Raw genomic sequence first — 71,579 nt, 5'->3', positions numbered from 1 at the left:
CAAGGGAGCAAGTCACCAAGTGGTCTTGCAGCTCCTTGGCCAGCAGCAAGTATGGGAGCATTTACTATAGCTGCAGGAAAATACACCCATGAGTGAGCAAATGAATCTGAAGTCATTTGGAGGAAGGCCCTAGCATATTTGTGTAGCTCTAACAGAGACACTGAAAGCAGCAGTATCTATCCCAGTTGAGATGGCCAACCTGCTGGACCAGTGTGAGCCACTGCTTCTCCTATGTGACCTGGAACATTTTGGGAAACCTGGATCCAGTGGCAGAGAAGCAAGCCAGTTTGGCTGACAGAGTCCAAAAAGCGTCTGCAGCAGCATTTCCTTGATCCTCACAAACCAGTTCAGCACTGAACAAACTCTTAAGAAGGAGCTTGGAGCCAAATGAGAAAGGGGAAAATTGGAAAAAAAAAAAAAAAAAAAATATTTTCCAGGAATTCTTTGTTTCCTATGTAGTCTAGCACTATGGTTTCATGAAAAGAAAAAAACCCTGCTACGACCTGAAGCAAACTTTTCTCTGGATTTGATTTCTTTTTTCCCATCTACTGTTGAAGTATCTTTAACCTTAAGGCCTTGGTGGAAAGTGAAAGGATTTTTAACTTAAAGTGACAGCTACATGGCAGGTAGATTTTCAAGTTGCTGAACATGTGTAAGCCTCCAGAAGATCAAAATATTTTGTGTTTCCCTGGTTCCCACAGCATGAGCTAATTTGCATTGGATTTCCTATCCTGAAAAGTCCTCCTGCTCAGGTATGGGGGATATTATTCATCTTCCTTGTTGACTCCCACATTCACACATGAGGGGGAGCCTCAGCTTTTATTAATATGTAGTAACGCGTTTCTAATTTCTGATTCTAGAAACATAGCTGCGAATGTGAGAGGCTGTGTGTTTAATGAGCCTATGGCTGGGGATGATAAGAGACACTTCCTGCAGGTTTAAGCTCATCTATTGTTTTTCATAACAATGGGGAAAAATGAAACGTGTTTTCTAAATCAGCAATTTATGACACAGTTAGTTTGCATTCCCTAATGAGGAAGCATTAGGGAATACCCAGACTTAAGAAGAAGAAAGGATTTCAGGAAACAGGATAAAAATCAAGGCTAGCATGTCAGTAATTGCAGCTCATTGAGCTATACTACATGCAAATAAATTTCATTGCTCAGTAAGCCAGTTTTCTTCATCACATACATAGAAGCCTTGACTGACACACACCCATACGAAGGTATGCACCTTCATGAGCATGGAACCCTTGCTCCCGCATACTGCAAGATCCTCCTTCAGTGCAGAAGTTGCTGGCTCTCTCTTTTCGATACAAGCTGTCCTGTCCCTTCCCTAACAGCAATAGCTGGCACCACAAACATCCTCCTGCTCCTGCAAGAGCAAGGCAGCAGCAAACAACTGCTGTCCCAAGGAAGGGAAGAGAAGCAGCAGGAGGGATGGCCAACCCTCTTCCAAGGTTCCTCTGTTGTAACTTATGCCAGGTCACATTCAGAAAATCAATACTGATTACAAAGCCTTTGCTCCTTATCCCCCCTCTCCCCAGCTTCTTTCCCTTCAGCAGGCTCTGGCTGGATGCAATGCAGGGCTCTGTCCCCCCAAATACACTTTCAGAATGCTGCAGCGGAGACTGTGACTAGTCGGGGAGCCTGATATGTCTTCAAGGGCCTCTGCTTTGACTCTCAGATCAAAGAGCAGCTGGGGAGCTTTGACCACCCTCAGGGACTTGCCACCGCTTGACCAAAGCCAAGACACAGGCCAGCACTGAACTGCAGATGTGCAGGAGCAATTGCAATCCAAACACTTCCCTTGGTTCCCTCTTCACTGCCACCATTACTTCACTTAACTCAGACTTTGCCTATTGTACAACCAACCGATGGAGAGGATGGAGGTGATTTGGTCTCCTTTCCCAAGTAACAAGGAATAGGACAAGAGGTAACAGCCTGAAGCTGCAGGGAAGGTTTAGTTTTTATATCAGAAAAAATTTCTTCATCGAGGGGGTGGTCAGGTATTGGCACAGGCTGCCCAGGGCAGTGATGGAATCACTGTCCCTGGAAGTGTTCAGAAACTGTAGATGAGTCCCTCAGTGACATGGTTTAGTGGTGGCCTTGGCAGTGCTGGGGTAATGGTTGGGACTTTTCCAACCTGGTTGATTCGTAGAATTATAGAATAGTTAGGGTTGGAAAGGACCCTAAGATCATCTAGTTCCAAACTGTATGAACAAGTTTTCTTAGGCCCAGCTATAGCTTATAGCAACCTTCACCCTTGTTTTGTCAGCTAAGATACCATTTCCTTTTCATTTTCCTCTACCTTATGAGGCCAGATAAGAGTCAATTTAAAGCTCCAGTGCTAATCAACTGATACTGCAGCAGTTTTGTGGCTAAAAATCATATTAGTTTTGTCCGGAGGGCAGTCTGTCCCATGTCTCTGAAATTGCTGTCTTGGATTAAAAGGAAATCTTTCTAGAATTGCCATTTCTTCCCAGTTGACAAGTTTAACCCAAATGCCTACATTTTAGACTGAATCCCATCTTTTGTGACTTACTCCAGACAGGCAAGTCTTAACTTATGGGTGTATCGATAAGTTAAACTCATTGCTGCCATTTCTGAGCATATATTCAGCATGCAGGTTCTCAAAACTGGCCATGGTATACTCAGTATATGAAACTAAACTATTTTAGAGTGAAGCTTAGAAGAAACCTGATAACAAATGAGTATAAAAGTAATCTCCCCCCTCCGCTCCCCCCAATTCCTCGTAAAGAGAAATAACTATTTCATTTCTGTGGGTGTACAGGTTAGAAAAATTAAAAACATGAGTCTGAGTTAGTACCAGTTTGTGCAACTGATGCTCCAGCTGTTTAAGTCTAGGGCATTGTTAGCTATGCCTACAGACCTTTCAAATTAAATGTTGCAGAACTAGAGCATGGGACCAGAAAGTAACACCATATTTTTATGCCTTAGCACTTTTAACCTGGAGTTCCTACTGCCAGTCTCACATCTCTAGAAATACTAAATGTGAGAAATATAAAGAGGTTGTTTCAAAAATCAGATTTTTTTCTTCAATACTAGCTTTATAGATTGTCATTCACTGAAATTCATACCTTCAAAACTTTTTTCTGCAGCTAGGGGGATGATAAACATTCTTTAAGAGCAAAAAAAGGATGAGAAGAAAGTTCAAATTCTAATTGAAAGGAACAAATGAATGCAATTAAAAGAGGATCTGAGGTGATCTGGAGTTGAACTTAAACCACTTCCATTTATCCACAAAAAAGTTCCCTTGAGGGAAAAGGGAGAAATCCAGCCTCATCAGCCATTTCGAATATGACCAGGTAGAAGAATCTCAGGCAGCTGCACCGACACAAAAGGAGTCATGCTGCTGGTGCGAGATGTAGGTGAATCCTTCTCTGAAGGATATTTTTGCAGCTGCATCATGGAATATAAGCTCTCACTAAATGTTTCCAGATCAACAGGAAAGGAAGTTTCCAAAAGGAAGGTAGGCATTTATTAAAGGCAAAATGACATTTTTAAAAGTAGCTTGGGATGTCAAACTCATGAAAACTAGGAGATAATAGCATGAAAAATCACTCTCCCTCTGTACAAACATTGTGAGAAAGTTTGCTCTTTGACTACATAACCATATTCATCCTTTCCCTTGTGCATCTTCGGGGGGGGGGGGGAGATGGGGTGTGTGTGCATCTGGGTTTGAGTGTGAATCCAACCATAGACAAATGCAAAAGACTTATTCAGGAATTGCCATCATGCATGTCGGATTTCGAAGCTGTAGTGATGGGCAGCTACCCACCAGGTGGTGCCATGCAAGCACAACAAGAGTTATCACGTTGGTTTATAGCGGTACCTCCGGCAAGGACCTTACGCTCCTCCAAACTCCGTAATTTATTCTAGTAGAAATCAACCCTGGGAGATAATTCTTGCAATTGTGTTGCTACCCTATTCTTTGGAGCTCTATTCTATTTTTCAAGAAACAATGTAAAGTAAACATGAAGGAAAGAACAAGAAAGAATGTATTGCTATAATTCATACATTTTTTTGACACTATTTCCATTGACTTTTCCTCCATGTGGAAAAGTATATATTCAGCCCCAAGATAAAAGTTTCAGTTGATGTTTCCATGTTGAAAAGATTGTGCTTATCAGCAATGAGCAGGAAAACTGGTGTTACAACAATGAAAAAGTATTGGGGTTTAGTCAGCAGATACCAACACTGACAGCACAGCTTGGGATGGAAATATGTGCTGTCCTAGGGTGGAAGGTAAGCTCTGATACCCAGTAATACTCTCTCTTTCTTCCACTTGCCTTCACAACTATTTTACTAGCATGCCCTTTCCCACACACAAATCTTAACAATCTTTTTTAGACACTAAGAAATGTGGCCTTCCATCTCCTGCCTGAACTCCCTGTGAAGGACAGTTTATTCATCTATACTGAGCATATGACTTCCTTTTGTCCCTTTTCCATTTGACTCACTCCTGCCAAGGTATCTACTGTGTCTGACTTCCCTTTCAGGATGGACTTCATCCACAGCAGGAAAATCTGGCACTTTTGAAGGCAGGAGAAAAATAATGTAGTATGTGCAGAAGGTGAGAATGTATCTTCTATATATCCTGCTTTTGGGGGGCTCTTTGGGCTGTTTAGTGCTTTCAAGGCAAGTGAGAGGAAAAAATTGCTGAGTCCTGATAGATTCATCCAGATAGCTGAAGAATAATTCAAAAAGCTGTAAAAAAATAGTTATATGAAAAATCTTAAAGCCCAAGAAGCAGTGGCCCACAATACAGTCATCAGAATTCAGTACTGTCCAATAAACAACTTCAAAGTGAGCCAGACTTGTTTGAAAACATTACAAGGAGCTGGTCCTCATGCAAAGCATTGGGATAACATAAATATAGCCATTCCAGCATAGGATCTTAAAATGTCTGGCTGAGGGGTGACAGAGTTTTGAGATGTTAGAAGCAAAACACCTGTACCTGCCTCAGAGCTCCTGGGACATGCTCCCAGGCTGGGACTCAGGCAGGTGGCTTGGCTTCATGTCAGAGGACATCTTTGGATGCAGGTGCCTGAGATTTGAGGACAGAAAGGCAAGTGCCCTCATCTCAGCTAGATGGAGATCTGCCTCAGGTTGAGCAGATCATAGCAAGAGAGATGCTGCTGAATCACCTCTGGATTCCTGAGACTGAGGCAGTGGCACCTGCTGAAAACCCCTATTGTTCCTTTCCAGGGAATTGCTGCCAAGACAGGGCAGGAAGAACATGTTAATGCCATGCTTTGATGCATGACTGAAATGGCAAGTTTTTGACCCCCAAACAGAGGGTTGTAACTGAAAGTTCATTCCCATATTACTGGTCTTCTTCCAGTAATAAGGCACCTGAAATGTCTCTGAAGAAAGGGACTTTTTTTGCTCTGACTCAGACCAGGTGCCATAAGTCTTTTCATCTTAATGCTGTGGCTTCATGCTGAGTTTATGGTGAACTTTAACCTCACAAATACAAAACAAGTCAAAAAACAGTGTTTGCAATACCTTTCATTGCACGTTCCTCACTAGTAAGGGCCATGAGCATTTCTTCAGCTGTTTCATAAGCAGATTTTGAAAAATGGACTTTGTATCCATCACCAGCACGAGAAGGCAGAAAAAAAAGAAGCACTGAACTGCAAATGATTTATTGCTTTCCTTTTCCTTTCCTTGTGTTTTAGCAATGGTGTCCTTGACCTCCATAGCTAGCTCATGACTGGTCTGTGAATTACAGCCAGGGCCTTCATTTACTACCAAGTCAGTTCAACATCCAACAGTTAAAAACTTCAAGCCATATTTATCTCTGAGCACCTTCACTGGCACAGAACCAGTTTCAAGCTGTTTCAAGCAAGGACTATAACAATTTGGCAAGCTCATCATTCAGTCAATTTATTTAAGGCAGGACTTATTTCCTACCTCATCTACAGAAAAAGTAGTTTCCACTGCACATACATACATGAAGCAATAGAAAGCCCAGCCTACCGGCTTTCATTTTGTGGCATGGCCAGCTCACATTCTCAACCCATAAATGAAACTGCACTTACACTGCCAACAAAGCTCTGTTTTCTCCCTGTGGGATCTCACCAGAAACCACTGTTAATTTTTACTTTGTTGTGCCCAGCTGAAGATAAACCCATCTCCCTGTGTGGAACTGCCAAAAGTATAAGCCATTTAAAGGGAGTCAGCAAGACTATACAGACAATTTCCTTGATTCCATTACAACTTTTATACTGAGATGGTTTTGCCAACAGCTCTTACAGCACAGAAGATTCAGTCGAAAACATGTCACTGCACTTGCCTGTAAATGGTGAGGTAGTGATAAATAAATAAAAAGGAAAAAAGCTCCTCTTATGAGAAGTGGAAAATGTCTACATTTTTCAGATTAGACCTTTTACCTGTGTTTAACTTGAGCTACATCACTGCCTGGAAAGACTCTTTAATATCTAAAACAAGTGATGTGAAGCTCATTTACATGCTCATGTGAGTAATATTGTCAGCAATATTTTTAGTGCATTGAAGTATCAAGTAGAGCATTGAAGCTTCCTATTGAAATACAAATGAGCCCCATTGTTATCAGCTAGCATCTCTGTTATGGTCTAACCACTGCCTGTACAAAGACAGGTATTTCAAAACTGTCTGCCTTTATCCCCTCCTCAGAGCATTCAGTCCATACCACACTACAAAAGGTCATTATCTTTGTGTCTGCATGAAGCAAATACATGATGTTCTCAGCTTGCAATACTTTTACATGTTCCAGTCTATCCTACCTCATTGCAGCTGCAGACTCCTCTCCTCTACTGTGAAAGTCTGTTCTGAAAAGTTCAGCCACAGCCACAAGAGAACAATGTGCTTCCTGAAAGAGACTTGTGCAAAATCAACCTTTTTTGCTTCTAAGGAACAAAATGGTGATTGGCAGAGTGAGCCTCCTTCCAGAGATGATCAGAAAGAGTGCTGAGGTTTCTGGGAAGTTCAGGCATTTTCAAGATTCGGGTTTGGTCTGAGTCAGAACAAAACTAGACACACACAGACTTTTTGTTTTTCTTTTACCCACAAACCAAAGATTCCAAGAAATTATGGTGTTCCCTCAGATGAAACCCACCTCTGGTGCTGCCCCTGTTCCAGGAGGCTGATGCTTCTGAAGGTTTCATGTTTATCTGCTACAGCAAATGCTCAAGGATTTTATTGAGTTACTGAGTATGACCATTGCCTGCTGCACAAATACTTTAAAGCTTTTGCTCCCAGCATGGGCGTCTCAGGCCACGGCCGTGGCCTAAAGCTTTTTCAGACTGTTGGCCCCACACTGCAGGACCCTGAGAGCACCAGCTGGGACCCCGCAACCTTGTTGATAATGCAAAGTGTTTCCAAGAAAACACTCGAGGTAAGGTAAAACAACAGCTTTTCCAGTAACACTCACACGAGCTCTGCTGCTGAGCTCCCATTCTCCAAGGCCCTGAGTGCTGCCCTTCCTCTCTCCTCAGCGTTGGGCTGCCCCTGCTCAGTCTCTGCTGCTGCCCAGCTGGGTAACATGGGGTCATGCTCCCAGGACAGAAATTGCTGTGACTACCACTGAGGCATCTTTACATCACCCATTTTCTTGGGAACTGCATTTGTGAATAAATCCTGAGTCTTGGTCCTTGCATGAGCTACACCACAGTCTGGGCTCAGTCCTGTACCTGCTGACCATCACCTACTGCACCCTGATGGACTCGTACCCATCCCATCACTGTGGCTCTGCTGATGGCTGCAGGACTCTGTGCTAGCCATGGTCACCATCCCATCCCATCCCTGTTCCTTTGTTGGATGCTGCTCGGTGGACTTTTGGGAGAGTCACGGCCCTGCCAGCCTCACAGCCAGCTTTGGTTCCTGGCTCGCTCCTCTGTGGCAGCCTGTCCTCACCAGCCCCTAAGATATCCTTATGAGAAAGCGGAAGCAAAAGGGTGCTCTTCTGCTCACTTCTCAGCTACTCTAATTTGTGTACATACTTGGTTTTATGGGCTCCAGTAACTCCCTAAATAAATGTCAGGGCAGAAAACTGAGGAAAAAAATCAGAATACAGCTACTATGTATGTGCGTGTGAAGATGCAAGCACTTGATCAAAAGAGCCCAACTGAAAAGGAAGTACTTTGAACATTTCCCATTAGGAGTTATCCTTTCAGTAGAGAGGCACAGGTACCAGGCTATCATGCTGAACTCCGGCTACAGTGTCATATCAAACAGATGTAGAGAGGAAAAGCTATAAGACTCCAGGCTCTGCTCTAACCCTTTCATGGGACTTTATACAGGAGATATCAATTCCCTTTCATAACATGTCACAGTATCACAGTATCACAGTATGCTAGACATTGGAAGGGACCTCAAAAGATCGTCTAGTCCAATCCCCCTGCCAGAGCAGGAACACCTAGATAAGGTTACACAGGAATGTGTCCAGGCGGGTTTTGAATGTCTCCAGAGAAGGAGACTCCACAACCTCCCTGGGCAGCCTGTTCCAGTGTTCTGTCACCCTCACTGAGAAGAAGCTTCTTCTCAAGTTTAAGTGGAACCTCTTGTGTTCCAGTTTATACCCATTACCCCTTGTCCTATCATTGTTTGCCACTGAGAAGAGCCTGGCTCCATCCTCGTGACACTCCCCCTTTATATATGTATATACACTAATAAGGTCACCCCTCAGTCTCCTCTTCTCCAAACTATAGAGACCCAGCTCCCTCAGCCTTTCCTCATAAGGGAGATGCTCCACTCCCTTAATCATCTTAGTTGCCCTGCGGCAATGTCATCCTTCTCAAAAAAGTCATATAGAAACTGTTGAAAACTGCTGTACTTTTCCAGTGGCTTCCTAGGGTTTATCCTCAGCTGTCAAGTAATTGCTCTGTGAGAACAGTGGAGGGAAGATAGAAACCAGACTTTTTCGCACTAACAGTTCCACAGGAAAAGCACCCACTAAAAAAAACCACTTCTGCAATAGCCTCTCTCTGTAGAAAGAACCTTTGTTTAACTATTATTGATTTACCTAAAATACTTGAAAAGCTCTGTATATTGTCAACCTGAGTATTCATAAGCTCTGAATGCAGTGAGTATTGATTCATTAACGGGTTCACCAGCTTTGCACAAATATGCAGATGCCTCTTCACAGTGTCCAAAGTCACAGATGTCTGTCCAGGACAGTCAAAGCTTTCCACAGAAGAGTACATTTTCTCCCCACATTTTTCAGCTGGCCATAGTGCACTGACATCAGTTCAGGTCACCTTCCTCCACTCTATTGTCCCTCCAGCATCTACATCTCTCCCACCTTCCCTCACTCTCACCATGCCAGTTTCACTTCCCTTCTCAGCAGCTTGTTGAACACATGTGCACAGAGATGAACAAGAACAATCCCTCTCCCTGCAGCAAATCCATGAAGGAGAAGTAAAATAAACTGAGCAGCTATCTGACTTTTGGTTTTTATTGTTACGCATTCTCCATCCTACTCACTTCTGCTGCTGCAGGCACCTTGCCCACAGTTCACACTATGAGGTCTTTAGAAAGGGATGCTGAGTAAAATGTTTCTTTTGAAGCCTAAGTGACTTTAGAAGGCAAAATCTGACTTGGGCTCTTAAATTGCCTAAGCAGTTCAGAAAACTTCAGCCTTTTCTTGAGATGGATACATATATGTGAAGTACTTGGCATCATAAAACATGAGTGGGAATACACAACTAAGCAAAAGCTAAATACATAGTCAGCTAAATGAATTAACTAGATCAGTAGTTGTAACACTGAAACCCTGTTTTCAGAAAACAGCTGTTGCCTTAAACAGGGAAGTTTTTCACACCTTTATTTAACCATAGGAAAGCCTGAATTGCACACAGACATTTTCAATAAAAGATAGTTTGCTATAGTACTCAATCAGCACTGTTTTACATAATTATACAATTAATCTGGCAAAATAAAAACACATCACTTATAGTCCATGGGACTTCGGGGAATTTATAAATCAAATATTTGTCTGGAGGGTTTTACTCTTCTGGAGTTTGTCTCACTAATAGACAAGGTAAAGGTAGACAAAAACCTGGATTTACCCTTTTATAACTCACAGTATAAGAAAGAACAATCACAGTTTCACAAAACAAATAGGCCTGGATGGGGCCTTATTTGTTCATATCTTTTTCCTGTGTCAGAATCATGCAAAGAATGAGCTCCATCTTACATAAGCCCTCGAAACACTCTTCTTACCCACGCTAGACAAACTCAAACTCTTCAAACTACAAAGACTGAACAAATACTACCACAAATGCAACACTTCTGTCAGTCAAACAAACTGAGAAAAGTTACTTCTGCTCCTAATGACTTTGTACATTCTTAATAAATAAATTATTTTCTCACCTTACCTTTCTTACCTTATTTTTAAAAACATGTTGTATTCCTTCAGCTTTTTCTCACTTAATGATTTTCTGCTGTAGGATGCCAATAAAAACATGTTATTCTGTAACACCTACTTCCTCTTTTCTTTTAATCACTGACAAAGCTATTTTAGAATATTTGCTAAAAGGATACATATTTTTTCCCTAGTTCAAATATCTATCTTTGGAAGATGCAGCCATTACTCATGAAGCACTGTATGGCTGTTTTCCTCACCTTGCATCACCATCAGAGGCATTTTTCCAGAATGAACATATGGTTTTGGAACACTGACATTACAATGTACATCCACCTCTCTTTAAAGCAGGGAAAGCTGCAAAGAATTTCTTAAAATTCTAAGTGCAATCCAAATAGAAGATGAACACAAGTATGAAGGAAGCAATATACTTGTCTCCATGTTAACAGCCCAATCTGTCTCTGTTATTCACCCACAAGATTAATTTTCCATAGTGGAAAAAATAGGCAACCTGTTTCAATAGTGCTACTTATTTGACATTAGCCACATAAGGATGTCCTAAATTGTACTGAGACTCATGCTTTGCAGCTGGTCAGAGAGATGTCCAGTGCAAGGGGATTCCAGTATGACACAGAGCAGTAGTCTACAAACTCCTTTGACCATGAATCCCTAACAGTAAAAAATTTTTGAGCACACATACCAGGTATATGCATGTTTATTTATAAATAAGTTATGTATGTGTACTGCTGTACTAATATGTTGCATATCTTGTAAAACCTATGAAAATTGACATTAAAAAAGCATGACACAAAGATGAAATAAACACTATTTTAAAAAATTATATTTTTATTTTATTTATTAATGGTAAAATATTTTCTTCTTGCACACCAGTGGATTTTCTTGCACATGCTGCTTTGGAAACAACTGACATAAATATCACATTAAGTAATGCCAACCGCGTCTAGCAAATCTCTGTTGTCCTTGTGAAAATCTATTCCTATGCTAAGGCTTCTTCTTTTGCATTTGTTTTCCTCTTTTATTAAACCATAGAACTTGTCTGCAGTAGTGCCCCATGCTAATCACATCACATAAGAATTACTCCCGGCTGGTGCAATTGTCTGAGATTGGGAACAGGATGTCACCTTCAAGATCTAGCTGGGATGCTGAAATTATTACTCCAGCAATTCATTTGCTCCTTAGCAGATAAATCATTTAACAGGAGCTCCTCTAAGAGAACTTTATATATTAAGCAGTAGAGGATAGCAGCAACATTGATTGGGGTAGCAATATACATAACAGCTTTCACAGCATTAGTAAAGATGAAAAGAATTACATATGTCCAGCTTGGCTTCACTTGCGTTAATAGGAAATACAACAACCTGAAAGTATCTGAGGTAAGAAGGTTCAGAAGTGAGAAGGAAGTTGGGGCTTTCCAAGGAGTAGAAGTCAGAAAGTGTGATGATTAAAACCAGTAGATATTCAGAGTTCTTTATACAGAATAGAAAACTCCATGTTAGTTTTAAGTATATTACTCCCGACAACAGTTAGGAATACTGGGTAAAAAATAGTGGTGGTAATAATAAGAAGAATTTGCCCTACTTAACACAATTCTAATTTAGTAAAAGAGGCGCTTTGCTTGGAGATATGCCCCCCTCTTTTTCACTGGGCTAGAGTTTGTGCTACAGTGCCAATGCTCCTTCCACAAGACCCTCTTTGAAGTTTAGTCTCTCACTTTAAGTTACATTCAATTTTTCCTCTATTAGGCTGTTCTCCTGTTAGTGATCTTCAAGGTGAAACTTCAGTTTTGAATATTAATATTTGTTTTCTTGCTTGGTCATTATCTATATAAGCTAAATTTTATACTATTGCTATCTATGGTTTTTTTCTGTATTGCCTGTATTTCATTGTTCTTCACTTGTTATCTGAACTCAGATACAACCTAGTTACTGTGGGGCACACTGCTTGGACTCATGTGTCTTTTAGAGTATAAATGAAGGTCAACAAAGAGATTAACACACTCTTTGTACAGAAGCCTACCTAAAAGACACTGCGCCAGACAAGCATTTTTCTTTGCTTTGGTGCAACATCAAAATTTGCAGCCAGTTTCCTGCACAGAGAAGTGGTGAGAGGGAGATGGAAAAAGAACTGGGTAAGTTTTGCCTTTCTGCTGTTTCTCACTTTAAACTAGCACGCAATTTAATTAAAGTGATTCTGAGTCAGTCAATGCAGAACCTAAAGTGACATACACAAGCATTGACCTCAATTGCTTCATATACACTTTATTGCACTTTTTTTGTGAAGAGTTACAAATGACCTCTTGCAGTGTAGGCTGCAGCAGACTAAAATATGGCATTTGCCCCAGCTCCTGCATAGCTCAGTAAGTGGGGCTGTGCATGAGGACAGCAGAGGTGTAAACAGATAGATTTCTCCTGCCTCTGCTTGTGGTATTTAATCTTCACTAAAAGAGCCAAACAGGTAGGTGCAGCTGATAATATCTTAAACTGAGGCAGTGACTTCTGCCTGATTCTGGCTGGGGAATTAGTTATCATCTGCCCACAGCCAACTGGCAGCTGGGGGAAGGAGGAGGCATTGGGCAAACCTCCCCATTAACATAGATAAAATCATTTGGGTCAGCTAAGCTGGAGCTGGGTGACTGGCATTTGCCTTCTTGCATGGGAAAGCTCTTATAGGAACTCCTTCACTGTCAGATCAGCAAACATGGTTGTCTTTCACCAGCACCACTGAATTCAGCAGGGGATACCTATAACTTGTCTAAAATAAAATACCTGAAAAAGAGGTTAAGCCAACGCGAAAGTAATTGAAAAACACTGTGTATGCAAATTAAAATTTCCCCATGTACTTCTTACAAGTAGCATCACAGGGACTTAGACCTCAGCATCACACAGGCTGTAGAATATCATCCCCTTAAGGGGAATCTCATCCCCTTGAGAATATCATCATGCCTCGAGATCAGTTATTGCCATCTGAGCAACAGACCTTTGAGAAAAGCATTGACAACAAATTTTGTGTACAGGACAATTTAGGTGCTAAACCCAATTTCAGTTATCTTTTAAACTCATCAGTTTGAACAGTAGTAAACACTATGACATTTCTGGACTGAAAGAGTTTGCTAGAAACCAAACACCTCGGGTTCATAACAGGCTTATACATTTGTGTTAAGAATATTCTGTTTCAACTATGTTGTAAAAATGTGCCCTGATGATTTTGGTCATGGGCTTGTTTCCTTTCGGGCTGATAAAGGAACTTAGGCTTCCTACCTCATCTAAAGAAGCCTATGAATGATGAAGGTCCTGTAATCCTCCCACCATAAGGCTCCTAAAAGAAAAATAAACTACTTCATCCCTGGGAGAGAGAGCTTCAGCATTTGCCTTCTGCAGAGAGCTGAGATGAAGACTCCAAATCCATACCCAACTTCAGTTTTGAGTAGTTTAAGCTCCTCTGGCTTTTTAGAACCTCACTTAAGACATCTGATTCTCTGCACTGTATGCAGGTGTGCCCCTATGGAGCAACAGCTTCACACTTCAAACTTAAGCATCACCATACTTAATTCCTTTAGCTGGAAAGTATTTATGCAGAAACTCTGACGGAGCGAAATTCAATTTCAGTCTCTTGGATAAGCATCTCAACAATCAAATTGCTTTCTTTTGCATACTGCAGAGAGTTACTTTCAGCTGTCATGCACTTCGACTTTGCAGGCCTCAAGAGTTTATTCTTAAAAGGATGCTGCTTTGCTCTTAAACTGATGTGCATATATCTCTAAACTCAGTGTTTTCGCAAGAACATATAAGAATCTCAGTGAAAGACAAGCAGACCACAAAAAAGGAATGCTGAACTGAGGTTCAAGGCAACTGCAAACATTACCTTAAAACTTTATACTTTCCTGAAAGCTTGTGATCAGCAGAACTTCTTAAAAAGAGTCATGGTCCCTGATAAACTGGTTGAGATTAAAAGAACAACATCCATCTTTGTAAAGAAAATTGCAGTAGCCCAGCTCTGTACAGAAGGATGATAGAGTTGCAGATAATCACTTATGTAGAATTTAAATTCTTCAAGTCCTCTTACTATACCATAACCCACAATATACAATAAGCCATGTACATGTAAAATATTTAAACATATAATCAGAAGGAAAGAAACATGAAAAAAGTCCAGCCTTTAGCTCAAAAAGCAAAGACTTACTCAAAGAGGTAACAGTGCTCTGGAATGCTAGCAAGCCAGAGAAATATCACTGAAATCTAGAGGAGATACCAATTTATTACACTACCTATGTTTACCAGTGAAAGGTAAAGTGGGCAATTGAAACTACAGACAAAAAGTTCTTTGGCTTTGCAGCATGGCCCAGACAGATTTATTTTCTACAATGCCTTTTAAACAAAACAATCTGGCTGTTATCATGACTTCCCCTTTTTATAGGTCAAAGGATCTTGTTATCGTGACATTTTCCCTTTTCTAAATAATACCCTATGACTCATAATTAAGTACCCTTGCACTAACCTAAAAAGATTTTTGCTCCTTTGGTGCAAAGCTGGATTCATGTTGTTATTTCATACCAAATTAGGAGACAACAATTAGACTGTAGTACATGTAGATGAAAATACACTGTTAAGTTAGAATTAATTTCTTCTTTTATAATTAAACTTATTTGATGCAGATCCTTTTATTATCTCCCCACTTGCAGAAAACTGTCACTTTATCCTTCAAATGGGACTGTCATTACATTAGAGATTATTACTGTCCAAAGTTATGAAATATAAGGCAATCTTCCTTCTCCTCCTGGCACCTCTTCCCATCATGCCTATAATATTACTGCAAACAGAATAGGAAAATGTAGGTTAACTAGAAAACTAATGGGAAAAGTTTTATTCCATTCACTTATTGCAGAACACCCAGTTAGGAAAAACAGCTCATCTGCAGTGATGCTGTGGGGCTTGCAGAGAGAATATTGGAAATTCCCAAGATTTATGTAAATATCTAGACGCTGGCAGAATAAGTAACTTCTACAGAGAGCTGATGTATCGGATTTTCATGTGCTGCAGTTCAAGACAAAACTACACTATACCTGAAGCTGATGTCACTAGAATAGAGTTGTTAGCCTTATTTCTCCTTACTTTCACATTTTCTGCCACTTGCTGACAACTCACCATTTCTTACTCAGCTTAGTCTTCACAGCACTCATATCTTTCTTCATAGTTCTGCCTCATGATAAAGATGGTTAGAAATTAATGATTGAAAGGCTTCAATATAATACTGACAGCTGCAAGAATTGTTGCTTAGACGTGCAATGGATGATTTCTAATGTTCTATCATACAAATATTGCAGAAATGCCTTCGTTTGTCACAGGGATCAGCATTTTTTTTAAATGTTAGATATCCATTTTATTTTTCATTTTGATTATAGTTTGCATACATACATGTATGTGGGTGCATATATAGATAGATGTATGCAGGTAAGTATACAAGTATATACATTTTGTGGGCCAGAAACAAACTTTGATCAAACTTGTCAGTGATTTGGGCCACCTGATGATTATTTCAGCTGTCTTAGTATAAATCTGGTCAACACAAATTACTCTAAGACATTTTTTTAAGATGTAAAGGTTAAAAGGTTTAAGATGTAAAGGTTGACAGCGCATTCTGAGACATGTTGACAGTATCTGTCAGTATGAAACCAGCAGTGTTATGAGGAAATCAAATGTGATCTGGCCTGTTCATTCTCTCTTTGTTTATCTTTTCAGGTTTCACAATCAGACCCTGGGAAATGAGGACGGATTGTCAGGAGCAAAAAGCAATAATAATGAAAACTCAGCACAGCATCTGTCACTGATTCCCCTGACCTCCCCGATGTGTGTGTGTTGGGAAGCAAGGCTGGGTTACAGGCAGAGCTGTTGAAACAGGGAATTGATGCCATAGTCACTTATACTTATGCAAGATCTACCAAAATTCCTCTGGTCTTTCTGGATTAGGTGAAACATAAGTGGGGAGGGCAGGCTGAACTTACAGAGGGGATCCTGTCTGCTTAAAAGCTCTTCAGAAATTCATAGTTCTACAAATGTAACAATTCAGTTTCACCTCTTTTAAAAATTCTTTGGTGTGTCAACAGTCACACTAGTACAGAATTTCATGGAATTCTTCCTTTTGTCAAAAGGGACATACTATTGGGGAAAGTTACTGGTATTAACTCATTATTCTTCTCTGCTTCAGAAATAGATGAAGAGATAGGCCAATAGCTCTTGCATTTCACTCCATAAATTGCTAAGAAAAAATTTGTATTGTCCTCTTCTTCCACTTTAAACAGAATACAACAATTAGGCCTGTGCAGAACCAGCCACAGGAAGTGATGGTTAATTCCAGTTAATTGGAATTGCGCTGCATCAGAACATCAATATTAATTCTAATGCTATGCATTCTTTCCAAGGTAGACAATCTCTTACACACCCACACTTCACTGACACACGGCACTCAGTTAGATTAAAAAAAAAATAATTATTAGAGCTAATGAAAGGAAATTGAATGATTTGTAGAGCCATTTCTTACTATGGGAAAGAAAACAATATATTCCAGATTCATTTCTTTGTTCTTACCCACTTTTGGGATTAATTCTGCTTTGTGAAGAGTGGCTATTTAGAGTCTAAAAACAACACTGAAATGGCTCTTCAACAATCACAGAATCTTCATCTGAGAGATTCTTCTGTGCTGCTTCCTCCATCTCCAAGTACTATTCATAAACTGTTCAACTGCACAATGAATCATTTTGTTTTCTCTCAGAGTAAGAGAGAATAAAAAGATATCCCCTGTTCAGTGACAACAATCAGAAATCATATTGAAAGTAAAGACAGGGTGCCATATACTCTAACTGCTTCTAAAAATACATGTGCTAGGAGTATTGCTGGATACCATATAGTAGAAAAGATTTAGATGAGATGAATCATTCTCTAACATGTTCAAGAGGTTCCACTTAAACTTGAGAAGAAGCTTCTTCTCAGTGAGGGTGACGGAACACTGGAACAGGCTGCCCAGGGAGGTTGTGGAGTCTCCTTCTCTGGAGACATTCAAAACCCGCCTGGACACATTCCTGTGTAACCTTATCTAGGTGTTCCTGCTCCGGCAGGGGGATTGGACTAGATGATCTTTTGAGGTCCCTTCCAATCTCTAACATACTGTGATACTGTGATACATCTAAGTTTTAAACTAAAAAGAGTTTTTCTTCTTCTTTGGTGTGTTTTGGAGAGGAAGATAGAAGGAAAGAAAAGAAATGGAATTATACTGGGTTGTTGTTTTATGTTATATAAACATCCACGTAACATCTTGCGTCCATTACCACAAATGACCATTAAGGCCAAGAAAACAGGGCATTTCAGGAAAAGCAGGAGAAGCACACAGATAAGACCATGTGTAGTTAGGAGAGTTATATCCTCTTCCAAGAAAGGAAGAGTGTGATCTGCATTCTGGCATGAATACAAAACCTGGTATCTGCTGTTTATAGTCTATTTTAATTGTGTTTATGAATAGATCTATTATATATATGTAAATAACAAGTGCTCCCTCTAGTGAACTTTTGTGGGATTCAGTGTTGTACCTACAACAGATCAGGAAGTTTATAGGCAGAAGTGGACCTATAAGGATGCTGGGGAGGGACTCTTCATTAGGGACTGTAGTGATAGGACAAGGGGTAACGGGTTAAAACTTAAACAGGGGAAGTTTAGATTGGATATAAGGAAGAAATTCTTTACTGTGAGGGTAGTGAGGCACTGGAATGGGTTGCCCAGGGAGGTTGTGAATGCTCCATCCTTGGCGGTGTTCAAGGCCAGGTTGGAGAGAGCCTTGGGTGACATGGTTTAGTGTGAGGTGTCCCTGCCCACAGCAGGGGGGCTGGAACTAGATGATCTTAAGGTCCTTTGCAACCCTAATTATTCTATGATTCTAAGTGATACCTTCTATTAGTCTATCTGTTGAAGTCAGAAAAAAAGTACAATATTTCAGACATGCTAGATGGCTTTTAAGGTTGGTAGTGCAATATATTTGTCAGTCGGGGAGAGACAATGTCTTACAGTAAAAACCAGATTTACATATGCTGTAGCACCTAGATACAGTCCCTCACAGATGTTTACTTCATCCTTCCTCTCCCTAGTAGGTGTGATACCTTTGCTTTAGTGACTTACACTTCAGACTCTGAAACCTGAAGGGAGACATTTCATTTAGGTATCTCACTACAGTGAAAAAATAATAATAAAAATAACTCATCTGCCCAACACAGAATGCATTGGAGCAGAGACACTGCTTACCCTTGCCACTGCAGTACTGATGCTCGATTACATCTTTTAAAAGTAACGTACATTATCACTACTTCTTCTTGCCCATATGTTTGACAATATTATTAAATGTAATGCTTGAAACAGTTCTTTCATCAGAAAATCAGCCTATGAAAACTGTCGCAGGTGTGGCTGCTGTCATAGCATGGGTAACCTCAATTCTGGTATTTTGCAGCTTTTGAGAGCATTTATTTACCCTTTTATTTCAAAATACAGAATATTAATTTCTGCCACAGTCTGAGGCTATCATAATGCACAGGATTATAAATCTTTGCCATACACAGTGTCTCACTGCACTGCTACTGAAACTTCCTGGAATGTAACTAGATCTGCTTTGTGCGCACCCAATTGCAAGTCTGTAGGAGAAAGTATGATATACTATGCAGGGACTCTTAGACTACACAGCACAAACTATTTCATGCTGTTTACAGTAGCAGTAGTTTCTGCTTTTACACTATCACTTAACTAAACCATAGAAGAAACAAGAGCAGAACCAGCAGTTACCAGCATCTGCGATGTGAAATAGCACCTCTGCACAAGGGCTGTGGTCTTGCTGCAGCTGCTGGGTTGGTTGATGGTGAACTCCTGCACCATTTTCACTGATGTTTTATAGTCATTATTTCCACACAGTGGCTAGCACCAGCCTGCCGTTAAAGGTTACTGCAGTCTTGGTTTCTCAAGTGATGGGACCTGGTTGGAAAGGACCTTAAAGCTCATCCAGTTCCGATCCCACTGCCATTGGGCAGGGACACCCTCCACTAGCCAGGTTACTCAAAGTCCCGTGCAGCCTGAAGTTGAATGCTTTCAGGGATGGGGCAGCCACAGGTTCTCTGGGCAACCTGTTCAGTGCCTCACCACCTTCATACTGAATAACTTCCTCCTATCTAATCTAAATCTAAACGTTCCCCACTGGGAAGCAGCCCCGTTCGCACTTGCCGGGTGCACGCACACGGACCGCGCCAAACATCGCGTGTATCTGACGGACAGCCCGGCCTGCCCCTAGCAGCGGTACTCCTTTCGGAGAGCCCTCACCGCGGTCCCGCCCCGCCGCCAGGCGCCGCTGGAGCGCCGCTGCCATAGAGATCGCTGCCATAGAGAGAGTGCCTGCTCCTTGCCGGCTGGGCAGTCTTCCGCTGTGCGAAAGCGGAAGAGGCCTGGCGGTGCGCGGAGGGGCGCGGGCGAGGGTACGCAGCGGCGGCGGAGCCAGCCTGGTGGATGCCGGTGAGGTTGGGCGCAGGTGGGATCCGTGCGGGGGGCTGGGCTCTGGTGGTCCGGAGACGCGTACAGGAGGAGAAGGAGAAAGAGGAGAGGGAGAAGGGTGTTGGTAATGCTGCCCGGCCTTGTCCCTTTCGGGGCGGGGGGCCTTCCTCGCCGGCTTGTCTCCGGGCTCTCGCCCCGCCGCCTGGGCTCCTCCCATCAGTGGCGGGTGGCGGTTGCCGGCTTTCCCGCAGCTGGTGGTGGTCGCTGGCTCCGGTGCGGCTCACGGAGCTCCCCCGCCTCCTACTTCTGCGGCTCCTGGGAGGGAGGGTGGTGGGACTTCAGGCCTTTAAATAAACGGAGTGTTTTTCTCTCGTTGCAGACACCTTTCAAGTCTTCCTGCTGGAGGAGATGGGCTCTGCCTTGGCGCCGGCCTGCTGGGGTTTGCTGGTTGTTACGTAAACTTCAAAGCGGTGTGACATTGCTCTGCCAGTCCCTTCCTTCCTGAGAAAGGGTAGCTGCTTTCTGAGCTATCACATACCAACTTCATGTATCCCTAAGATTGTCATCAGCTTCTTGGTTTTTTTGTTTCTTCTGTTTTTTTCCGGAGGCCTTACTTGGGTCTTATTGCTTATAGGCTTTAGTAGTCATAAAGTAATTTAAGATGTTTGTCCTACTCAGTTTTAACTCTGTAATTGACTCTTGTACTAAGAGACATTGTTTTAACTTGGGATTGGTTAAATGGCCAAAGAATTCAATTATTTATGGATAAGGGCTGTTTTATTTGACTAGTGTTGGCCTGTGACTTAAACTCGCATCTTTTATTTCTTTTATCCTGTGCTTTTTCTGTGTTATGGCTGCTGCAACAATAGTTCATGATACATCAGAAGCTGTAGAGCTCTGTGCTCCCTGTGGGTTATACCTTAAACCCATTACAAAAATGACCATCAGTGTGGCACTTCCTCAGCTGAAACAACCAGGAAAATCCATTTCGAACTGGGAAGTGATGGAAAGATTGAAAGGAATGGTGCAAACTCATCAGTTTTCCACTCTGCGGATTTCTAAAAGCACAATGGATTTCATCCGGTTTGAAGGAGAGGTTGAAAATAAAAGTTTGGTTAAATCTTTCCTGGCATGCCTCGATGGCAAAACAATAAAGCTGAGTGGCTTCTCTGACATTTTGAAAGTCCGTGCTGCAGAATACAAGATTGATTTTCCAACCAGGCATGACTGGGACTCGTTTTTCCGTGATGCAAAAGATATGAATGAAACTTTGCCTGGGGAAAGGCCAGATACTATTCACTTAGAGGGCTTACCTTGTAAGTGGTTTGCAGCAAAAGACTCTGGCTCTGAGAAGCCAAGTGAAGAAATCCTTATAAAAGTGTTCAGGAACTTTGGAGAAATACGTAATGTGGACATACCCATGCTGGACCCGTACAGAGAAGAAATGACTGGCAGGAATTTTCACACCTTCAGTTTTGGAGGCCATTTAAATTTTGAAGCTTATGTTCAGTATCAAGAGTATGCAGGTTTCATTAAGGCCATGAATGCCCTGCGAGGGATGAAGCTGATGTATAAAGGTGATGATGGCAAAGCAGTGGCTTGCAATATAAAGGTGAGAAACTGCAGGCTGTTTTTTGGTGAGAGACCAAGTGCAATTGTTATGTCCCTAGTGCTTAAAACCTACATCTGTATACTGTAGTGATGACAACAGGTAACACTAAAAGCACAAGCGTAGTTTTATGGAGCAGCTATAATATTATATTTAAAGGGAAATGATGCAAGAAAGAGGTGGTGTTAAACTGTGAATAAAGTGGGGAGGTGGTGTTGTTTTTCTTTTTTAATGAGACAGTTCTAGAAAGAGCTGCTTGATGGAAGGACCAAGTATGCAAAAATGACCTGCTGAATAGTTTTTAGAAAGCAATATATGTTTATATATTTTGTTATTTAATTTAAAATTCTAATTCTGAGCAAGTTCAGACATACTTCACCAGAAGGCTGACTTTAAAGCACATTGTTTTCTCCTGTGTTCACTACAGATAGAAAGATCTGGGGAGAATTTCACAACCTCTGTGTTTGGTTCCTGCACTCATAATGAGGTCTACCAGACAAGTGTCAGAACTCTGAAGTTCAATAGCATGTGGCTGGTACAGCCTGGGGAAGACACAGTTAATCATTAGTGTGCTTCACATACAGAAAGGCGCCACAAAAATTTAAGTGATAACATTAATCTGAAGCACAATTTGCTGTGAATGCATATTTACATACTGAGTTTTCTAGATCTATTTTTTCTGTAACCTCATTATCTTAGAAAAGACAGCTATGACAGGAGAGAACAAGACAGTCTTTTCAGATGTACTATCTATGAAAGCACTGCTCTAAGAACTTGCTCCAATATGTTTGGAGGTGGTCTGTGCACATACGTATCAGCTGAGTGAAATGTTTGCAGATCTATTTCAGTATGCTCAGTAGTCATTCACCAAATCAGAAAGTGAATTTCAGAAAAAAAGCTTGAGTATTCCTGTGTGTAATGTGGGAACATGCAAATATTTAGTCAGTGTAAGTAAAATACTGTAATCTTTTATCTTCTTGTCAACGGTGGTCGGTTGGAAGCTGTTTGTACCTTGACCCTCAAGGTTTTCAAGGGGATGTGAAATTCAAAGTGTCACTTACATGCAGGGTATCAGGGTTACCAAATTTAGTTTGGCTGTGTAGAACACAGTTTGGCAGCTGTCCTGGGGGTTGATAGGAAAGAGAGAGGGCTGTCTTCGCAACTGTGCAGTCAGGATAGATCTCTTTCATACAAGGTCACACCTTGCCTGTCCTTTTAGCCTGTTAGTGAAATACCATTTTATGTAGAGCCTGGGTGAATTAAGCTGCAGAGTATGTGCTACTTGTTCTCTGCACCATGGTTCATGACCATGGGCCTGTGGAAATGTATTATAGATCTTCCTGCCTGCACACAGGTGGTACCTAGAATGGGAGATTAGGATACGAGCCCTGGTGTCCTGTTCCAGCATGCAGATAGACATGGCCAAGTTGTGCTCATATGTCATATAAGATGAGCATTTTCCCAGGTCTCAGTGCTCAGATGTGTGTGACATCCTTTTCTTTCATGTTCCCAGTCACCGACTTGCTGCTTCAGGTCAGTGTACCTCAATTTGGGAGTCTTGGTGTTAGAACTGGTGTGGAGGCACTTGCTTAAACCAGGTGCTGAATGTTGCAGAACTGTTTCTTCTGCTGAATTTAAGGATCACAGTTTTAGACAGAAAGGGAGGCCTTTATTTAGGCTTATTTTTACGTAGTGCTCTACAGTCCCTAACAGCATACAGGAGTTGAAAGAGTTCTGTATGTTTCTGTTCTGACAGATTGAAAACATTGGACTGCCAGGGCCTAAACCACACTAGGGTTTACTTTTTAATGTCAGATATGTATACAGGTGTAAATTGGCACCTGATTGTTCAAGTGTGCAGACATTTAGTTCCCAATTATCTGGTTATTGTACTCTGTACTTGCTCTGGGCACAGAGAGAAGTTCCCTTTGTTTCAAAAAAGGTTTTATATTTCTGGTTTTACTTACATTGCATTTTGGATAGTTTTGTGCTAGATTAAAATTGTTGGGGATTGTGCAGGTTGTCAGGGATTTATTTTATTTTTTTCCCCTGTCTACTTATTAAAACTGTTTTCAATTGTATCCTGTAAAGGTTTCTTTTGACTCAACGAAACACCTCAGTGATGCATCAATTAAGAAGCGTCAGCTTGAAAGGCAAAAACTTCAAGAGCTTGAAAAACAGAGAGAAGAACAAAAACGTAAAGAGAAAGAAGCTGAAGAAAAAAAGAAAGAGGAAGAAAAGTATTTATCACTTATGCCTGATTGCTAAAAATATAACTGAGCAATAACAAAACTGTAGTTGGTACTTTGTATCAGCATTGGTAAATAGAAAATAACTATACACAAGTTGGCTTTCAACTTCTACTTCTGTAGCTAAAATGGAACACTTAAAACTGGGTGAGAATGTTGTGTTCCTTTTGAGGAAATAAGGTTCAGGGATTATGACATTTGGAGAGAGTTTTACACCTTTTTTGGTTTGTTTTTTTTTTTTTTTTCCCATTAACTGTATTTCCAAGAGCTGGGAATTTAGATGTTTGTAGTCATTCTGTGATGGAAAAATGTGCATTATAATTGAAGAATAGAAAATAATACACTAGTTCTACTACCAGAAAACTTTGATACTATAAAGCTTATTTGTTGTATCCTTCAGTGCTTTTCCAGGAAACGCATGAGATACAAGCATACCTTAACAGTGACATTTTAAGAAAATATATAGGGGTGTAAATGTCATAAGACATTTACTATTCAGAATATAAACAAAAAAGGAGCAAATTGTTTCAGAGGTTGTGTGGTGTCCATTTGCCTTGATGTGTATAAATTCTCACTGGGTCATCTAATAGGAGCTGCGGATTGCAAAAATACTCAATTTCCTAAAAATCTGCCATTTGACACCTGATCTAGAAGCCCTACCATTTTTTCCCTGTGACTGAACAAAAACCCCACCAACCCCTGCACACATTCATGGGCTTGGTAGTTTTCTCACTATGATGATTCACTACCCAGTTGCCTTATGTGTTATTATCTCTGGTTGAACTGGTTTAAAAAAATAATATTTTTGTTGTAGCCATGTTTTATGTTTGGATCCCAATTTGTTTTAAAATATTGGCAGGCTGAGGGTTGTTTGCTACCACAGCTCATTATGAAAATTTTCACTGTTTTCTACTTCTGTTTTCCAATAATCAACAAGCTTTACTTAGAAACAAATTTACTTAAAGTACAAAATACACTTTTACATAGAGTAGAAGTCTAAAATTGTACCTGCCCTAGATAAGGTAAAAATATTAATCTCTTTCTAGGAAGCAGAGAGAGCTTGAAGAATATGAGAGAGAGAGAAAAAGAGAAGAAAAGTTGCGCAAGAGGGAACAGAAACAGAAAGATCGTGAAGTTCGACGGAACAAAAAGCAACTTGAAAAGCTTCAAGCTGAAGAACAGAAAAAACTGCAAGAAAAGATCAAGTTAGAAGAGAGAAAGCTCCTGTTAGCTCAGAGAAATCTTCAGTCTATTAGACTAATTGCAGAACTGCTAAGCAGGGCAAAGGTAACTTGAATATGTATTTGGGAGGCTAATGAAGAATCCAGCAGAACAAAGCCTTTTACTGACTTGGGAGGCGGTAGAGAGTGCTGTTCATTAAACAACAGATTTAGTACGTCTTTAGATACTATTTCTTAGATAAAAGTTCAGAAAAGTGCAATGAAACTGCATTTCTCCCTTGGTAAAATCTGCACAAATAGGTAAATGGAAGAGCGAACTTAAACCTGAAGTCCTAAGTAGCATTTTTTGTCCGTAAACTAATTGGCTTTATTGCTCTTAAGTGTAGTAGAAGAGTGTATAAGTATGATGAAGTGAACTAAACAGAGGGTAAAGATGCAGAGCTCCTCATTCTAATTTGAATCTGTTCCCTGTTTGGCTTTCAGCAGTTCTGTTAACTATTCTTTGCTGTTTCAGAGAATGAGCTTTCATTGATTGATGTTTGAGAATGTGCAGAATGATTTTTCTGTAGGAAAAGTACTGTCAGCTAAGGTTTTGAATGTTAGATCCTGTATGTCTAACAATATTTTTATTTTTCACTGAAGCAGCATGTCATTTGCCTAAGACTTGGATGAAGTCATGTTAGGGTGTAATGTAATGTATGTTAAGTATTTTCTGTAGAAATGAAAAACTGTGTGCCAAAGAACAGTATTTTTCCTTGATGCCAGTGTACCTCAAGAGAGTTTTTGACCTCATACAGTGCTATGTGGTCAGTTACATGCTAAGAAAAGGGAGGAATACTTCTTGCAGGCTTTATAACTTAGCAGCTGTGAAACAGAAAGGTCATCTGATCAAATAGAGCAGTGTGTTTCTTTCACTCCTAGAATTTTGAAGTCTACACTAAGCCTGTCTGGGTCAGAATAAAAGAAAAAAGTTTGAACCTTCTTTTTCAGTACCATGAGTTTCTAAAGTGGTTGAAAAAATGAGAATCAGTTTCTACTTAATGTATGTGTTTAATTATTTGGACCCATTTGGTTTTTATGGGCCCATAAGGTCATTTAGGAACCACAGATTGCAATAATCTAGGAGAAATTAATGTTTTATATTTCAAGCCTTCAAGTGCTAGCCCTGATAAATATATTTTAATACTTCAAATGTCACTTGTTGTTCTAGCTTATCATATCAAGGAGCTGTAAAGACCAAGCTTTGGTTTTGCCTTGTCAAACAGATGGGAGAAACTAACATTCAAAAGAGTTTACGGACATCAATAGTTTGAGACTATTGATGTCTCACCTAACAGCAGTTTTGTGTTAGTGCGGTTTTTTTGTTTGCTTGTGTTTTCTTTCCCTTTAAGAAGGAAACAAGTCATTTTTTTGGCAGGATGGTTCTGTTTGTTATATTTTATTTTCTTGCCAAATTGCTGCTTTTACGTTATGGTATAACTTGAAAGCATGAACAAGATTTACACATATTTTTTTGTTTACTCTTACCGTTGACTGTCTTTCAGACAGTAAAGCTTTTGGAGCAAGAACAGAATGAAGAAAGAATTTGTCTTCAGCAGCTAGAGGAGAGACGAAGGCTCCAGGAGGCTGAACTGAAACGTGTGGAAGAAGAAAAGGAAAGAGCACTGGGATTGCAGAGAAAAGAAAAGGAACTGAGGGAAAAGCTACTGAACAATCTTTTGAGCAAGAAAATGGATGCAATTAATCAAAGCAAAGAAGAAACTGAAGCATCTCAGTCTGATGTGCCGAAAACCCCTAGTGGTGTTCCACACACTGTGTCTTCCAGCTGCATCACTTCTACCTCAGGACAGGCTGTTACAAGCAAACTGGCTTCCAGCTCTGAAGGTGATGTAGCAACCTCTGAGAGTGTAAACGCTCAGTGCAAGTACTTGAATGGCAATATTAATGACAAAGTTCACGTCAAAGAAGGTCAGAAATTCCATACCACAAACTCTGAGAGGTGTTCTCAGAAAAGAAGTTCAGGGGTACTTTCATGTCTTCCTGTCAATAACCAGCAACAAAAGAGCCTCTCTAGCTCTGACCAGGATACTTGCAGGAAGGACTTGCGCTGTGAGCAGCGCAAACATAGCACAGAGCCAAGAAGGAGAAAGAGCCGGTCATGTAGTAGCGTAAACACTGATGAGAATAAGGGTAAACGAGAGAGGAACAGACACAGAAGAGATGAGAGTTACCAGGATGAAAAGCACAGGAAAGAAAGGAGGTATTATAGACAGTCTAGCAGAAGTTACAGTCCTCGACGAAGCCATAGCCCTCGTCGAAGAAGTGTAAGCCCTAGACGTTCACGTTACAGAAGAACTCACAGTAGGGAACATAAACGAGACAGACGAGAAAGAAGTCATAGCCGTAGAAGTGTGAGCAGGAGGCGGAGGCACCGGAGATCACTGAGTAAACAAAGGAGTACTTGGAGTGGGTAGTGGAGGCCTTGGCTTCTGGAGAAGCTGTGGTTGGACAAAAAGGCCAGAAAGTTGTAAACGAGACCTCATCGGTGTGACTGCTGTAGAAAATGTATTTGTTTCAACCAGCGGTTAATTTCATCTAGTCCCTGAAGTCAAGAAGATAGATGCCTGATTTTTTTTAACGTTCCTTCATGCTTTGTTGTCTCTAGGTTTCTACCACAATGTATAGGTATAACCACCTGTGCTTGTGCTTGAGTTCCTACAGTGCTAAAAGCCACCTGTTTTCTTGGTTTTCAGTTTTCTAAACCTTAATTTTAGTCAATTTAGTTTTTATTATCATCTACTTTGGCTTGAGAAGTATTGGGTGCCAGTTAGAGGAATTCCAGATGTGACAAGCATTTTCACACAGATTAGATTTAAAATGCTTTCTGGTGCATTCAATGAAATCACTTTTAACAGAGTAGAGTTTTTGCTGATTGAGATGCATAGCAGGACTTTTGCATAGTTCTTAAAACCAACTATAGAGATACACAGGATATCTTTTTTAAACTGCTGTGATTCCTTCATATATCTGTAGGGTGCCAAGCTTTGGTGCCCAAATTATTCTGGCATGTAATGCTGTTGGTATAAAACTACTTTCCATGGAAGAGAGGTGCACTGATGTAGGAAGTAAGAAGCAATGGTAAAATGGTTGAAAAGTTGTTCTGGTATTTTGTTGACATATTTGGCTTTGTAACTGCTTCAGATGGTGTATAGCCACTTGAAGCATTTTTTCAGGTACATACGGAGGTAGCCATTGTCTTTTGATAAAGGGGCCTTCTTGCTAAATTTTTTTTACTTATGGTGTTGGAAAGTAAGGCTGCAGTGTATCTTATTAAATCCATTTAAGAATACTTCTGCTTCTAAAATGCAGCTCAGGAATATTAAAAGCTATGACATTACAGTGAAAGAGTTTATTTTGCCTTTTTATGGTAAAATTAAAAAGAAACTTTCCAGTGAACTGAAGTTGCTGGTTTCGTATGTCAGTGTATTAAAATCTGCAAAAGTGTCATGCGAGAACCCATTTGCTGAAAAAAAATCACTCAACACATTTGAATAATGAAGCTCAAACACACTTCTCGATGGTCCTATGATGTGCAGCTCTGTCAACTATTATTTCATCAGTATGTGTACTCTTTATCTTCAGCCTTCAGATGCCATTTTCATCACAATGATCCATCAAATCAAAGTGTATCCGTTTCCTGCAGTGCCTGAGGAGCACGTTGAGGCTGCAGCTCAGCCGGATCCCTGGCTGGCTGATTTTGCATTACTTTCAGTGAATTCATGTGTGGGCTGTTTCTTGCTAGACCATGCTGCTGAAAGCTTGTAGTTACTAACTGTGGAAAGAATTTTGTCTTCCTGGTAATTCATGGTTTTAATGATCTCCAATTAATTCTGTTACTTCTCGAGTTTTTGTGACTTCTCTTGTTAGTTTCACCGCTGTCTTGGGGGCCAAGGGCTAGACTGACTTACCTAATCATCTCAACATCAGTAATTTCTTGAATTCTAAGTAGTTGCTTTCTGTGGAGAGTTCATTTTTCTTCTATGTCTGTTACAGTGTTAAAGGCCTATCTGCCTGATGGTAAGTTCATCTTCAGTAATGATTTAGTTAAAATCCAGTCTCATGTTGGTTGCAAGTATTCTGTAAGGTGGATGGGATGCCTGTTTGTAAATGCCTGCAATTCTGCTTAGCCTGCTCTTAAACACTGACACGCTGCCCATGGTAGCACCACTTTAAAAAGGAAAAGTGTATTCTGTCTGCAGTCACAGAAGTTAAACTAATGGCTGTTGGCACCAATGTCTTTGAGCTCCTGATTAGATTTTTACTAGAATTTCTGCAGTATATTTCTATTTAGATTTCCACTCCAATTGGTGGGTCGGGTGGGGGTCTTGATGGTGTATTATGTAAGCAACTGGGGAGATGCTGCTTTATGATGCTACGTTCGGGAAGTCATCAAGCTATGAGTGCAGTGTCATTGCCAAGAGTAGAAGGAGTTAACGCAGTGGCATTCACCAAAAAGTGTTGGAGTTGTATGAGAAGAATCCAATAGATACTGTTGTTTGATATTGAAAGAAGACTGTGGTTGTTGAGGTTTTTGCTCCAGAGAAGGCATCAAGAGCAGGTTTCATATCCCACCCCAAAATAATTAAATTCCATAAGCTCCCCTGACATTTAGGGTAATTACTGAAGCCAGGGAAGAGAGTTGTGGGGAAGATGTTCAGCTCTCAAGTTTTGATAATCATTCAGCTTAACACACTATATCCAGCACTGGCTTCATGCAATGTCCTAAAAGTGCAGTAACGTGAAATAACTCAGTTTTTTATAGTGTTTGTATTATTTCTTTTTTTCACAGCAGCCTCTGGAAGAAAAGCCTGAAAGTGTTTTGAAATCACTTGCAAATACTTTCCAAAATGCAGAGGGGGAGTGTAAAACAAGTCCGCTTTCAGTCAGACAGCTGAACCCTATCAAAACTTCTTAAAACTCCTAGTAGCTAAAGCTGCCTAATAACTGCTCAGTGCAGAGTTTTATCTAGTCTTAGCAGTATTGTTGCTCCAGGTATGTAGTTTGTATCAAAGCTCTCCAAGACCTTTTTGGTGCTGAATCCTCTGAAATCATCTATCCTTGCATTGGGCCTGCTGTGGTGAAGTTAACTTTCTTCATAGCTGCTGGTGTGGTACTGTGTTTTGGACTTGTCACACTGTTGTTAACACAGTAGTGCTTTTACCTATTGCAGAGCAGTGCTTGCACAGTGTCAAGGCTGCCTCTGTTTCTCATGTTGAGCACAACTTTCCCCTGACTGGATAGGCTAAGATTGGGAGGGAACACAGCTGGGACGGCTGACCCCAGCTGACCAAAGGGATATCCTCTGCAATATGACAGTCAAGCTCAACAATAAAAATGAGGGCTTTTGTCTTTACAAGGTTGCTCCAACACAATCTGGGCATCAGTTTGCTTGTGGTCTTTATTAATGATGGACTTTGAACTGCAAGGAGACTTGGAAAGACTTGAAACTGTACTCTTTTAATAACGTCACAAATATGTTATGTATGTCCAATATCATTCAGTTTTTAATTATGGCTGAGGTATGTGCTTGTACAAAAACCTTGATGATGCAATAACTTCAAGAATATAATTTTCGGTAGTAAACAATTTCTCTTTGCTCTGTATTACTCAGTACATTTCTACCAATTATTTTCTGGGTGTCTTAGTGTTTGAAATGACAGAACCTAGGATACCAGCAGGCTTTATAATATCTCCTAGAAGCTGAAATACCAAAGTTAACTGATACTTTTCCCTGCTCTGAAAGAGTGTTGTGATGCCAGTTGCTTGAATCTGACCTGTTTACTGACTTTCAGGAGCTGTCTAAAAGCAGATAAAACTAGTTGGTCTTTTTTCTTCCATTTCAGTGTATGTCTGAGTGACCTTGAATTCATATGAAAAGATAAGTATTTAATGTCTACCATTTTCTGGGTTAGCTGCTTTGAAGCAATGTCCTTTTGAAATTAATTTCAAACTTTGGCTAAGAAACTTTGGTCTAATTAATGGAGGAGTTCCAATAATCAGTTACTGCTCTTGTTTAATTATTGAATGTGCAGTGCTCAAATCACACTGCAGTTACAGGCTGTGATATTAAGGAAACTGAAGAGTAAAGGATTTAGCAACTAGTACTTACTAAAGACATCCCAAACTAATAAATACTTCTGAAACACTGAATTTATGTTGGTAGGGTTGAGTACTGGGTGGAGTCTAACTTAGCTACTATGCTACCTCTACTTTCAGACCTGTAGCTACTAGAAATCCAATCCAATGAGAATGCCTGCAGACTGGTCAGAGAGGATTATGTGCCAGTAGTAACCTGACTCTCTCTGCCTAGGCTTGTCATCAGTTGCATGTTACTTGGGACCGATTGTGTCAAAGTTACGTATCTTACTCCATTTGTCTGTCAATATTCAGGGTTTGGTTTGAGTGGCTTCGTTCTGGTGGGTTGTAAGCAGGAATGTAGATTTATTCACTGTTTTTTATCAGAACATCAAGGATCTGAGCAAGCAAGATTGAAAGTCTTTGTTTTTTTCTCCATTAGACTACTGTTTGAAAAGTTGGAGCCTGGATGTCAGCTTTCATCTTACTGAATGTGTGGCAGCCCCAGGGGTATAGGGTGGAAATGCGGAAAGAAATCTCAAGCCTGTGGGATCCCACCTTGCTCATGAGGATGTATAGGGTCCAGAAGTGTATGCATCATTCTAATGATACAAGGTAGCATGTGACCTCTTATCATTTGAGGATGGGGACCCTGGTTACAACAAACCACTTGCAGAAAGGCCTTAGCTGCAGTGGGTGAGAAGGTGGTGGGCCAGAGCTCCTGTAAAGTAATTTTGATGTATAATTCAAATTGCCAGAAGTAATTGCTATTAGTAAGGAGTGGTTACCAAAGAGATGACCGTGTTCATGTTTTCATCTACTTGACTCTACCTTCGAAGAGTAATGTGTTCAATGACCTAGAATAAGGGCATATGGATGATTAGGTATGCATATAAAAACATTTGATGTTATCTGGAAGCACCGTCTTGAAAGCTGTTAGTGAAAATGGGATTTTTTTGCAGTGAGCACAGGGCTATACCAGGGACTGTGAATCTGTAACTGCAAACCAGTGAGACTTGATCACTGACCACACCAGTGTTAGCTTTAGGGCAGTTCTGGAACATGTATCGAATTGTGTAACAGACTATTACCACTGCTCCTGTTTGATAGCAGAGGTAGAGATGGGAGAGTCTATATAAGAGAACAATTAAGCCAACTAGTTTGGCAGATGTCTTAAGTCATAAATGGGTGAGCAAATGACCACTGTTGTCTTCTATTGCTATGCAAATTAAGGGTGGGGTTTTATTATAATTAAGAGGTAATATATGTATTGCCTGTGTTTTGATCTGGTATTCTGACTTTCAGGTTTGTTATAATTTGGATACAACACCCATTTCATTAAGCATATGTTGCATTCTGTTGCTCTGGCCCTTCTCAGCCCAATGAACATGTCTCCTGGGTTCAGCAGCAGCAGTCAGTTTTTCTCCTTCTTAGTAGCTGGTGCAGTGCTGTGGTTTTGACTTTTGGCCTGGGAATAATACTGATAAAGCCGATGTTTTCAGTTAGTGGTCAGAATGTTTACCCTGACCAAGGACTTTGTGAGTCTCATGCTCTGCCAGGGAGGAGGAGAAGCCGGGAGGAAGCAGGGACAGGACACCTGACCCAAACTAGCCAAAGAGGTATTCCATACCACAGCACGTCATGCCCAGGGATGTAACTGGGAGTTACCCAGAAGGGCACGTGCTCTTTTCTGTCGGGCTCTTTTCCAGCGGGCGGTATCGTATTCTCTTCCCTTGTTATTTCCCTTATCATTATTATTATTGGTGGCAGCAGTAGTGATTTGTGTTATACCTTAGTTACTGGACTGTCCTTATCTCAACCTGTGGGAGTTACATTCTTTCGATTCTCCTCCCCATCCCTCTGGGGGAGTCGGGGGGGGGAAGTAGACTGCGTGGTTCTAATTTACGGCCTGGGCTTAAACCATGACAACATGGTATTGGCAGAATGTATCTTTTGCTGCCTCAAAAAATTTGCAGAATTGTCTCTAGTGTTGGTACAAAGCAGCAGTCTAGTTGCAGATGATCCTTCAGAATGGGGTGTGCAGCATGGATTCCTCTAGTGTCTTACATTCCTACACATGTAAGTATTATTACTGTTAAAGGGAAGTGTACCTCTTGGGTTTTTGGTTTTTTGGTTGTTTGGTTGGGTTTTGGCTTATAATGGGCTCTTGAGGCTTCTTTGAAATGGTACGCACCACCATCCTTTTTACTTCAGTCACAGCACAGAAAATAAATCTGGATGGTTTCCCCCTCACATGCTGTATCCTCTGAACACGTCTCCTGCTGCCTCACAAAAACCTCATAGATTAGGTCAAACAAATGCTTTGTCATAGTATTAGGTTATAAACCTTTTGAAGAGTCAAGGCTGATCAGAATTGTTTTCTAATTGATATTTAATCTAGTTGCATGTGTACTGTGGCACCTGCAAAATGAGCTCTACCTGCCCTGAGTGGGATGCCCAGAGCCACTTTTTCATTTCCTGCTCCCCTTTCCCTCCCTCCATGGTGGAATGGGGGAGAGAACCAGAAGATTAAAAGTGGGAAAACCCCTGGACTGAGATAAAGACAGTTTAACAGGTAAAGCAGAAGCTGCGCACAAACAAAGCAAAATAAGGAACTGATTCAGTGCTTCTCATGGACAGGCCGGTGTTCCTCAGGAAAGCAGGGCTCCATCACGTGTAACGGTTACTTGGGACAACAAATGCTATCACTCTGAACATCCTCCCCTTCCTTCTTTCCCCAGCTGAGCATGATGCTATATATTATGGGATATCCCTTGGGTCATTTGGGGTCACCTGTCCCAGCTGTGCCCCCTCCCAGCTCCTTGTGCACCCTCTGCCTACACACTGATGAGGTGAGGAGCGGAAGAGGCTTTGACTCTGTGTAGGCACTGCTCAGCAGTAACAGCAGCATCCCTGTGATATCAGCACTGTTTCCAGCACAAATCCAAAACATAGCCCTATGCCAGCTTCTATGAAGGAAATCACCTCAGTGGAAATTGCCATAGTTGCAAACGGCGTAAGACTGTATGAAAATGTTTCAGGTGAGTCACCAGGTGAAGACTTCAGGGATGGTTGCCCATGCCAAGCCACGAGAATGCTTCTTTCTGACGCTCTTTGAAGAAATAGAGGAGTGTGTTACCAGATTAGCAAGTGTAAAATGGTCTGTGCAAGTCAGTTGCATGTCCACTGACTGCCTTTATGATGCTTGACAGAATGCAAGTAATTTCTGACATGAGAGCCTGCCTCAGCTGCTGTCCATCTTGGTTTTATTTTTGCATTTCTCTCTAGAGTTTTGACCTCTGCCATTCTTAGCTAGTGAACTTGTCTGTCCTAAGGGAGTGTATGCCTCTTTGCTGGGACTTTCCTCTGACAGAGATCTCAATGAGTATTTGGTTGAATTATTTGTTGAGCAATTATTTGCAGGCCCAGAAGTTAAACCAAGAATTACTCTGGATTGCTTGTGATAGACTTTGGATGAGGCATTCTCAATCAGTTTTTCCAATAAGAAAAACTGAGGAGAAGAGAGGGCTTGCTTCAGAGTAACCTGGATATACAGGATTTCCTACCCACTCCAAATGTTTGTCAGTAATATACATGATGTAAACAGGGAAAAAATAAAATTGGTGTCAAAAATTGACAGAAGCGTATCATGTTAGTAGGGTAATGCATATGTTGTAAAACATGAGAAGAATTACAAGTTACAAAGAGGAAAATGAATACTTTCATTTTAGAACTGGATGTTATATTTCAAAGAAAAGTGTGATACTGAGTATCTTGGCTTTTTAAGGTTCTTAAAAAAAAAAAGGGGGGGGGGGGCAGTGGTGGCACAAACTGTATTATCCTACTGCACTTCCAGGAATATTTAGAGGCTTAGCAATGATAGCAAGGCACAGTTGTTTCCATATTGGCATTACTCCTTATCATAGTCATGTCCCTGAGATTTGTACTCGTTGCTTATGTGAAAAAAGTGTCATCTTCCATTTCTCACTGTCAGGCACTTTAATTTTACTAAATCTGCCTTGTTCATAGAGAATTTCTTGCTTTCAGGTGTTATGCAAAAATGATGTAATTATTTCTTGTATAGTATTTGTCTGTAGTGAGTCATTTAGGCAAAGAAAAATTAATCACCAAAATAGAACCGTGAAGGTAAAGTAACAGCTTTAACCTGCACATGATCTAAGCACTGTGATGATAAGTTTTAGAGAAACCTTAGTGCAAGACTGCTCCAAAAAGCTTGATGAGGTTTTTAGAGAAAGCAAGCCACTGCAATTTTATCGTCATGAATGCATTTGTAGATTAAAAAGAGCTTAGACTTTAAGCCTCACTTACAATTTACTTGGGAACAGCAACACAGTGCGTGCGGCTTTGCATCAGTCTGGTGTGGATTATCTGCAACCCTCCTCTCCTACATTGTGCTACAAGTAGTAATCCCATTAGATGATTATCTCTATGTGTCCTCAACAGACGGATTTAGTCATAATTGAAAAGGTACTTCAGGTGTGTTTAATTAACCCTGTGGTCATTTTATTAACAGAGCCTCTTGTACCCCATAGCTTTGCCTTAACTGAAGTGAATTTATGGCTCCTTAGGACATTCTAGTCTACAGTTGTGAACATAGCTGTCTGTTATTTAGTCAAAGCTACAAGAATCAAGGGTTGACCATTTTTGTACTCGTGAATCTTTAATGCAGCTGTGCTAAATGTCACTGTAATATCTGATTGCTAATCTGTGGCCAAGTCATTTGAGGAAAGTGGTCTGTAAGCTGGTGAGCAGCAGCTCACTTTTCCTAGAGTTGTTTTGTTTAGCTCAGTGGAAGAGAAATGTATACTTCAGTGTGGTGAGCATTTGCCTCCAGTGTGCATAATGGCCTGGATCTGAGTAATCGTTATCATCCCAGGAATGAGAAATCTTTATGCTTGGGCAAAATTGCACCAGTTTTTTCCTCAGTAGCAGGCAGGCAGGATAGCAGGGGAAGATGTCCATTATAAATGTAGCTGTGTTCTTGAAATCTGTTGTTCAGGCCTTTCCTTCAGAGAACCATGTCTTGTTATATGCAAGCTGCACAGATTCAGTCACTTTGGCAAGAGAGGTGTATTGTGATCTCCAGCCTCTACAGTACAATTTAAACAGAATATTAGTGTCTAACCTGTACTGAACAGTGAAGTCTGGTGCACTAGCAGGACTATAGCACTATATTTACGGGTGCTGTTGGCCAGGCTGAGGAGGTCTAAGTGTTCCTACAGTTTGGCGTTTGCCCTAACATTTGTGTGTTCGGACCTGGCAACATAGGAGACCCTGTGGTGTTAGAGCCTGGGGGGGAACTCCTACAGTTTCCAAGCTGTGTACAGAGGTGGAAAAGGCTGATAATTTTGGGAACCTCTTAGCTGACTTTAACAACTAACTCTTAAAGTAAGTTGTTATTTCACTACTGGCTAAAATAAATGCAGGACTGCATTTCTGGCTAAAATGTAAGGATCTGAATGGAAAATACTGTTTCACAGAAGAATTATGCAGTGAAACCTTTCAGTTGATAAAGTTTCACTGTATACGCAAAATGGTCAGAAGGAACATGTGGAAAACATACTGGCCTGTTTCTTCTAAAATGGGGCAGCTTCAAAAGAGAAGCACAGAAGTAACCTGCAGCAGCAGTGTATAAATACAACCCTACTTCCTAGGAAAGGAAGGGAACACTAAAATGTTGTGTTGGGACAAAATTGTAAAGTGCAGTCTTTAAACATACACCAAGCTAATGTACACAAAATGCTGAGCTGCGTGTTGATCACTGTATTGTTCAAGTTTTGCCCATTAACTTAATCACTGAAGCATGCATGGAGAAAGCGTCCACTGAAAAAAGTGCTGGTTTGTAACATTCTGCCACCCATGTATTACCCAAGTCATGTCTCATTTAATGTTGTTGCTGAAGGGTTGCTAAATGTGTGATATAAAACCCGTGAGTCTTTACTTGATGGAGAGCATCTTTTCTCACCCAAGAGTTGCAGTTTCAGCCCAAAAAGGCAAGATGGGCACCATGGCAGGCATTTACAAGCTGAAGGAATGGACAGTGAGGCAGAGAGGTTTCAGGAAAGTAATCCAGAGTTTAAATTTTCAGATGAAAACCCATGAGGTATATTCTGCTTGAAGTTGAAATCCATGTCGCATCTGGCACTTGTCAGTCATGTTATAGTTTCTTCCCAAGGACATTCTGCATGTCCCTGCTTAGTTTTGCAAAGAAGGGGAAGAAGAATGTGGCAGCCAGCTGGAAAATGTAGAAAATTTTTTTATACCTCAGAACCCTGCTCTGGCAAAACATCGGAAAGCACGAGTAGGACACCCCTACTGTGATGCTGCTATCAAACAGGCACTGCTTTGTAAGCCGTTATGTGAGAGACTGGCAAAATATGGAAAAACAACAAGAGTAGATTTAATTCCTTGAAGACTTCACCTCAGTGATCATCATGGAATCATAGAATAGTTAGGGTTGGAAAAGACCTGAAGATCATCTAGTTCCAACCCCCCTGCCATGGACAGGTATGCCTCACACTAGACCAGTTTGCTCAAGGCTGAGTCCAGCTGGCCTTTAACACCGCCAGGGATGGAACATTCACAACTAGTCACTGTGACAAAGCACAACAAATTCTTGCAGCTCCTTTTCAGACTGGCTGCTTCTCTACTTGGGGATAGGTGTACCCTACTGCTAGCACTAAGTTCACCTGGACCTGTGCCCATCACAGCAAGTTTCAATTCCCTTCTGGTTACACCCTTGCATTTCCTTTATCCATTCTGTGGGCACAGCTTGCAAACCAGACCAGGGAAGCACACCCATGTTTTCCACACATGGGTGGAAATTATTCCAGGGACAGAGTCTGGTGGGATGCTTTCTTCTCCTTCAGCTCCTTGTGTGGACTCTGATCTCAGATAATTTCCTCTTGCCTGCTATGTGGTAGTTATGCCAGTCGTTTTCCTTGAGTGGGTAAGGTCAGAGGCCCTGAGTACATGACCTGGCGCTAGAGGCAGAAAAAGTCTCTGTTTCAGTATGGTGAAGGTAAGTGCTGTGCATACGCTTGGGTGAGGGGTGAGTAGGGCTGTGGGAGATGCCAGATTTGACCAGGAATATGCCATGACTTCTTTGAAAAGAGCTGATATTCCTTCACTCTTATACCCTTGGGAATGTCCACTTTTCACGTGAAGAATTTTGTTGCCAAATATTTTATTTCTTGTGCAGTGATGCCATTCAGCTGACTGATATATGGAAGGATTTCTATTCTTGGGAAGTCTTCCAGCATCAAAAAGCCACCCTGATAGAGAGAGCTGCTTCTGAACAAGCTCTGGTTAAGACTCTGCTTTGGTTGATGAACTCCTGGTGCATTGCACTGAGTTCAGGCTCCTGGTGCTGTTCTGCAGTAGTTTCTTATTTGCTTGTTACAAGCCTTCATGTGCTTCTAATGTACCAGCATGTTAACTGACTGCTGAACTGTCAACATAAGCTTTAATCCACACTGATTCTTTAGCCTTGTACTTGATGATGGAAGAGCCAAAGAAACAGATGGACCTGGTAGAAAGACCCACTGAAGCCCAATAACTTAGCTATCCGTTTTGTAACCAGTGTGTTTCTTGGAAGTGAGAAGATTAAGTGGATCAGCTGGTGTGCTCTCTGCCTAGTAGAAAGCTTATTTAAGAGGATAAGAGAATCTGTGCCTCAGTCCAGAAAGAAGATGAGTTCTACAGAAGACCTTGACTATCCTCAAGACATCTTGCAATACAGCAGTGGATTTTTAGTCTCAAAGGTAAGAAATATAACTCAGTCTTGGATAGATGTCCAACAGTATGCAGACAGAAATATTCAAGGTTCTCACTTTAGGTGCTGAATGTAAGCCTTTGGAATGAAAACTGGCTCATATGAACGCATCCTCTCTGCTCCTCTTAGCAGGAAGGAAATTTGGAAAGGAAAAAGATTTGAAAGTGACCTGACCCCTCAGGATAGACTTAACATTTATTGAGACCTCTCTGACCTCTGGGGGCTTGGAAGAGCAGACCTTCTCTGCATGAGGCTTTAAAAAAACACAGGGTTTTATAGCTGAGGTGTTGCTGTCTGATTGCCTCAGATGTAGAAGGTTCCTTTGGTGATGGGACTTTTTTTCCCACTTTTCATTTCTGGAGTTTGAGAAACAGAGAGCTGACGTGAACTGCCTTCTTCCTTCCTTATTAACCATGTAAAGAACAAGATTTTTCAAATACCTTCTCAAAGAATTTCCTTCTTTCTCCCATGGTTTTATGTATGTATTATGCAGGCATCTGGTCTTGAGAGCCTCTTTTCACATGAAAGATAGACTCTAGTATAATGACTGTTTTTCCAAACAGCATTTGATTAAGGCACAAAGGCAGTACTAATAGTTCCACTTCCCTTATTGTTTACTGACATTATTTGCCTTTCTGTGGGTAAGCATACGGACATATAATATCCACTCCAGTGGAGATTTTTTCCTCATTGACTATTTAGTTACATTTCCTATTGTCCCTTGCTTCACCTCTGGCCAACATGGTAAGGTAAAGAATACACTTCAGGTTGTGCAAATACTGCTGCATCCTATGGCTTCTGAAAGGCAGAGCTGAGAGTAAAGAGAGGAAAAATGAATCATGAAAAACCTCTTGTGCTCTTGGGGCAAAAAGCAAGAAAGTCTTTGGAGTATGTGCTCTGAAACTAAGGAAGAGCCAGGAACATTCACACCCAAAACAGGTCTCTCAATGTGAACCTTTGTGAGCCAAAACCACTGGCTGGCTTTTCCAGAAAAAGAAAAGAAATGGAAAGAAAAGTGCACTTGCAAGCACTTGATGGTATTATCAGTGTTCAGAGAAACTTCAGTTTAACCATTTGTCTTGTTTCTATGAAATATGATTTTTACATGAAAAAATATTATTATGTGTATATTTATCCAACAAAGCTTTAGAAATGCAGTAGGCTTTTGCGCTTTCACCTGACGCCTCGCTCCCACCTTTCCTTTCCCCCAGGTTATGTTCACTGCTTGTGAGTTGGGGGTGTTTGATCTTTTGCTGGAGTCAGGGGAGCCTCTGTCCACGAATGCCATTGCTGCACGCTTGGGTACCAGCACCACAGGGATGGAAAGACTGCTGGATGCCTGTGTGGGGTTGAAGCTGTTGGCAGTAGAGCTGACACAAGAAGGAGGTAATAAAAGCATAAGAAGGGGAAGAAACTATAAGAGTTAAATCTCTGATGGTTTGGCAAGTGAGGCAAGATGGGGGAAGGTGATATCTAGTCTTAGGACAGTTGCTGGAAGGAGAAGAAGATCACTTGGGAACATCATCCCCTCTTCAACTGAAAGAGAAGCAGCAAATGCCAGCATTATTAAATAAAGGTGTAATGCAGAACCCAGGTGAAGGGCTTTATATCCCTAAATGTCTTTGTGCAAGAACCTCGGGGACATTGGAGAAGATATTCAGGGTCTCTGCAGAGTTGGTCTCAAGAAAACTCTGAGGTGTGGGCATGATCTTGAACCTTGAAACAAAATGCCAGAGTAGACGGACAATGGCATGATTTAAAAACACGCTTCATTTATCTTTGTGGTTTTACCGCCATGTGCAGTATTTAGTTAGGTTGCTGATCTGAACTGAGAGGTGATATAAGTTTCTCCTTGCAGCAGAAATGTTGAGTCCATGGGGTCAGGAGGGATTTCAGACCATCAGACCGCTGGTCAAGACTGGCCAGAGTCTTGCAAGTTGTATCCCCTGCTTTGACTTTTGTTGTATGGCCCTGTTTAGGGATTACAGTAGTTGTTCAAGGAGTTTGAGAGCAGGATCTATCTTTTACATTCTTTTTGTGTGACAGTCCCATGGGTGAGTGATGCCACTGCAGATGTGTTGGAGGAAGCAAGGAATGTTTCTGCGAGTCCTTTAGGCACTCAATTTCTCTGTTGAAGGTCCTGACCTAGTGAATTGAGAAGGGAGTAGGTGTAGTTAGCATGCTGTTTTGGGGACTTGCCTCCCACTTGCTGACCTTGTTGACCGGCAAAGATGCTTGTCTGCAAGGGCTTAACTTCTTGTTTAGAAGAGCACACCAAAGCCTATCAGCCTATCTGCTGATAGGCTATCAGCAGAAGCCTATCAGTAAATAATGGCACTCATAAAGAGTTCCTCCTGCTGTTCTTGAAAGAAATGTTTGGTGCTAGACTAAGTATAGGTAGGTAGTGCTTACTCAGATTGAATGGGGCAACATACATTTCAGCAGTCCTCAGCCACTGCTCATTGTAGTGGAAAAATTGATTGTAGAAGCAACGCAGTTGTGTCTTTGGTCATGTGGACATCTTTTGGTGACAAGTACCATGCTGTGCAGTAGGTTTGGCAAGGTGGTATATACATGTTAGTAAATATATTTATTTCACCTATTAGCCCTCTACAGAAACACAGACATTTCCAACATCTACCTTACAAAATCAAGTCCCAAGTCTCAGTATCATATTATGATGTATTACTCCAATACAGTCTACTTGTGCTGGCACTACCTGGCTGATGCTGTGAGGTAAGGAGGAATGTTGTGCGCTGTCTGTTGCAGACTGCTTTGTAGCATCTGTGTGGCTGCTCTGAGTAGTGTGTTTCTGGGAAAGGGCACAATGAAGATGCTGGTTTGTTCCCAGAAATAAAAAACAGCAGATCATTTCAGCTCGTAATCCAGCCAATATGTATTCCTGTTTTTTTCGTGTTTTCCATTTGTGTGCGTTTTTGTTTACTTTTTCTTTCTGATGGTAGAGGTGACACAGGAATCAGATTTTATGTGTTTGACCTTCAGGAAAGCATTTGAACATTATGGTGTCTCTTAATACATCACATTAAATGATGGGTAACGATGGCTAAGGTTTCTTCTGCAAAGGTGTAAAGGAGTAGTTTAATATGGGGCTGGAGTCTCCTTGTTCAAGTCTGTGCAACTGATGATTAAACATGGTGTGAGTCATGGTGATGATTGCACCAGTCTTGTACCTTTATCTGAGATGTGTTCCCATAAACCACAGAATGGTTTGGGTTGGAAGGGACCTTAAAGATCATCCAGTTCCAACTCCCTGCCATGGGCAGGGACACCTTTCACTAGACCAGGTTGCTCAAAGCCCCATCCAGTTTGGCCTTGAAAAGAACCAGTCATTCATGTGAAAGGCTGAGAAATACGTCAGCATATTTTTGGGTAGCAAATGAGGGTGCCTTTGCAGCCATTACAAACAGGCTGGCATATATTCTGTACAAAGTGAAGCACCTTTTGCAGTGATGAACTAGCTGAAACTACAGCCCCAAGGTGTATTTGGGATAAAAGAAATAGAAATCCACACTCATATGCTTTTTTTGGTTGTTATTTTAGAGAAGGAAGAAACCAGTATGAAAAAGCTTTTCACATTTCATCTAAAGACCCTTTTGGAGCAATGTACAGGTAATCAGTATATTTATAGAAATTTTATTATTCTTAATGTAGATAAAATTAATGTTTTTAATTATGGCTCAGGACAATTAAATATGATTATGTGAAAATCCCACTCATCAGAACTCATCACACAGCATTTTTCTTTCTCAACAGTATCCATTACTGGGACATTGTCTAATATTTTGGGCGGAATTATATCATTTCTTATTCTGAAAAACATATCACAGGTCTCTTGCACAGAAAGAATGGTATTTGAAGGGGTGAAAAAAAAAAATCCCTTGGAAGCCTGAGAATTAGCATCATAATATACTGTTGGACTTCACTAGTCTTAATTCCATATTTAAATGCATGAACACATAGCTGTACCCTTCTGTTAGGTAAGTTTATATAGCAAAAGAGTGTATTTTGTGTCAATAAAAACAGAGATTAGTGTTTAACTAAAACTTCTAATAACATTTCTGTGATAGGAATCACCAAGGATATTGTAAATTACCTGTGCTGCGTCTGTTTGCGTTACTAGATCAGAGGAAGAAATGGTGAAATTCATGGCTGGCCAGAACTCAATATGGAGCATATGTGGCAGGGATGTACTTGTTGCATTTGATCTTTCCCCTTTCAAGCAGATCTATGACCTGGGAGGTGAGTGTCATTAGATCTTCTTTAAAAGCCTCTGAACTGTCTTCTGATAGTGGCCTCTCCTGTCGCTCCTCTTCCCTTTGGGCAACATGTGGTGAGCAAATGTATCTTGCCAGCTTCCATGAGGCTGAATGCACTGAATGTGCTATTGTCTGCTCACTTCATGGAGAAGTTGCTGAGCAAGTTGGTTTTGTGTCAGCACCAACCTGCTTTTGCTTTCTCCCCAAAGGAGGTGGAGGAGCTTTGGCCCGGGAGTATGTTTCTTTGTACCCAAATTCCACGATCACAATTTATGACCTGCCAAAAGTCATACAAGTGGCCAAAGAGCAATTTGTTCCACCTGAGGAGCATCGTATCACTTTCCACGAAGGTAGGTGTGGACAGTGGTGTAGTGTTGTCACAGCTGTTGCTCCTGAGCCCCTTGTCTCTGCTCAGAGGTATCACACTGGAGGCTCAGGTCTCCAACTGTCCCTTATGTGGGCAGAGTGTCCCATATTGCAGCTTCCCCAGCCCAGGTCTGCAATTCATTGCTACCACAGGGCAGTCCCAGTTGTACATCTGCAGCTACCTTCTATCAGAGACAACTCTGTTATTCAGCACCCCAGAAACTTTTTACTCCTTAACAGAACTATTTCGTTCCTTCAGAATGAGCGTATTTTAACACAAAAATAAGAATAAAGAAAGTCCTGCAGTTCTAAAAAACTACCATACTATGTCACAGATCTTCCTATCACTCCCTTTTCTCCTGCACAGACCTCCTGGCAGATGTGTGGGATGCCAGGCCTGCTCTGAGCAAGGGGTTTTCCTTCTCTGGGAATGATTACTTTAAAGTCCTAAGAGATGTCAGGCTTTCAATGTAAGCGAGCTGGTCTGTATTTTACTTGCTCGGTTCATAGTCTTTGTCTTAGCAATAGTCTTTGCACCATCTATGATGAACATGAGTGTAGGGAGATGTAACTTTAAATGTTTACAAAAGTCTTCAAAGTGTTGTAATGACAATATTGCTTGAAGCTCAGAGAGAGGAAAGAAGCCTTGAGGAAGGGAGGGAGTATATAAAAGCAAAGATGGAGGATCACAGGAAATGTTATGTGTGATGATGGTACAAAGAAATGGGAAAAGAAATGGCAAAGTAAGGTGCACAGAGAAAAATCTGAATGTAATACACCAGGTGCTGAAAAAAAGGTGTGGTGATGAAGGTAGTGCTAGGAGGTGAGAGATGTGTATTTTTTCCTTAATGATTTATGATGTTTTTCTCTTGTTACTGAAGGTCTTTGAAAATCTGCTTAGAAAAGGGCAAGTTTTTCTTTTTTTCCACGGTAGAAACTGTGAGAAACTGTCTCCTCTTCTTAATGCTTTATGAATCTGAATTGCTGTAACTGGATAAAACTCAGTCTCAAATGCTTTCCTATGCATCAAAGGTTGAAGAAGAGCTGCTGCTTTTAAACATTTTAGACCTTCTTGAGACTGAAGGAAAAAATATGCAATCCCACAGATGTGAGTGATGGACATGGCAAGTCCAAAGTCTCCAGAAATGGACAGAACTGAAAATATTTGTTTAACTCAGCCTTAAACCCCGCAGGGTTTAGGGGTTTTGTATAATACATGTATTCTTGCTTTACAGGAGACTTCTTTAACGATTCAATTCCAGAAGCTGAACTGTATATTTTATCCAAGATATTGCACGACTGGGATGATTACAAATGCAGGCAGCTGCTGGCAAAGGTCTACAAAGCTTGCAAACCTGGTAGGTGTGAGCTCTTGAAGAACAGAGAGACCCTGGGCTATCAGTAACAAGAAGCACACCAGTTTCTGTGCTCAATTTGGGTGGCAGAGTTTCAGTGCAGGGGTTTCCTTAGTTTAGCCTTTTGCTTTCCTAAGCCAGCCATGTGCAGCTGAGCCAAATAGAGTCTGGGCTTCTAGTTTTAGTCTCCTTCTCTACAGGGACTTCTCTTTCTCAAGGTATTTAGGTGTAAGGATTGGGGACTTTGAGTATTGTTTAAATAGGTGTAGGTGACAGTAAAAATCCCATTAAGCATCACATTGAACCCTCAGAGCTTTGCAAACAGTGCCTATACAGCCAGGTTATTAGCAAAATCAGTGAGCTTCTGCGGATTTCAGCTGGGGGAATGGGAAATTTCCATCTCAGTCATTACACCCCCTTCAGACTTGGTGCATGAGTACTTAAGTATCTAAGCAGAGGCATGCTCCAGTGCTTTTGCTCTTTCATTGTCTTCTGTGATGCTGAAATAAGACTGAATATAGAGGCTGCTTCTTCCTGAAACTAAAGGTTAGGATGTGACCTAGTAACTCAGCTGAAAAATACCTCGTCTTCTCAGAGCTCAGTATGTGTTTTATTTCTCTTTATTCAACTAGGCGGTGGAGTGCTGCTGGTTGAATCACTGCTGAATGAGGATAAAAGTGGGCCTTTAGAAACTCAACTGTATTCGATGAATATGTTGGTCCAGACAGAAGGAAAAGAGCGAACAGCAGCAGAGTACAGCAAGCTGCTCAAAGCAGCTGGCTTTGGAGAGATACAAGTCAAGAGGACGGGAAAACTTTATGATGCTGTTTTAGGAAGGAAATAATAGCACTTCTTTCATATATTTACAAGATAAATAAGTCACAAAAAGTGATATTGTCAGAAGGGAGTCATCAACTCAGCTTTTATTTAAAGCAGCCAACTTTCTTTAAGGCAGCCAACTTTCTTTTATTTCCTCCTGATGCATTGTCAGGAGAATCAGTAATGATGGATATTGAGCGTGCATGGATTACAAGTCTTGTAGCCTGACTAGGGCTTGCCTTTTGATCTGAAAGGGGGAGAAAGAAGTCAACACCTGTTTCACAAGAAATAACCCAGAAAGAAAATGTGCAGTGTGTTGGCTTTAGATCTTTTCATTCTTTCCAATTTCAACAGTGTATCTAACAAAAGGAACGCTGAATTTGTAATCAAATAAAACTGATCCCTGTACTGAGCTCTGTTACCTGAATTTTTATTCCTGAGGAACTGATATAGTATAAACAGAGCAAGTGACATCTCTGTATGATTAGTCTTTTCAGGAGAAATCCTGTCTGAGCCTTGGAGAGTTTGGTGTGAAAAGTGATATATCTCCTCTAGATTTTGATATGTTATGAAAAATAATTTTGTAGGTTGACTGGCTGAATCCCAGTGATGCTCTTTACAGGGCAGGCCCTGAGGTGACACTTAAGAGGGAGAATGATGCAGCCAAGTCATTCAGTTATACATGAGGGAAGGCTTTATTGCATGCCTCCTGCTATTTCTTTAAATCATTTGATCAAGCACAACCTGCCATAATCCACCCAGTTTTTCTGGGAAGCGGAATTACAGGTTACTGGAGTGAGAAGCATTTGCAGAAAGCACAAGAAAGACTCTTTGCAGCTGTGGCTTGAGTACAAATTGCATTTATCTATTAAGCTGGATGCTAGAAGGGTCTGAGACAGCCTTCTCAGTACCCATCTGCGAGAGTCTCCTGCTCCTTTGATTGTAGGAGAAGCATAGGGAGAAAGTAGCCTCAGTAGGGGAAAACTGTCTTTTTTGTTATATTTTGTGGTATCAAAATCAAATCACAAGGCTGCAGTGGCCTTTCTCATGCTTAAAAGCAACAGAGCACAGTTCATGAGCCACTGTGCAGTTAGTGGGTTTATGCTCAAGTAGGATCTCACCCTGTAGATATTGACAGGATATTGCAGGAGTTGGGGCAAGTGTTCTTGGAGAGTTCCCTCCTAAGCTGCAGTCACTGTGCAAGTTATGTGTCACGAAGGCAACTTTGCCAGGAGCTGCAGCCTGTGAGTAATGTGTTCTGAATGCTTACTCGCTTTCCAGACAAAGTGAGGTATTACATCCTGCAGCAGCCAGGCACCAACACAAATAATGAAACAAGGCTGACCTGGTCTTTATTTGGAAGGCTCAAAGCAAATGGCTTAATAGAATAACTAGCTTAAAAAGACAGAATAAGAAAAGGAATATAGGTAGCAAGTAAATTTTACATCCATTCAGATGCTAGGCACCCATGTTTGTGCAGCATTGGATGGAGCCCAGCTAGATTTTTCTCCTCAAATGTGAGGTTTGTGGATGTCTTCCATCTGCATACCATTGCGGTAAAGCAATTTTGTACAAGTCATAATGCCCCAATTAATCAATATTGGTAAAAAGTGGTTATCAAAACTCTAACTCTGCATCTGTCCATCCATCTGTCTGCTAATGGACCATTATTTTTGGAGTGCAAACTATTCAACAGCTGTAGAACAGAGGTGAATGCCTGAGTTATTTTGCTAATGAAACATTAGTTATCAAGAAATCACATCCTGAGTGCTGCTGAACCATGCCTCTCCAATTTTGTCAAAGGCCCCTGAAGTACAAGAGCAGGGTAATACCAGAGGACCCAGGGGTATAAACAGAAATCACAGGTCATCAGTTACAGATAAATGCAACTGAAAAAGGTGGGTAGAAACAATTTTACAGCAGAATTTGAAAACGCGTAGACTTGTATAGCAGACTAGTAGAGCTGCCCATGGCTGATCACGTTGCAGAGATGTCTGTAAGGAGAATATAAAGCAGCAATGAACTCAAACTACTCACTACTTGCACTTGTTCAGAACTTGTGCAGAATGGATCCCTCCAGTGCTTATATTCTTAGACATATAAATATTATTTATTATTGTTAAAAGGAAGTGTACCTCTATTTTTTTTTGTACTTGGTCTGTTATTGTGCTCCTTAGGCTTTTTTGAATTTGTATGCACCATTTTGTCCTTCGTAACAGTTAAGAAAATCTATTTGACCTGGTATAGCCTCACATGCCTGTGAAAGTCCAGAGGAAACATGGGTCTACAGAAGACTTTGACTGCCCTCGAGTCATCCTGCAATACAGCAGTGGATTTTTAGTCTCAAAGGTGAAAAATATAACTCAGTCTTGGATAGATGCGAAGACTAATATGCTCAAGGGACTTGTTTAATGTCTCTGAGAGGAAAACTGTTGATAATAGAGCATCCTAGTACTATGCTGACTTCAAACTTGGAATACGCATGATGGAAGTCTAAAAGGACAAAAAAACCTCAGCGCAGACATGGCCCTCAGGATGGACCTAACTTTTATTGAGACCTCTCTGACCTTTGTAATCTTGCATATGTAGGCCTTGTATCTGCATGAGTTTTTAAAACACAGGTGTTTATAGCTGAGGAATTTCTGTTTGACAGCCTCAAATGTGGAAGGTTCCTTTGGTGATGGGATTTCTTCCTACTTTTTGTTTTTGGAGTTTGAGAAACAGAGGACTGGTTTGAGCTGCCTTTTCCCCTCCCTGTTAAACCATGCAAAGTACAAGATTTTTCAAAGAAAGATCTTTTTCCCTCCTCAGATATACCATGCAGCAGACTGAGTCTGATAACATTTGTCTATCATATCCCTTCAGATGGAAGTGGCTGTGAATACAGAGTGTGTTATAATGACCCTCTTCCAGACAGCGCACCATTAAGGCAGACAGGCAGTAGTTTCAATTTCTTTAATGTTTGCGGATGCTGTTTTCCGATGTGTATGTGCATTTGCATAAAATTCCTCTATTCAATTTCTGTTTTATTTTTCCTCTTATACAATCTACAGCACTTTCAAAATTAATATTCTTGTCATGTTTTTGAGGAGTAATCTCAACCTTGTTCTTGCTGAAGGTAAAGGAGTTTTCCCTCTCAAGGTGGTAACCAAATCAGTTGCCAACGATAATAAATTAGGAAGGACTATTGATACCCTTGAGGGTGAAGATGCCTTACAGAGAGAACTTGATAGCCTAGAGCACTGAGCAATCGCTAACTATATGAAATTTAACAAGTACAAAGGCCAGATTCTGCACCTGGGGTGGTGTAATCATGGACCTTCTTCTACAGTGGGATATAAGATGCTTGTGAGCAGCCCTGCAGAAAGGGATCTGTTGGTTTTGTTTGATGGTAACCTCAATATGAGTCAACAATTTGCCCTCATAGCCAAAATGCCAAGTGTATCAATGGAGTGTATTTTCGGTACACCTAACCTGAAAAGTGATTGTCCCACCATACTAAGCATTCGTACAGCTTCACCTCTGGTAATGTACAGTTTTGTGCTCCACAATATAAGAAGAATATAAAAATTAAAGTGTCCAAGTTAAACTAATGGTGAAATGCTGAAAAGAAATCCTGAAATTCATGGCTGGCCAAAACTCAATGGGGTAAGTGTGGTAGAAATGTTCTTGCTGCATTTGACCTTTCCCCTTTCAGGCAGATCTGTGACCTGGGAGTTGAGCATCAGTAGATCTTTAACAAGGCTCTGAACTGTCTTTCTCTACAAGCTCTGAAAAGAAAAATCACTCCTAATTTACACGAGTGATGGAAAGCAGGACATACCTCAGAATCTTGTCAGCAATAAAGGGAATGTTTTACTGTCTTGGTGGAGTTAAAAAGGGCAAATTGACAGTGGTGAGACCATTTGAGAGTGGTGAGACCATTAGGAAACTCAGTGTTTTTCTCTACAGTCTCATTTGTGTGAGTAGTGGCTTATCCTCTTGTGAACATACAAGGTTTGGTAATTTTCCTGCCCTGCTTAATACAGTCTTCTGATGCCAGACTTTTTCCTTCCTCCCTTTCAATCAGTGCCATTAGGTTGAGAAATAATCTGCAGCCTGTCACACAGCTGTCCCAGTGCTAATGAGACTACCAGGACCCACGGAAGCCGCCAGGCTGTCTTGTGGGCTCCATCATTGCTTCCTAGCAGCTGGTTTAGTGGCTCTGTTTTTCATTTCCTATCTTTCTAACTGTGGAAAGAGGAAGACACTGACCATCTGCTAGTTCTTTAAATTAGTTGGTGATGTACAGATTGCAATAGCCCAGATGCCTGGTGCAGGAAGCATTTGGAGGAGGTGGTGGGAAATGGGTATCTGTACAACTGGCTTGAATGCTAGCTGAGGCTGCAGCAACTGGTCTAGTTTCTTAGCAGAATATACGAAGTATACAACTAGTATAAGAAGTAGGGAATTTTTTTCCTTGTCAAGGCATGGTCTCCAAGTCCTGGAAGAAGAAACTACCTTAATTTTGTTGTGCCACACTTCTGAGTGTATGACTCTTCGATGTTAACGTTCATCAGGCTTTCCTTTAGAGAGCTGGGTGTTTTGATGTATTGTTTCAGTTCAAGCTGGAGCTTAATTTGAAGAAAGTTATCCTTTGCCAGTGCTTAGCTCTAGTTTTTTAGTAAAGCTGTGAACCCTTATCACTGCACAGGAAAAGCTGGAAAGATTAAGGCTCCAGGAGAAATAGACCCATCCCTCCTGAACTGCTGAAAAGTGCAAAGATAGTTGAATCGCAGTATCCAGATATAGGCTATATAGACTATGCCCCAAACCATCTCTCTAAGTGTTGGCCACCATTCAGCTCAGGGTCTTTGGATAGAATAGAACATGCAGATGCCCCTATTTCAGCCGTCCCTCAGGTTTGGTTGGATAGTGCATTATCTGATACTGTATTTAGAATGTTATGCCTATAGGCAGCTACAAATAAGGTATAGAGAGACCAGAAGCTGAGCTTTGCAACATTGCTACAGTGCACATTTTGGGATGATCAAGAGAGATCCAAGTCCTCCAGGAGGTAGTATGATAACAGCAGTCTGTTAATTTTCTGTGACTACAGAGACAAGTATTAGAATGTCTGTCTCTAACTGCACATACCCATCTATATCTATAACAGACACTGCCTCATCAGTTTTACATTGTTGCATTTTCCTGTTTGTGAAGAAAAGTCCATCCTTATTTTTTTTTTTTTTTTCCAATACCTAGCTTAGAAACATCACACTTGGTATTTCTGGACACAATGTAATGAGTATATTCAGAACAGGGTATGAAGTAAAGTGTGCTCGGTTATGGTGGGTTGACCCTGTCCATCAAGACATGGAGACCTCACAGCAGCCTTCCAGTATCAGAAGGGGCCTATAAGGATGCTGGGGAGGGAGTCTTCATTATGGACTGTAGGACAGGCCAAGGGGGATGCTTTCAAACTAAAACAGGGGAAGTTCAGGTTAGATATAAAGAAGAAGTTCTTTACTGTAAGGGTAGTGAGGCACTGGAATGGGTTGCCCAAGGAAGCTGTGAATGCTCCATCCCTGGAGGTGTTCAGGGCCAGGCTGGACGGAGCCTTGGGTGGCATGGTTTAGTGTGAGGTGTCCCTGCCCATGGCAGGGGGGTTGGAACTAGATGATCTTAAGGTCCTTAAGTCTCTAACTAGTCCCTAACTATTCTGTATCTTATTACACATCTAACATTTCTCATGCTTAAAACTTGGGTAGCTAACAAAACCATAATATAATTACCCTTGAAATTCGGGAGTTATGCTTCTGCATGTTTAAAATCTAGAAGTGCTAAATAGGACACAAACATATTGTCACCAACTCAATTGGTGTTTGAAGTAATAACACAGCGTTAGTCATGTAAAGACTAGCTTATATTTGAGATATATATACTGTATATTATATATGCATATAAACATGAGAAAAAATTTAAATGCGAGTTATTACAGAAAAAGTCTTCTGTTGCTACCTTCTATCCTTGTACATTTATTTCTGGTTTATATCTTATTAATCGGAGTTGGTTTCTGCTCTGGTGTAGCCATGGTCTCACTTGACACTAGATGTCACTGTTGCTGCGCTTGTCTGCTGGTATGGCACCAGCCACGGTTAAGGAAAAGACCACTCTACGGGGTCAGCTGAAGTGCCATGTAAATTACAGAGCTTAGATGTCGGAGGTCCAGGTGAAAGTTGCTAAGGAGTCTCTGTGCAGGGCTCTCAATAAATGCAAAGCCATTTTTGTCACACAGCTCAGTCCGGAGCCATGTGCGGAAGGAGCAACCCTTGCATCTTCATGGCCGTGAGGCCACAACATGAACTCGTTCTCCTTTACCATCTTTAACACGAAGTAGAGCTCAGAGCCCTTCTTCATAAAAGGTTGTGCCAGTCCAGCAGAACTCGGCTTTAAAAGTCTTTTTATGGTGCTACAGGAACACTGACATTGTAGTACATGAGCCTTACATTTAATTTCTTCTTGTTACTTGGAGAATAACAGCATCCTTGCAAATGCAGACCCAGACTACACCATGGGGTTGGTGTCTCTCTGCCAGTGCTGCCAGGAGGGGAGCAGGCATGGGGACCTTAGGGTGGTGGGCCCATTTCCCCAGTGCCCCACACTGACCATGGAGAGACCCCAATCACTGCTCTTCCTGGCCATGGGTGCTGGCCCTGATGTGGGTGACCACCTGTCCTGTGTGGGTCACTATCCATCCCTGGCTGCAGTGACCCATCAGACCCACCCTGATGGTGCCCTATGACATTTGGCTGCAGCCCTTGCTGCCCTCATGGCCCTTGCCTCTGTCTCCCCCACGCAGGACTTGCCTTTGCTTCCTCACTGCAGGGGCTGGCACCCCCCAACGCCATTCCCAAGAGCTCAGTCTTCTGGTGGCCTCTCTGAGAGGCTGCCTTGCCAGGCCCTGCCACTTTGTCTCCTCCATGGATTCTGGTCTCCTTCACCAGCCACCCTGTGACTGCAGCCACCACTCTGGCAGTTTCCCAGGGTCTGCTCAGCCAGCAAGACCTCCAGCCAGGGCCCCGTCATCTGCCATAAGTGCATAGCAGTTGTTCCTAGATGGGTTACTGATGCCCAGGGCACTTCAGCGAAGGCATCAAAACAGTGTGCAATGGAGGCTATGATCTATCTGATCTATCTGCTCTATCCAGCTCCTCATGTACCAACACAAGTCTCAGCTATTAACAAAAGGCGTCCTACTGTTGGAGAGAGAAGATACAGAAGGTGTACGCCACGGGCCACCCTATGTTCCACCATCTGCGTCTGTAACCAGCAAATGTAATGCAATCTGCTTGGATTCACCACAAAGTCCAGGGTGAAGCCGGGAGTAGAATTGACCCCCACCAAGACCATGCCGGTGCACAAGTCACTAGAGGGGCTCCACTAGTACATGTCGTTGTCATGGTATAGCCAAACAGTTTTGCCATGGATATTGTTATACCAGACTTACCCTACTGTAACATCAACTCATTTAGTTTAGAAAGTGGCCCATGTGATACAGCTGTAATCTTTTATGGGTATTTCTTCAACTGTGCATACCCACATTTAACTGTGATGAGAAGACAGTGCACACCGCTTGTTCATGTCTTTGGCTTCATGGTCTTTCTGCACACATCCATGCTTTGTGTGTTAGCCTTTTTCTCCTATGGTAGTTGAAGTCACACTCCTGCGTTGAACAGCAGCATGTTAACAGAAACAAACAAGAATTTTTTTACATTTGGACAATTTTTTATTTCTTTAGAAGGCAAAAATCATCATTGGAGGTGAAGACTGTGAAGGAACTATGTTTTTTCCCTGACTGAAACTGATCCCAACTGTGGTGGTTTGACCTTGGCCAGCAGCTCAGCACCACCCAGCTGCTCTCTCACTTGCTCCCACAGTGGGATAGGGGAGAGAATATGAAGAGCAAAAGTGAGAAAACGTGTGAGTTGCCATAAAGACAATTTAATAAGCTACGGTAAGAGGAATTAAAAAACAAACAAGTGATGCACATGTAGTCACTCACTGCCTCGCACATGTAGATCAATTCCCAGCCAGTCTCTAAGCAATGACTAGCTTTCCCAAACCACCCACCCCTCAGTTTTTATTTCTAAGCATCACATTATGTGTCATGCAATACCCCTTTGTTTCTGTGTCAGATATCCAGCATACCCTCTGGAGGAGCAAAGTGGGAAATGGAAAATGCCTCAAGGCTGTGCAAACACTGCTCAGAAACAGCTAAAATGCTGGTGTGTTATCAACACAGTTTTAGCCACAAAACCAAAATACAGCATCATACAGGTGCTATCAAGGAAATTAACTCACCCAGACAGACCCAGTGCAGCAACTTAGAAGAAAATTCCACTGACATACAAGGTCATGGTTTGGTAGTGCAAATTGAAGTAAACTTCTGAAAGATCAGTGCTTTGCATGTGAGAAAGAAATTCCTTCTTTCTTTCATTGCTGATCCATCATCGTTGATAGTAGATGAATACACTTAATGGGAAGTTTTAGTTTTATTCTGAACATATGATGTCCATGTTAAAGCTCAGGCTCCAGGAGTGATATGCGTGTCTAAAAATACTTTTCTTAATTTTAGAATACCTTTTAATCCCCATATTCAAGGGAAAAGTCCTGAGAAGACAGTCTAGTGCATGTTAATGAATGACAAACTGATGCTAAATAAAAAAGAATTGTTTATGCATGTAAAGCAAGACTTTTGGTGAGTCTAATTAATGACGTTCTCGGGGTCAGATATTTCTGTTTATGTAAGTGCACATTAAGCTAGTCCCATTGTCTTAAAGCCTTGGCTGAGGCACTTAATTCTTTGAGCAGCTGGATCCATAATGGTGACATTCTAGAACTGCTCGTACACACCTGGAGCTTCATCCTTGTATAGTGAGCTCATACAGGAAAATGACTGCTGAAGGAGGCACACAAGATCTACTGAAGATTACAGTGTAAGTACTGGGGAGAAGGCCAATATCAGATACATGACAAGTGACTATCATGGGGCAACTGAAATACAGAGCCGAGCCTGATACGCTGCTGCTTACTTTCCCAGCTCCTTCACAGAAGTAATGCTTCCTGTCTGCACAGAGATGGAAAAATGAAAATGAGACAGGGAGTGGAAGTGTGGGCTTGAAAGAGGCTGGTCTATGTGGTTCATTTAGGGTCTGGATTAGGGTTTGGGTTGAGAGAAAGAAAACCTGGACCTCCAGGTGAGGCTGAAAATGGGCTATCATTGGGAATGAGAACTTGATTGCAAGAGGTTTCTGGTCTACATAATGGCGTGTTGACTTAGTTGAAGTCTCAGCTCATGCTTAAATTCTTGTCTTTCAGCTGATGTGCAGATTGCAAGGTTCAAGTAGATTCTGGATTTGTTGACCATGTCTTATAATTCCCCTTTCTTACCACCAGGGCAGATAAGTGGAAACGCCTTGCTACTCTTTCCTAATGTGCCTTGCAGTCTTGACCTGACTGACTGTTTTATGGTGTAAGTAGGCATTTTGAATGTGATACCTTTCTCCTGAATGTCCTGTTTATGAATTTTCTGACAGAGGTTTCAGATCATCTTTATTTATCTTTTGTGTCATTCTGCATTGAAGTAATAAAATTCCCCTTTCATTTTTGGCCAGAAGGTGTTATTTACAGTGTTGTCAACCCTAAGTGCTCAGAGATTAGGAAGACCTGTAAATCATGAGATTTATTTAGTAGATGTATTGGCATTTTTAACTTGCTTTTACATTAATGAGTCTCTAGGACACGTTTTTCATGTTTATGAGCATCTCTGCACAGATACACAGACGACACAGACTAGAAGTCTCTGTCTCTCTTTTAATGGAAGATGAGATTTTACTTGCTTGTGATTCTCTTGGCTGTCAGGAATGCCCTTCTACCAGGTAAAAAAGAAAATGAAATTGAAGGGATAATGAAAAAAGAGAAGTAGTGGCATAGTCAGCATTGTTTGAGGCAGACTCATCTCATCTGAACCTCTGAAAGTGGTCTCTTAGGTTCTGGGCCCTTCAGGGTATCATTCAGGATATCATTTTTTCCCAAAAGATTTTGCATGTCCTATTTTCCTGCAGGGAATAGAAAGTAAAGTGAGGGTGAGTGGCTGAGACAGATACATCAGATGATCTTCTCTGTAGTGCCTTTAATTCCAGAACAGATATCTTTCTGAAATGAATATTCAGCTCAATGAGTTGTTCAGCTCAGTAAAAGGCATCAAAGCATGCATAAAGAATCTTTGCAAAGGCTGTTATCTTTGTAGAGCTAATCTCACTGGGGTCTTGTTATAATCTTAGGACACTGAACGAATCATGTACAGGAGAAGTCTTCACTTATAGCCATCTACAGGAGCATCCCTCTCCTTTGATTGTAGGAGGAACACAGGGAGAAAGTAGCTTTAGCAGGGGAAAGTTGGCCATTTGTCACATTCTGTGATAGGCACAAAATCAAATCACAAGGCTATAATGGTCCTTCTTCAAAAGCAAACACTTGCAAAGCAACAAAAGCAACAGGGCACAGTTCATGAGCCACTTATGTGAGAGTAGGATCTTGCCCTGTCGATATCAACAGGATATTTCAGGAGTTGGGGCAAGTGTTTTTGGAGAGCTCCCTCCTAAGCTGCAGTCACTGTGCAAGTTGTATGTCACGAAGGTGACTTTGCCAGGAGCTGCAGCCTGTGAGTAATGTGTTCTGAATGCTTGCTCGCTTTCCAGACAAAGCGAGGTGTTACATCCTGCAGCAGCCAGGCTCCAACGCAAGTAATGAAATGAGGCTGACCAAACTGCCAGCAGGGATGTGTGGGGCTGACTCAGGTCTTTGTAAATTTCCCCACTGCCACCTTAAAGATAAAACAGTTAAAGAAATTTATTTTGCTTATTTGACTGCACCAGCAATATTAGTTTCATGCTAAAAAGTAGCCTGAAGGAAGTGGTGGTATCTGTGAATTCATTACCCTTTTAAGTGAATGAATAAAGTGGCTAAATATGAACCTTCTACAGTTTTTACCAAGGAAATGCAAATTTATCCTTGAATGAGGAGCACTGTAAAATCAGGCTATGTTATATGCTGGGGAAAAAAAAAACCTTGTCCATGTGTGCCTGCAAGTTCTCCCAGATGCTTCCCCAGTGGACACACAACATCAAGCCCATCTCAGTATTTTCCATGCTTGTAATTTCTGTCCTCTTATACCCTTTACAACTGTCTGTTGAGATCCTTGCTGTGTAAATCCCACTATAAATTGTCAGATATTCAGGGTATGGAGCTGTCACTTCATATACTTTTAAAGCACCCTGTATGCCTGTGGATTGCTGTGACTCAAGATAAAGTGTTTGGCCTCAGGATGTGGCTAGTTTGTGTGGGTAAGGCACATGCAGTATGCCCCAAATCCAGTGATTCCCTACATAGGCACAGCAGCCTAGCTTAGTATTGCAGCAGTAGCTTCTCAAATATGTTGGGCAGGTGTCAGTCAAAAGGGCACAGTCTTGACTCCTGAAGACCTTTACACTGGAAATAGGAAGGCTTGCAAAGAAATGAAACAAGGTGCCTTTGTTTTCTAAGATGAACCTGGAGGTGGGCAGGGAATTAAAGGCAGAAAAAGAGATAAAATGAGGGCATGCCCATGGACTGCCATTTGATCATGCTGCTGCTTTGTTCCCTGACTCAGCAGATAGGCTAGTCACAGTCAATATGCTACAGCTGCATATATAAACAGATGTTTAAGCTTGATGAGTCAGAGAATTCCTGACTCAGTCAGTGGTAAATCTGCCCTTGTCCTCAGTATGTGCAAAAATGGGACATTTTGTTTTGTCAGACCTAATTCCCTAAATGCAGTATTTTCCTGAATTAATTAATTACAGTAGGAAAAGGCCAATGACATGGACCTAGCACTACCATGTGTTTGCAGGAAAACCTTTATGGGGTGAGCTCAGAGTCCTTTCTGTTCTTTTGGACTTGGAAGTCATTTTGCTGTTTAGGCATCTGCATCTTTATGGGAAGATAAAAACCAGCTTGGATGGGTGAGGTTAAATAAAAACTTTACCACCTCTCCTTCAAAAATATGCTTATAATTTTTTTTTTTCTTAATTTTTTCCCCACTGAGTTCCAGTATTGAGGATCTGAAGGAGCCTGAAGCCAAGTTGTGCTTGCCAGGTTAGGGACAGGGTAATCCCCGACTGCTCTGAATTGAAAACAAAGGCAGAGAGGTGTCATCAGTCTCACCAGACCTCTTCCTATTTTTCTTGATAAATGACAGACACTGTGAAGAAGACCTTCCCCACATGAGGAACACACATGTTCTCAGTGGAACTAATTTGCTTCTTTTGCTTAGGAGGACAGTGCTTTCTGAAGAACAGCTACTTTTGGCAAGGTTTCTGCTAACCCTGGTGATAAAGCTCAAGGCAAAACATGCCTTTGCAGGGATCTTTCTCTGTAACAACTGCTTTGCTGTATGCAGGAAAATTAAACCCCTGTTTGCTCTATGGTTTCCATGCTCCAACAAAGATTTCTGATGACACATTTTTATATTGGGGGTCTTTCAGCAGGACTTTTGCCTGTCATTGGATGTTTTCATGCATATATTCCAGCAATAGATATGCTGGCACCTTCCCAGCAACCTCTAACCATCCTTCAAGCAAATTGCAATCAGCATAGCTACTTTTAGCAGTACTTTGATTGAGAAATGTGATCTGGGAGGCTCTTACACATGGTTGGATAATACAATCTACAAGATTCTCATTAAAAGCATTTTTGCTAATAAGCATTGAACTTTGACCTTTAGTTTTCTACTTGGTGAATTTTCACTGGGTTGAACTTCCAGCCATGACAATTGAAGAGCAGAACAAAAATAGCAGGCTATGTGTAGAAAAGTACTCTGCAGGACAGACTTGAGTGGATGCCTTGTATCAGTGAGGGTGTCCCATTTCCATAGGCAATGGTAAAGGCTAGACATTCAGAGGGAAAAAATCCATGTGATTTTAGCAAAGGCTTTTCTGCCCCTCTGAGTCTATCCAGATGAAGTTGATGAAATGTGCTGGTGTATTTGAGCGATGACTTGTGCCCATTCGTTCTGTGTCATTTTGGTTTTCTTGCATCTGACTGGTTTCTCCCTAGAGCAGTGGCATGGGAGAAGCAAATTGGCGTTTGTAGTTTTTTTCTGCTCCTCCTAGTGTTGAAACCTTTTGTGAGTTTTGAGTGATGGCTATACGGCAGTACTCTAATTTGGACCCTGTGCTGTGGATGGAAGTTTGCACCGACGGGTGCAGATGGCTATCAGGGACAGAGTTCCTCCCTTATCTCTCATCACTGATCTCATAATAGAGATCCTTTACATCTTCTCTGCCTTTATATTTTTTTAGATCTTGGCATCTTTGCTCCTCCAGAGGAAGATCAGCTTCTCTTATGTGTCTACAAGAAACATCATGGTTGTTTTTTGTGAATGTATAAGCAGCATGTCATACAACAGAACTGGTCAGGGCAGCAGGGGAAAGGAAGCAGTTACACATTTAGGTTCAATGGTATATTGTAACTCTGAAAGCACACTGCAGCTCATTAATTGCTTTTTCTTTACACCAGTGGGGAATATGAGTGGAAAATATAGCTATACACTATAAAAATCCAATTTCATAAAGAAAATAAAATCTGTAAATACTTATGTTTCATTTATTAATTTTTATAGGAACTTCCCCTAAATTCCCAGTAATGAAACTTAACTGAAAATTGAGATCTTGCCAATTTTTCTGAGGCAAAAATTAATCCACCAAACTTAAACCAGCCATGGTGCAAACCATGGTGGGTTGAAGCAATCCCAGGCACAGCTACAGGTTGGGCAGAGAAGAGATTCAGAGCAGCCCTGCAGAGAAGGACTTGGGGGTGTTGGTCAATGAGAAAATGAACAGGAGCCGGCTTCAGTGTGCACTCGCAGCCCAGAAAGCCAACCGTATCCTGGGCTGCATCAAGAGGAGCGTGACCAGCAGGTCGAAGGAGGTGATCCTGCCCCTCTACTCTGCTCTCGTGAGACCTCACTTGGAGTATTGTGTGCAGTTCTGGTGTCCTCAACATAAAAAGGACATGGAACTGTTGGAACAAGTCCAGAGGAGGGCCACGAGGATGATCAGGGGACTGGAGCACCTCCCGTATGAAGAGAGGCTGAGAAAGTTGGGGCTGTTCAGCCTGGAGAAGAGAAGGCTGCGTGGAGACCTCATAGCAGCCTTCCAGTATCTGAAGGGGGCCTATAAGGATGCTGGGGAGGGACTCTTCATCAGGGACTGTAGGGACAAACAAGGGGTAACGGGTTCAAACTTAAACAGGGGAAGTTTAAATTGGATATAAGGAAGAAATTCTTTACTGTGAGGGTGGTGAGACACTGGAATGGGTTGCCCAGAGAGGTTGTGAATGCTCCATCCTTGCCGGTGTTGAAGGCCAGGTTGGATGAGGCCTTGGGTGTCATGGTTTAGTGTGAGGTGTCCCTGCCCATGGCAGGGGGGTTGGAACTAGATGACCTTAAAGTCCTTTCCAACTCTAACTATTCTATGATTCTATAAACCAAAAAAAACCCCATAGAATGAAAGCTTCCATTTTTCACCAGAAGCATTGGTTGCAAGTCCATTGCTTTATTTCTTTCTTTTTTTCAGTTCTTGCTTTGACATTCAATTTGGGTTGTCAAAATTATTTCCTATGCGCTGTAGACTCTAAAACTTCAGATTACTATTTTATTTTCTTCCCTCTATTTATATTTTCTTAGCCTGGTTCAATTAGTAACAAAGCTCCCAAATGTATTTCTATTGAAGGTATAATCCTGTATCTATGGAGCAAGTACGTAAGTTGGTTTCTCATTCTCCTTAAAACACAATGGAAATTTTAAACTTCTATCAAAATTTTCCAGGTTCTCATGAAAAGAAAAATGCTGTCCTATGAACATTCAGAAGGCAAAAACTGGCTAAAAAAAAGTTCACACATGCACCCTTTCTTTCTTTGTTTATTGGCATCTGTAGCCTCAGAGAGTAACATGGAAATGATCAGAGGGTTGGAGGACCTCTTCTATGAAGAAAGGCTGAGAAAGTTGGGGGTTTTCAGCCTGGAGAGGAGAAGACTCCAGGGAGATGTTATTGTGACCTTTAAGTACTGGGCCTGTAAGAAAGATGGGGAGACTTTTTAGCAGTACCTGTTGCAATAGGACTCATCCTATTGCAACCTAGGACTCATCAACCTAGGGTGATGGTTTTAAACTAAAAGAAGGAAGATCAGGCTGGACATGAGGAAGAAAGTTTTACAATGAGGGTGGTAAAATACTGGAACAGGTTTTCCAGAAAGGTGCTGGATGTGCCATCCCTGAAGACATTCAAGGTCAGGCGTGACTTCAGAGCAACCTGATTTAGTTGAAAATGTCCCTGCTTATTGCAGGGGGGTTGGACTAGAAGGGACCTTTGAAGGTCCTTATTCTATGATATTCTATAAAACTGGAGATGCCTCTTATCCATATTAAAGCATCACTTATAGTTTTCCTTGCAAACACGAAATGTAACCTGGCAGCACCTCCTGTTTTATAATCTGTATTTTTTAATTTATTTAATTATTTAATATATGTATTTATTTTATATAATCTGTGTTTTATAATCTGAAAGCTACTCTTTTTTTTCCACAATGAAGTAGAAGCCTTAGAAATCAGTAAGGAGAAGTATATGCGGCCTAATTTGTTATGCTAGTCCAAGTGCACTACTTGGAGAAGATAATAAACCAGTCAAAAGAATAACACTGTTGTGCATTAAAAGATAAATTACAAAGAAAATTTGAATTATGAAGGTGAAAAATTACTTGATGTGAAGCCATTTAAAGAGGAATTTATCTTCATGAGAAGGCAACTGTTAAAACTGGCCCAAGTATTTATGTTTGACCTTGATTATTAAGTTCCTGTTAAGAAAATCCTAGCAGTTTTTATTAGAAAAATAGCAGTTAATGAAGTCGCCATTGGGTGTAGCTATTGTGTTACTCTTTCCCTAGATGATCAAATAACAAACACAGAACTGGTTATTTTTGCAATGCAGTCAGTATAGAAAAATTATTTCTCCATAATAATTTCAGTGTCTTAGAAGGATGACAGAAATCACTCTAATTATTAGCATTCCTTACAGTGTGAAGAATTTACCAAAACCCCATTTTTGTAGCTGATGCATATTTAAATCATTGAACTGTTTTTAAAAAATGCATGCAGTACTTTTGGTGCTTGAGTTTGAAGTTGGCATACTTGAGGAGATGTGTCTTTCCCTGGTTTGAATAAATTTGGTTTTGAAATAACAATGATCTGGAGGAGTACAAAAATATCCACTTAAAGCTAATGAAACCTCAAGAGCATGCAGAGATGTCTCATAAGCAGATTTCGTGTGCCTAGCAGAACTTGTTGTTCTACTCCCACGTGATTAGTTGTTCTCATGGGAATAAAGGCAGCAAACTAAATGGTTCTCCTTCCCTCTCCCTCCTTCCCCAGCATATGGGACACTGAGATGCAAGCATTCGGCTGCTTTTTAAAATGATAGCAGACAATGTAAGAGAAGTAAGAGGATCACAGGACCATGCCAAAATGATACAGTGACCACTGAGTCTTTTCAGGTCTATTGAAGAGCTCACCACTTCTAGACTGGTGCCTATGTACAAATTTAAAAGGCTGGATTTTTGCCCCTTAGCAGACTTTGTCTGTATTATATATCTAACGTTAAAAACATCACTTTCAAGATAAGGGTGTGATGCAATAATAAGATAACGAAGAGTGTCAGAAATATGAGTTCTTCGGAGCCTCTGAGATTTAAATAGTCAGAGGGCAGGGTGAAGGACATTCCTCCTGTGTCAAGGGCTAGTCTGTTGGCTGTTCTTCCACTGCAGTGCATCCTTCCCAGGGAAAGGACAGTAGAGTCATATTCCCTCTGATTTTCTTGTAGATAATAGAAATAGAGCTCGCAGGATGGAAAACATGGTGACATAAGTAGCATAAGTGATGTCTGGGAGACTCTTTGTTATTCTTCATTGTGCTGTGTCTTCACTTGAAGCCATAGCTGCTTCCAAGCATGGATATGGTCTCTGAAGTCATATTGAGCAGCTTCTGGTTTTAGCACTAACAAAAGGCTTCGTTCTTCAAACAATTTTTTTGAAATGATCTAGAGCTGACTTCTGAACATCTTGGAGCTTCAGGTTCAAGTACTTGAATTTTCAGTTTCAAGTAGTATAGTACTTGATGTATAGTACTTATAGTACTTGAAGTACTTTAAGTACTATAAAGCACTTGCAAAGAAAGATAATTAACTGTATTGCTTTAATTTGGTGTCTGTTAAAGAGAGGGACTTCTAACCCTAACTTGCACTAACGCAGCACAAACAGATGTTTTCATGTAGGTTTGTTGATCTGCAGACCCTTCAGCACTTTTAGCTATGGAGTGTCAAGGAATGACCTGTGCCAGGATGCAGGAAAAAGTCTGACTCCAGGCTAGGATGATAAGGAAGGAGCACAAGTGACAAATGAATATAGGACACCTTTAACTGAGAGTCAATGAGTCACTAATCTTGGTCTTAACTGGAAACATTTCTTTAGCTATTTTAAATGGGCAATTATCTCCTCAGCTATCAATCAGTTTGTGATCCAAGTTACCCAAGACATGTTACTTCAATGGAGAGAGCTGGTCACCCACAGTGAATTACTTGATTCTTCTTCAAAGTTAGACAATCAACTAGAATATCCCTAAGACTCAGAAGCCTACTGGAAGAGTAAAAAAATATTAAGAATTTTATATTTGACACAGAGAATTATAGGAAATGTGGGTACAGATTCAAGAGTCCTAAAGAGTTCCAAAGACTGAAATGAGCATACCCTTTTGAAAATATTAACTCTGTCCATGGATTAATAAGATATATTATAAGATTCCATGCTGGACATACGGTTATTCCATACTGGAATTTTGATAACAAATACACAGGAAACATCTGGTGTTCATAAAAAGCAAAGTGTACCTAGGAAGTTATTAGTGAATTGCACCTTAGTCAGTTAAATCATTGGAAGGATGAAGAGCTTTTTCTCTGCCCTCTTTCTGGCAAGTGGTCTGCTACCTATTTTAGCCTTTGATCCTTCTATGGTCTGGTGTTAACCAGGTAAGACCTCATCATGCTTCTTGTTTCCCAGCCTCAGAAGAGCTGGGGAGAGTCCTGCAGTTGCTTTTCTTTCAACAGCAGCTTCAAGTTAGCATGGATGAAGGGAGCGGGTCTTATTTATTCTCTTGCAACATTTCAGGATTAGAACCTGTGATTTTGCATTATACCCCCAGACAAAGCCTGTTTCCAGGGCTCTGGCTGTGATGGCTTTTTCAGCTGCACTGCATTAGAAGGACGTACATAACGTGGCACTAAATCTTACATTGAAGGATAAAGATGAAAGAAAAGGAAAGCAAAATAAAAGTGTTGTATTTGTAAGAACAGAGAACAACCTAAGAACCACATTAAAGATAATGAAAATGAAAGTTAAAAAGATTCACTTGCGGTACTTAAAACTTTACTATGAGAAAGAAGGTGGGCGAATTACCAGGCAGGTTTACCTAAATACTATGTAGCCATTCAACAATGGTTTCCAAGCAACCATAACATGTAGGTAGTCCCTGAGTAAGAGGTATTATGAATGCTTGAAGTCATAAAAAGGAAGAGAAAGATGAAACAAAACTGAAGTCAGGCTGGGAAGATGATTGAGATGGGAAGATGAGTGGAGGGCTCCCTTCATACAGTGCCCCCACTGCAGCTGGTGAGGCAGAGGGTGAGCTGCCTTGTGCTGGGAGGAAAATAAGAAGGAAAATGAAGAAAAGAAAGCATACACGGAATGTAGGAACCTAGATGAAAAACATACGCTTTGTATCACTCTTTCAGACCTCCCATTAGAACAAATGAGCAAGAGAGCATATCTGGCAGGATACAATTATCTTTATTTTGCAGAAGACTGACATTTATAGTTCCCTTGTACTTTATTCTAGCTCTTTAAGAAATGCTCCTATTAGCTTTTGTCCAGATCAGTATTTGTTCACTTCTTAGTATGGCAAATCTTTCATTAATGGCTGTATTGAATCACAAAGGAGAAAGATGAGTGTCTAAAAAATTGCTATTTCACTAGCTGAGTGGCAAAAGGTGTACGTATAATGAAAAATGAAAAAACTGAAAAGCTGCTCAAAATGGTTGTAATATTGCCAGCCAAGGTAAACCGGGTTTGTGTGTATGTTTCTATGTACTCTGAATTATTGATAAACAAGCCACAAAATTCCTTGTACCATCCTTGTGGAGAAAATTTGGATATGCTTTTTAAAATCTCTATATAATCTAAAAAATATCTCCTCTAATTCACACACTGGAAAGGGTAAACCACAAAGGTTGTGGAGTGTCCATCCTTGCAAATATTCAAAACCTGCCTGGGCGTGAACCTGGGCAACCTGCTGTGGGTGGCTCTGCTTGAGGGGTTGGAACAGAAGACCTGTAGAAGCTCCTTCCTACCTCAACTCTTCTGTGATTCTGTGAAATCTGTGCTCCAGCACCTCAATATGTCTCTTGTAGTGAGGGACCCAGAACTGAACACAGGGCTCGAGGTGCAGCCTCGCCAGTGCCCAATACAGGGGAATGATCACTTCCCTATTCTTGCTGGCCACACTATTTCTGATACAAGACAGGATGCTGGCTGTTGGCCTTCTTGACTGCCTGGGCACAATCTGGCTCATGTTCAGCCTCCTGACAACCAACACCCCCAGGTCCTTTTCCACCAAGCAGCTTTCCAGCCACTCTTCCCCAAGCCTGTAGCGTTGCATAGGGTTGTTGTGGCCCAAGTGCAGGACTCAGCACTTTGCTTTGTTGAACATCACACCGCTGGCCACAGCCCATCAATCTGGCCTGTCCAGATCCCTTTGTAAAGCCTTCCAACCCTCAAGCAGATCAACACTCCCAGACAACTTGGTGTTGCTTGCAAACTTACTGAAGGTGCACTCAATCCCCTTGTCCAGATCATTGATAAAGATATTAAACAGAACTGACGTGAGCAATGGGCCCTAGGGAACACCACTTGTGACCAGCTACCAATTGGATTTAACTCCATTCACTACCACTCATAGGGTCCAAACATCCAGCCATTTTTTTCACCCTGTGCAAAATAAAGTGAGCTGGAGTCTGCAGCAATTTACCTTTATTTATTCACAAGTTTTTCTATCAGTGACCATGAACCATTTCAACTTCTAATGGAAAACATAAATCACATCCTTCTTTGATGGATCTGTAATGTGTACCTAGACAACGATTTAATTACCAAAAAGCACTCTGAGCCTTTGGTTTATCTCTAACTTTTTTTGAAAGTCTGAGGATTTTTCATAGATACTCTCGAGTAAATGTGCGATGATCCCCTGTGACTTACATAGGCTGTTAAACTGTTAATGTAGTATTTGATTTCCGTCTCATCTCCCCACTAATTCCTTATCTATGAGTAAGAAACTTCATAAAGCCACTTCAGCTTATACAGCTCCATTTCTGCCTGTCTAAAAGGCTTTTCTGCATTCTGGAAGTGATGTACCTTAGGCATTTCACTAAAATGCTGCAGGTGCACAGAAGTGGCTGAGCTGTATACAAGGTATCCTGCTTCTGGTACTTCAGCAGCAGGCTCTAAATTGAGGAGAATAGCTAGAAATACTCTGAATGCTTTGAAATTAGCTAGAAAAAGATTTGGCTTTGCAAAAATTAAATTAATATAGACCTGATTCTCCAATCTGACATTGGTGTAACCTCATAGACTTGCGTGGAGTTAAACCAATACACAGCTAAGACAGGGGATATGAGAGCTGAGCTCTGTGAGGTTTGCTCAGTGCCTGATCTGCAGTATTGAATTCAAAACGCAGCAGAGAAAGCACTCAGGTTAAACTGCCTAATCACACAGCTTCATCCCCTCTTTCAACTAAGGATATTATTGTCATCAGGCGATTCAGAAAAGGAACATTTCAACTGAGGACACATTGCAGAAGTCCTGTTTCTCTTGGAAGAAAATGCAGTTAGTTTTGAGATCATGAGCATTAAATGAGATTATAAAGATGGTGGATTTGTTTTTTTTTTTTTAATTATGCCAAAAAGAATTTTAAGTAGAAAACTCAGCTGGCTGGGAAGAATAACAAGAAATTTGGGGAAAAAAATGGGCAGTAAAATACACAGGAGAAAATGCTGTCAGATTGGGAAAAAAAGCCTGTAACCAAAATTGAACAAATCTAGCATATTTTTTTTTTTTATATATTTCCTGAAAAGCAAGGGAATAATGGAAAACTAGGAAGTGGTCCAGTGAATACAGACCTAAGGGAGGCCACAAATCTTTGCAATGATGCTGAAAGCACAGACAACAAAGGGGCTCTGCATAGATACCACAGTTTGCTCTGACAAGTCTGATTGCAGGAGAAAGACTGCATATGAATATCCACCGAATACTGAATCAACACAATGGTGATATGCATTATAAAGTTATCCCAACGGGATCTCAGAGGACTGTAGGCTTTTTGCTTAATGCTAGGCCTCTGTAGGGACACCGAGCAGGGGGAGCTCTCTTTCCTTTTAACTATGTTTTTTAAAAAGTACAAAGTCATTTGGGAAGAGCGTTTGTGGGCAGAAGTAGTTCAGCATTAGAAGGAAGATCCCAGTGAGAAACTATTTTTGTATGGGCAGATGGATTTGAAACTGCAGTTGGCTCAGTGCTGTTCCTAATCTATAATAAGAAACTGTTATTCTGTGTGATATCCTGGCCGTATGCTAAAGCCAGAGGATAGTCTATTATAAAAGAGTGAAGAATAGTTTATCTTTCTGAATTTGTTGGTGTCTTATGCTTCTTCATCAGACAAGGAAAGCTCACAAGATGAAAGCAGATACTCCTTGACTCCTGTCTTTATCATAAGAAGGGAGCATTCTCAGTCTTTCCTGAAAAATATGGTTTTCAAACCAGACAGGAATGAACTGAACTTTTAGGATCAGAGGTTTTAAAAAACTCCATCTCTCAGACCTATACTCTATTTTACGCCGTGCTAGTGGGAGGGCACACAAAGCGCTTTAGTTGTATGGAAAATAGGCAGGTGACTAGGGAAAAAACTAAAAACATAAGAATGTTTTCTCTTTATGCCATTACAGCAGACTTTTCTGATGTACTGTCCTAGACAGCTGTCACTGTCTTGTCCAGTTCTTGTTTTCCCAGGAAACACTGTTTTGATTTAAAGATTTTCTTTCCTTTGGGAGGTAGAACCAATCCAGACACATGAATAAGAACAATGACTAAGATCTTGGTGCCTTGAGAAAAACAGCAGGACTAAAGCAAAAGCTGTATTTCTAAAACTGTCAAGTAATGAGACCAGGATCATGCACAATTATGGCAACCTGCAGGATAAGGACCTGCTACAACTTAGCAAGTAGAAAAAGTGAATGAGAAACACTTTAGACTCATTCCTTCTTTGAAAGAGACTTTACACAGAGCCTGGAAAACTGGTGTGCAAGAGCGGGCATACAGATTCACTGAAAAAAAATTAAAGGTAACTGCAGAGGCACTCAGCAGTTACCCCAGAAACTCCTTACAGCCTTATGAAGGAGACTGGCTGAGGAAGAGAAATTTCTTGTGCACCACCAGTCCCTCACTATAACAGCTGGTAAATATGCCACGATAGAGATCACAAACTTGACACCTATTGACAGCCTATGTGCAACAGTTGATGTCCTCCTGGACAAGAACACTTGCAGAGCACCCTGGCCAGCGTGAAACCTTGCAAGAAAGTGGGCTGAGTACCTCTGTTTCAGTTGTATTACGACTGCTTTCACGTTTTGTAGTTGCAGTTTCACACTGCTTACTGAGACTGAGTTATTTCTAGAAGCTGCAGATGCAGTAGGTGGTAGACAGTACTGTTATGCTGTTAATATGTCTTTATATAAATCTATTTTAGTTGTTTGGTCATGTCATGGTTGTGATAAGGAAGGGAGACTGAATCCTTAAGAAGACTAAGGAGCACCTGGGTGGGCTGAAGCTGCTGCTCCCTGATAGGAGAACACAGAGCTGGTTGAAATATTTCCATTGAGCTATAAAATCTGTACTTTTTGTCCTGTGTCTTTCTGGTTTAACATCCATTTTTCAGGTGTTACTTTTACTGAAAGGCATGTTAAGAATCAGGAATGTGCATATAATTTCAAGTGAACTAGAGTTGTGGTGTCGCATCAAGGTCCTGGCATTCAAGTGAAATGGCTGAATATATGCATTTCAGAAGGTGAACAGCTCTAGAGTGGTACATACCTATTCAGTTCAGAAAATCTTCGTGTTAGCATTTCCACACCAGCTGCAAGCTAAGTAGCACATCTACTCTCTGCAGGACAATGCTCTGCACCAGTCACAAGGGCAGAGGAGTTAGCACACTGCTGACCTTGGGCTAATTCACCCTGTTTCTCAGGACAGCTTATTGGTTTAGGCAGCACATCTCACTGACAGCATTACCCTTCTTGCAGGCCAGCAGCTGACCTGGGGAACTCCACACCCTTATCCACTTTTCAGGGCACACAAGTGCTCTACAATTGTCAGCTTGATTTGACCTTACCATGCTTTTCTTCTAAACTTCTTACAAATTTCACATGCCTTTAATTTTTTTTTAAAAGGGAAATATACATCTTTGTTACATACTAGCAACAGCCTGATTTTCTTCACAAAACCTATTCTTGACTTTCCAGGCATAACTGTTTGCAGTGAAAATGAGGTAACTTTGTAATAATACCTGGTCTGTCTTACAGGCCATTTTGACTGCAGCACGTGTTTTTCTCATGTAACAAATGCAATTTGCATTTAGAAAGGCTGAGGGATACACCTTATTATAAATTAAGCTGTTTATACTCAAATGAGAATTAATTAATATAGTAGGTTACAAAGCATGCCTCTTTATTGCCTAAGGTCTAGAGAAAGCTCTTAGATCTAGTTAAAAAAAATAGAGGAAAATGATTGTGAATATTCAGCTCTTTTATTCCACAGGTCTGGAAAATGGTTGCTTATACAGCCAAAATTTCCCAGTTGTGATTTTACAGAAGCTGTTTTGTTTTTCACACCCATTTTTGGCCTCTTCCTTGTTTGCCTGTTTCTCTAGTACTTCATTGAAAAAATATGATGCAAAAGAGTGAGATGACAAGTTCATTTTTCGTGCGTTCGTTTTCTTGGAAAAATGTTACATGAAAAATAAAGGGTTTTTTAAGCCCTTCAAATTAATGTTTATTGGAAAAAGTTCAACCACGTTCAGAAAGAGTAAAGAGCTGGCTAGTAAGAACAGGATGCTGGTCTGTACTGACTTTCCTTTGCATGCCATTGCATGAAATTACTCATTTGAATGGGTTGTGAGAAACAAAACCTGAATATCTCTGTTCCTGTTGGACTGCTGTGCGAGAGAAGATCATGAATATGATTTTGTTTTGAAATGAGACATGAGATATTGTGAGATCTAATGTCTTGAAGGGCAAGCTTATCATGACAAAAGAAATAAAGTGAAATGCTTTAAGGGAGGGAAGAAAGGTGTGTGGTTTTAAATGATGAAAAGGTGGAACTCTCTCAAAGTTGAGTAAGAATGAACTGCTTACAACTCTGAAACAACAGAAGGGATTCTTTGACATGATGATGTATATAATTGGTTTGTCATAATAAACTGAGAGGTGTAATATCACAGTATCACAGTATGCTAGAGATTGGAAGGGACCTCAAAAGATCATCTAGTCCAATCCCCCTGCCGGAGCAGGAACACCTAGATGAGGTTACACAGGAATGTGTCCAGGTGGGTTTTGAATGTCTCCAGAGAAGGAGACTCCACAACCTCCCTGAGCAGCCTGTTCCAGTGTTCCGTCACCCTCACTGAGAAGAAGTTTCTTCTCAAGTTTAAGTGGAACCTCTTGTGTTCCAGTTTATACCCATTACCCCTTGTCTTATCATTGTTTGCCACTGAGAAGAGCCTGGCTCCATCCTCGTGACACTCACCCTTTATATATTTATATACACTAATAAGGTCACCCCTCAGTCTCCTCTTCTCCAAGCTAAAGAGACCCAGCTCCCTCAGCCTTTCCTCATAAGGGAGATGCTCCACTCCCTTAATCATCTTAGTTGCCCTGCGCTGGACTCTCTCCAGCAGTTCCCTGTCCTTCTTGAACTGAGGGGCCCAGAACTGGACACAATATTCCAGATGTGGTCTCACCAGGGCAGAGTAGAGGGGAAGGAGGACCTCTCTCGACCTACTGACCACCCCCTTTCTAATACACCCCAGGATGCCATTGGCCTTCTTGGCCACAAGGGCACAGTGTCATCCTGCCGTCCGCTAGGATAGAAGTTATCCTAAATATAAGAAAGACAAAGCTGATGGCTTAGTCACAGTGGAGACAATAATGAATACATTGTAAGACTGTGCAGAAAAGGAAGTAGCACCTGAGAAACAAAAATCTGAAAGGATGAATGAGAATAAACTCGATGGATAAAAACCAGGTGGTCTTATTTTTGTGTAACTGTGTAGGGTATGAAGACCTCTTCATATGACCTATTTCTGACCAGAGCTATCAGATTTTACTACCTTTTGCAAGCTCAGGTGGAAGACAGTAGTGTTTGGAGGCAGTAACTTGAATACTTATGGAAATAGATAAAAGATAGGTTGACATCAAAACCAGACATTATCATTCTGTCAGAAGTAAAGTCTTAAGATTGGAGGATATGAGACTTATGTGAAAGGCTTCAGCCCTGGCAGACAAAAAGAAAGGTATTATTTATATTTCATAGGTGAAAATGTTAATTGTGATAATCCTACTGGAACAGGTATTCAGCTATATGAAAGACCACCCTTAATGCCAAAAATA

General features: G+C 41.1%; 2 protein-coding genes across 5 annotated transcripts; both read left to right on the top strand.

Annotated features, from left to right (window-relative positions):
* Nucleotides 1-19,795: 19,795 nt before the first annotated feature.
* Nucleotides 19,796-34,762, top strand: AKAP17A (A-kinase anchoring protein 17A). 4 transcript variants are annotated; one of them, XM_080613038.1, is made up of 6 exons: nucleotides 19,796-19,919; nucleotides 20,278-20,368; nucleotides 20,768-21,510; nucleotides 23,599-23,747; nucleotides 24,803-25,043; nucleotides 26,482-34,762. In XM_080613038.1, the coding sequence occupies exons 1-6, from the start codon at nucleotides 19,914-19,916 to the stop codon at nucleotides 27,409-27,411; spliced, it is 2,160 nt and encodes a 719-aa protein (XP_080469164.1). In that variant the 5' UTR covers nucleotides 19,796-19,913; the 3' UTR covers nucleotides 27,412-34,762. The 4 variants fall into 4 exon arrangements, with proteins under 4 accessions (XP_080469164.1, XP_080469167.1, XP_080469165.1 ...); XM_080613041.1 differs by having other exon boundaries at nucleotides 19,861-19,919; nucleotides 20,278-20,409; XM_080613039.1 differs by lacking the exon at nucleotides 19,796-19,919 and adding an exon at nucleotides 20,002-20,022 and having other exon boundaries at nucleotides 20,278-21,510.
* Nucleotides 34,763-34,903: 141 nt separating this feature from the next.
* On the top strand, nucleotides 34,904-46,051 carry ASMT (acetylserotonin O-methyltransferase). Its single transcript, XM_080613042.1, has 9 exons — nucleotides 34,904-37,600; nucleotides 38,295-38,856; nucleotides 40,079-40,253; nucleotides 41,474-41,603; nucleotides 42,429-42,497; nucleotides 43,009-43,127; nucleotides 43,354-43,494; nucleotides 44,746-44,868; nucleotides 45,498-46,051. The coding sequence occupies exons 2-9, from the start codon at nucleotides 38,785-38,787 to the stop codon at nucleotides 45,707-45,709; spliced, it is 1,041 nt and encodes a 346-aa protein (XP_080469168.1). The 5' UTR covers nucleotides 34,904-37,600; nucleotides 38,295-38,784; the 3' UTR covers nucleotides 45,710-46,051.
* Nucleotides 46,052-71,579: the final 25,528 nt, after the last annotated feature.

The sequence above is a fragment of the Psittacula echo genome, assembly GCF_963264785.1.
Source record: "Psittacula echo genome assembly, chromosome: 3".
Taxonomy (NCBI): Eukaryota; Metazoa; Chordata; class Aves; order Psittaciformes; family Psittacidae; genus Psittacula; species Psittacula echo.
Note: the sequence above shows the minus strand (reverse complement) of the source record. Positions and strands in the feature narration are given on the sequence as shown.

What these genes read in the sequence shown, in the direction of transcription:
- AKAP17A (XM_080613038.1), top strand. An exon ending in GTTACGTAAACTTCAAAGCG is followed by an intron (nt 20,369 to 20,767) that starts GTGTGACATTGC and finishes CTGCAACAATAG; the next exon opens with TTCATGATACATCAGAAGCT. An exon ending in AAAAAGAAAGAGGAAGAAAA is followed by an intron (nt 23,748 to 24,802) that starts GTATTTATCACT and finishes ATCTCTTTCTAG; the next exon opens with GAAGCAGAGAGAGCTTGAAG.
- ASMT (XM_080613042.1), top strand. Translation starts at nt 38,785, where the DNA reads ATGAGTTCTACAGAAGACCTTGACTATCCTCAAGACATCTTGCAATAC. An exon ending in GTGGATTTTTAGTCTCAAAG is followed by an intron (nt 38,857 to 40,078) that starts GTAAGAAATATA and finishes CCTTTCCCCCAG; the next exon opens with GTTATGTTCACTGCTTGTGA. An exon ending in CCTTTTGGAGCAATGTACAG is followed by an intron (nt 42,498 to 43,008) that starts GTAATCAGTATA and finishes TTGCGTTACTAG; the next exon opens with ATCAGAGGAAGAAATGGTGA.